This window comes from Cyprinodon tularosa, unplaced genomic scaffold (genome assembly GCF_016077235.1).
Source record: "Cyprinodon tularosa strain WSP-4 unplaced genomic scaffold, ASM1607723v1 ctg702, whole genome shotgun sequence".
Taxonomy (NCBI): domain Eukaryota; kingdom Metazoa; phylum Chordata; class Actinopteri; order Cyprinodontiformes; family Cyprinodontidae; genus Cyprinodon; species Cyprinodon tularosa.
In genome coordinates, this window is record NW_024039455.1 from 30,066 (window position 1) to 102,154 (window position 72,089).

General features: G+C 40.3%; 1 protein-coding gene across 1 annotated transcript; it reads right to left on the reverse strand.

The window, feature by feature from the left end:
• Positions 1-33,874: 33,874 nt before the first annotated feature.
• Positions 33,875-54,259, reverse strand: hacd2 (3-hydroxyacyl-CoA dehydratase 2). Its single transcript, XM_038268559.1, has 7 exons — positions 54,052-54,259; positions 47,587-47,704; positions 46,866-46,884; positions 46,464-46,552; positions 45,792-45,913; positions 36,727-36,905; positions 33,875-33,999 (listed from the first exon to the last, which is right to left on the reverse strand). Exons 1-7 carry the CDS (start codon positions 54,174-54,176, stop codon positions 33,917-33,919), a joined length of 735 nt encoding a protein of 244 aa, XP_038124487.1. The 5' UTR covers positions 54,177-54,259; the 3' UTR covers positions 33,875-33,916.
• Between the last annotated feature and the right edge of the window lie 17,830 nt (positions 54,260-72,089).

Below are 72,089 nucleotides of genomic sequence, written 5' to 3' on the forward strand. Positions count from 1 at the left end.
ACGATTGCCTGCATTTTCGCTTGGTAATGAGAGGTTGGTAAAAAATAAAAATAAAAATTTGGAAAGGCATTTCCAGGGAAGGCAAGCTAAATATGCAGCCAATAACCAAGCTTGGAGGGAGAGAAAAATGGTGATTGCAGAACTTCTGGATAAATTAGAGGAGAGCAGATAAAGATTTAAGAAGTGGATTGCATCTCCAAACTCCACTACTGCTGCTAGTTTTGTTGCAAGGATGGAAAACCGTCCACAGATTGAACAGGTAGAGCTCTGATGCAGGGATTGGAACTTTCTTCCATTTTTTCCCCAAATCCTAAAAATATAAATCACACCAAGGAACGCTGGGATGGGGGATTTCAGGGTTAGAGAGCTCTGCTCTGATGGGTGTCAGTTCCTGCTTGGTTCCTCATGACTCAATCAGCTCCTCCCAACAGAAACACGTCCACCATAGAGAGATTCCTTGATCCTGTTTCTATAATTTCATCAATGCAACAAAACTTAACCGAGCAGTGAAGGGCTGTTAAGTGGCGCGGTGAAGCAGCGCGTTCACTGCTCGTCCCTCACCTAATGCTGCTATGTGACATTTGCTCGAGGATAAAGATGTAATTATGAATGCTTATTTTATATTTAAGCCCACAAAGTCATTTTCTATAGTGGGATAATACACTTAGGGCCGGATTTATCAAGATCCAATTTTGCGTGCAGTAATTTGCGCTCGCAAGCTGGAATTTTGCGCGAGGGGCTGGACCATGGTTTGCGGGTGATTTAACAAGAGCGATTGCGTAAATGGTGGCAGGTGTAAAACTGTTGGAGACGCCCTATTTAAATGATGGTTTTGCGCGTTTTGTGGTTTGCGGCAAAGTAGTTTGTAGTTTCTACAAACTAGTGCATTAAGAAATTTAAATCTTACAGTGATATAAAGAAAAAACTTTGGCAACCTTTATTCCCTAAGGTGGTATGTGGCTGAATTTCTACTTCACTGCAGTAAAAAAAAAAAAAAAAAAAAAAAAAAAAAAAACAGGTGTTTTGTATTGGCCTGTAGAAAAATGCACATACCAAATGGCTCACAAGAAGTGACTGTGGATGAGATTACGCATCCCCGCAGCATTGGCATGTTGCTCCACAGGCGCAGGTGGAGAACTCCGACCCCGTCGGACAGCACTTCGGACAGCACTTCTGAAAAACGAGATTGGGAGATCCCAGCTCTCGCTGCAACCGTACACTGGAATGACCCAGATGCAAAAAAGTGCAATGTTGCAAGGAGTTTTGTGATATCTGGTATTGCGTGGGTCCTCCTTGTGGCTGGCTCCAAATCCATTCGGAGTTCCCCCAACAGCTCCAAAATGGCAATGCTGGATAAACGACATGTTTTGATGATCGTTTCCTCGTTCATTCCAAAAATATTCACACGGAGTGAAAAAATGCATTCTCTGCGTCTCTTTGCTTCATTTCGATGTCTCCTTCTTGCGACAATAACCGCTGCCGTGTGTGCGCAATTACGCATACAGACCATTTGCACCTTCTTTTGAAACGTGTTAAATATAGAGTCAGATACCGTTAGCAAAATTGCTTTCAGGTTTGATAAATCACTTTGTGAGTGCTAAATTAATATATTTACATGTTCACCTCCCACAAGACGCACTTTTGCGTGTAAACGCCCCATATTGCATATTCATTGCAGAAAAAGTACTAAATGGATAAGAGGCGCTATTTAGCACGTTTTAAAGACCAAATCCTTTTAGCACGCTGTTGATAGATCAGTTTGTACATTTTTTAGCGTGCGCAGTGAAATAGCTCACGTTTTTATACACGCAAACCTTTGATAGATCCGGCCCTTAGAGCCCGTGTTTCCATAAAAGGCATGTATAAGACTTTTACATTTTTGCGGCACTAGACAGATTTATCTTTGGTTTTTTTGGTCCAATATGGCTCTTTGAGCGGTTTGGGTTGCCGACCCCTGATCTAGGAGAAGATGCATGTTCCTTGATGAAGAACTTTGAGTTTAGTAAAATACTTTTTAGGATTTTTATAAGTGCTGCTTTGTAAGTTTTAAGTAATTTATTAATTGATGTGAGATAAGGTCAGGCGCTCTATTGATAGTAAACATGGCAATGGTTTCACCTGTAGCCCATTTAACTTAAGTTAAAATTATATGCAAGATAACTTTACCTGATGGGCCTTCATCTAATTTTATGTAACTCCAAAGTGACAACACTGGCACGGCTTCCTTTAGACGGGCTCTTTATTAAATGCTGTGAAAACTACAGAAATAGAAGACAAAGTTTTAGATATCGATACATCTACAGACAATCAGGTGACACTGGCTTTAACTGAAGTTACCTCGTTACCGCCTGCCACTTCGGAGGTCTTTAACAGTTAAATTCTTCCTCGTCCACTCTAAATTAAAATATTAAGTAACCATAACAAATAACATTGCAAAATGATACAGACATAACTACAAATACCTTGACAGCTACAGTAAACACAAGGCTGCTCCACATAGCTCTGATCCAAGCTTCTGCTCCTTCTGTGTTTATTCAAGTCGCGTTGCTTTTCACATATACACAAATCTCGCGATAACTTTCAACCAAAAAACAGCTCAACACAAAAAAATAATGCGATCATTTTACGCATTCCCAAAACGTGAACCAAACAAAATAAAATACATTGTCTTAACTATTAGAAATAAACATACATTTTTCCAAGAAATAAATTATTTCACTGACACTTACACTCCCACCAAAATCACTTATTTGTTTTCAATGTGATTTTCCAATGAGTATCAATATTAGAGTCTGTTCTACTCTGTAGTAGTCTCAAGTAATGTCACTACCTTGTGAATAGGTCTTTCCAGATAGTCAACCTTGTCAGTGGTTTTCCTTTGTCAAACGTTGTTTCATTTGTCCTAAGCTTCACCTTTCGAACATTGCCGTCTGGACTTTCTAGAGTCTCTACTACTAGAGCTAGTTTCCAAATACATCTTGGAGCATTATCATCTTGTAGGATCACAATGTCATTAATGTGCATGTTCCGTGAAACTTTCTGCCATTTCTGTTGCTGTTGGAGATTTAGTAAATACTCTCGTTTCCATCTTTGCCAAAACTCGTTTGGTAGAAATTGTACTCTTCTCCATCTTTTGTCCAAGTACAAATCCTCTCTGCAAAACTGTTCTGGAGGGGGAAGAATAACTGAAGATTTCATTGTTAATATGTGATTGGGAGTTAATGGCTCCGGACCCAAGGGATCATTAAGACACAACACACTTAAGGGTCTGCTGTTAATGGTGGCCATTGTTTTGTAAAAGAGCGTTCTTAGACTAGTTGTATCAAGTCTGTTTGAGAATTTATCTAACATTGCTGTTAGTATGATTCGTACTGTTCGAATTTGACATTCCCAGATGCCTCCCAATGTGGTTAGCTGATGATACGTTCATCACAAACTCACAACCAATAGCTCTTTGCGATTCTTGGTCCATATCCTTCATTAGCTCCAAAAACTCTCTTCTGGCTCCCATAAAATTTGTCCCTTGGTCACATCTTAGTTGTCGAACAGGACCTCTTATGGCAATCAGAATCCGAAGAGCATTCATAAAAGCATCAGTTGATAAGTCGTCAAGGGTTTCAATGTGCACAGCTCGTGAACATAAGCAGGTGAACAATAATCCATATCCTTTGACTTCCTTTCTTCCTTCCTTTACCATGAAAGGACCAAAACAGTCAACACCGCAATATGTAAAAGGAGGTCCCGTTCTTGTTCTTACTTCCGGTAACTCTGCCATCTGTTGGACATTTGTAGTCTTTCTATATCGCCTACATTTAACACAGTGGTAAATGTGTTGTAAAATGTGCTTATGTGTTTTACTGTTTACACACACAAATCAGCTGATGTATTGTCTTATTGTTTACTTGAGTATTGTAATTGTGACTGCTTCTGTTGTGTAAGAGTTGTGGATATCTTTACACATTTAAACATTTGACAAATTTAGTCTAATTAAAATGTCATATTTGTGCAGTTGCTTCATTTAAGGTATTGATGTGAAGTGTATTGTAGTCTTGAACATAAAGGATAAATATAGTTAAAATATTAAGTACATGTAACATATTTATTTTGATAATTGATAGTTAAATATGAATTAAATTCAGGTAAAACATTAAGTAAATGTAACACCTTTCTTTTGGTCATATCGACACAATTTTATTATTGGTTTTTACCAAGGGTTACTGTTATATTGACTTAAGATTTTAATTAGACCTACTCAATTTTATCTGTCAGGATACTACATTTAGTTATTCAGATGTACTTATTTTTTTAACTCACATTTACTAAATTCATAAGTAATATCTACTTGATTTTACAGCTTTTAGATTTACTCAATGTTTTTTTGTCATGATGGGTACTCTAAAAGTGACCCAATTATGCAGAACACCACTGACGGACACAGGAATAAAAGTTCAACAAGTTTATTTTGACACAAGCACACAGAATGTACTGGTTCTGGCTCGGGCCTGGACACTGGTTCACCAGAGTCTGCGTGAGAGACAGTTCAGTTAGCGTTGCACGTTGGAGCGTGTTTTCTTGATGATAACTGATTGTACCTTGAGGGTTCTTGAGGTTTGCTTTGGGAGAGTCACTGTTGGATCTGGAGAGGAGTTGATCAGCAGAGTCCGCTTGCTGCTTCAGCGTCTCACGTCTACTAATGAACAGACCTTGGCATTGGGTTTTCCAGCTCTTAGTCCTGAGCTGCATGGAAGTTCTCTACGGTTCTTCGGGTTTGGCTCTGAGGGTCGGCTCGGCAGGTTAGCTCTTCCAGAGCTTCACAGAGGAGACACTGGTTTCCTGGAAAACAGAGACAACGGTTAGAATCCTGGCTGGATTAAAGGTCACAAGATACACAGAGAGTCTAGGCTTAGGCGCTGACCAACTGGATCAACACTGCGGCGTTGAGGCAAGGTCTGAAGACAGCTTATATAGTGGATCCTCTGATGATCTTGATGGGCTGCAGCTGTGCAGGAGGCTCCCTCAGAAGGATCCACGGCGGACTCTGCTGGAGAAAGGTGGAACTTCTCCAGCTCCCAACAGTACCCCCCCCTCAACGACCGCCCCTTGGCGGTCCGGAAGAGGTCGAAGGGCAGGAACGCTCGTACTCCTCGATTAGGGCAGGGTCGAGGATGTACGAGCCCGGAACCCACTGGCGATCCTCCGGTCCGTAGCCCTCCCAGTCGACGAGGTACTGCCAGCCGCGACCTCGTCGACGGGAGTCCACGATGCGTCGAACGGTGAAGGCAGGATGACCATCGACCTCCAGGGCGGGTGGTGGGGAGTCGGAAGGCGGGCACAGAGAACTCGAGATGACAGGTTTAACTTGGGACATGTGGAAGGTTGGGTGAATCCGAAGAGAGTGAGGCAGTTGGAGACGGACGGCTGATGGACTGATGACTCGGGAGATCTTGTAGGGACCTATGAATCTGGGCGAGAGTTTTCGAGACATCCCCTTAAGGGGAATGTCTCGAGTGGACAGCCATACCTCTTGGCCTTCAGTGTACTCGGGGGCGGGACGTCTCCTGGAGTCGGCGAAGCGTTTGTTGGATTCAGAAGATCGGTTGAGGGTGGCGATGGTTTCTCTCCAGATCTTCTGACAACGTCGGATGTGTTGATTCACTGACTGGACCGAAATCTCTCTCTCGTCTGCGGGGAAAAATGGAGGTTGATAACCGAGACTAACCTGAAAGGGAGATTGTCCAGTGGAAGCAGATTTGAGGGAGTTGTGTGCGTATTCGATCCATGTGAGATATTGGTTCCAGTCAACGGGATTGTTGGAGGTGAGGCAACGAAGGGTAGATTCAAGCTGTTGGTTCATCCTCTCTGTTTGTCCGTTAGATTGTGGATGGTATCCAGAGGTCAGAGAGGGTTTACAGCCGAGTGCAGAACAGAATGCCTTCCAAACCTGGGATATGAACTGGGGACCCCGGTCCGAGAGGATCTCCTGGGGGATGCCGTGTAAGTGGAAGACGTGTTTAACAAGGAGCTGGGCTGTCTGGAAGGCTGTGGGGAGTTTCCTAAGGGGAACGAGATGGCAGGCCTTCGAAAAACGATCAACAATAGTGAAAATGGTGGACATACCTCGTGAAACTGGGAGGCCAGTGACAAAGTCAATTGCAATATGAGACCAAGGGCGCGAGGGAACCGGAAGTGGCTGAAGCAGGCCTGATGGAGGTTGATGTGAGGCTTTATTACGGGCACAAGTGGAGCAAGCCAACACATACTCCTTTACATCTCTATGGAGGGTTGGCCACCAGAAGCGTCTAGAGATCAAAGCGATGGTTCTACTGACTCCCGGATGAGCAGAAAACTTGGCAGCATGCATCCATTGGATGAGACGGGACCTGACAGAAGATGGCACATAGGTTCGGTTAGTGGGACCGTTACCTGGGTCAGGCTCTGTGGCCAGGGCGGAGTTGATAAGGTCAGTGATTTCCCAGTTTACCACTCCAACAGTGCAGGAAGCCGGAAGGACTGGTTCAGGTGTCTCGGGATGATCGACGGAGTAAAGACGAGAGAGAGAATCGGGTTTGACATTCTTGGATCCGGGTCTGTAGAAAATGATGAGACCGTGAGAAAAAGATGGACCACCTGGATTGACGAGGATTGGCTTGCTTGGTTGACTGGATGTAAGCCAGGTTCTTGTGGTCAGTCCATACAAGAACCGGATGCTCAGCTCCCTCCAGCCAATGTCTCCATTCCTCCAGTGCCAGTTTGATGGCCAACAGCTCACGGTCTCCCACATCGTAGTTCTGCTCTGCGGAAGAAAGTCTACGGGAGAAGAATGCACAAGGATGGATCTTTTGATCCGTGTCAAGTCTCTGGGATAGGACCGCTCCAACTCCAGAATCAGAAGCGTCCACCTCGAGGATAAACTGTTTAGCAGGGTCAGGCTGAATTAACACTGGTGCTCTGGAAAATAAAGATTTCAATTTATCAAACGCAGCTTGCGCCTCGGGAGTCCACTGAAAAATGCGTTTGACAGAGGTTAGAGAAGTTGGTGGCAAGGCGGTCTGGCTATAGTTCCTGATGAAACGACGATAAAAGTTTGCAAAGCCCAGGAACCTCTGTAGCTGTTTGCGGTTCTCTGGAACTGGCCAATCTAACACTGCCTTTATTTTGTCCTCAGATGGTTTTACCTGGCCGCCCTCGAGCACAAACCCCAAAAAGGTGACTGAAGACTGATGAAATTCGCACTTCTCGGCTTTAACGAACAGCTTGTTCTCCAGCAGTCTCTGTAAAACAAGGCGGACATGTTTTTTATGTTCAGCGAGGTTCCTAGAGTAAATGAGTATGTCATCAATGTAGACGAAGACAAACACATTTAAAAAGTCTCTGAGAACATCGTTCACGAGGGCTTGGAAGCAGGCTGGAGCGTTAGTTAGACCAAAAGGCATCACCAAGTATTCAAATTGGCCCAAGGGAGTCTTGAAGGCTGTTTTCCATTCATCACCTTCTCGGATCCTAAGAAGATGATATGCATTCCTTAAATCCAGTTTTGGAGAAAACTGTAGCTCCTTGTACAGGTTCGAATGCTGAGGCGAGTAGAGGAAGTGGATATTTGTTCTTTATAGTGATTTGGTTCAAACCTCGGTAATCAATACATGGTCTCAGGGAGCTGTCTTTCTTTCCAACGAAAAAGAACCCGGCGCCCAAAGGAGAGGAAGATGGGCGGATTATTCCTGCAGCTAATGATTCATTAATGTACTTTTCCATGGTCTCTCTTTCAGGCTTGGAAATGTTATACAACCTGCTGCTAGGTAGTGGTGCTCCAGGTAAAAGTTCAATGGCGCAGTCATATGGTCTGTGTGGAGGTAGGGACGTCGCACTGACCTTACTGAAGACGGGAGCTAGGTCATGGTACTCGGAAGGAACAGAAGAGAGGTCAGGAGCGTCCATCTCCCCCCCACCTCTAGGAGACCCCACCAAGGGGGCAGCCGAACGGAGGCATGTTTCATGGCATGAAATGGACCATGATTCCAGGTGACGTTCTGTCCAATTAATGTGAGGATTATGCTTCTCCAACCACTCGAAGCCAAGCACCAGAGGGGAGCATGCAGAAGGAAACACAAAAAATGTTATTGTCTCTCGGTGGTTACCTGACAGAAGTAGCTCGAGGGGCTGAGTTTGATGGGTAACTTGGTGAAGTCTTTTTCCGTCAATAGCAGAGACACTAAGAGGTTGAGTCAGGGGAATGGTTTCAATCTGGAGGGAGTACAGTATGCGGTAGTCATAGGCAGTAGTATGAGAAGTGGTAAAGGAGGCCATCAAGATGGCGGCGACACAAAGTGCTTACATCATGACGACCAAGCCCTATACAGGTGCTGGTCATAAAATTAGAATATCATGAAAAAGTAGATTGATTTCAGTAATTCCATTTAAAAAGTGAAACTTTTATATTATATTCATACATTACATACAAACTCATATATTTCAGATGTTTATTTTGTTTAATTTTGATGATTACAAATGACAACAAATGAAAATCTCAAATTCATCATATCAGAAAATTAGAATATTACTGAAGACCAATAAAAACAAAGGATTTATAGAAATGTTGGCCTACTGAAAAGTATGAACATGAAAAGTATGAGCATGTACAGCACTCAGTATTTAGTTGGGCCTCCTTTGGCCTGTATTACTGCAGCAATGCGGCGTGGCATGGAGTCGATCAGTCTGTGGCACTGCTCAGGTGTTATGATAGCCCAGGTTGCTCTAATAGTGGCTTTTAGCTCTTCTGAATTGTTGGGTCTGGTGTATTGCATCTTCTTCTTCACAATACCCCATAGATTTTCTATGGGGTTAAGGTCAGGAGAGTTTGCTGGCCAATTAAGAACAGGGATACCATGGTCCTTCAACCAGGTACTGGTAGCTTTGGCACTGTGTGCAGGTGCCAAGTCCTGTTGGAAAATGAAATCTGCATCTCCAAAAAGTTGGTCAGCTGCAGGAAGCATGAAGTGCTCTAAAACTTCCTGGTATGTGGCTGCGTTGACCCTGGACCTCAGAAAACACAATGGACCAACACCAGCAGATGACATGGCACCCCAAACCATCACTGACTGTGGAAACTTTACACTGGACTTCAAGCAACGTGGATGAAGTGCCTCTCTTCTTTTCCTCCAGACTCTGGGACCTTGATTTCCAAAGGAAATGCAAAATTTACTTTCATCAGAGAACATGACTTTGGACCACTCACCAGCAGTCCAGTCCTGTTTCTCTTTAGACGCTTCTGACGCTGTCTGTGGTTCAAGAGTGGCTTGACACAAGGAATGCGACAGCAGAAACCCATGTCTTTCATACGTCTGTGTGTGGTGGTTCTTGAAGCACTCACTCCAGCTGCAGTCCACTCTTTGTGAATCTCCCCCACATTTTTGAAGGGGTTTTGTTTCACATTCCTCTCCAGGGTGCGGTTATCTCTCTTGCTTGTACACTTTTTTCGACCACATCTTTTCCTTCCCTTCGCCTCTCTATTAATGTGCTTGGACACTGAGCTCTGTGAACAGCCAGCCTCTTTAGCGATGACCTTTTGTGTCTTGCCCTCCTTGTGCAAGGTGTCGATGGTCGTCTTTTGGACAACTGTCAAGTCAGCAGTCTTCCCCATGATTGTGTAGCCTATAGAACTAGACTGAAAGACCATTTAAAGGCTTTTGCAGGTGGTTTGAGTTAATTAGCTGATTAGAGTGTGGCACCAGGGGCCATCAATTTTGAACCTTTTCACAATATTCTAATTTTCTGATATGATGAATTTGAGATTTTCATTTGTTGTCATTTGTAATCATCAAAATTAAACAAAATAAACATCTGAAATATATGAGTTTGTATGTAATGTATGAATATAATATACAAGTTTCACTTTTTAAATGGAATTACTGAAATCAATCTACTTTTTCATGATATTCTAATTTTATGACCAGCACCTGTATTTTTAAATACGCAGTAGAGGTATTTAAACGTAGTAGAGGACATGTACCTGTATATAAAACCTGCGCCCTATAATCCGGTGCGTCTTATGTGTGTGTTAAATACAGTAATGGCACACATAACTGAGACTGCGCCTTTTAGTACGGTGCGCCTTATGGTCGTGAAGATACTGTATCAAATTAATTTCATGCGTATCTCATATCATGTCTTTCATACCACATTTATTGGATTCGAAAATAATACTTTTTGAGGAATTTCCCAAAGCCTAAAGGACAAATTGCACCTCTATTTTATTATTAGAATAAGGATAAAATGAGGAATGACTACACTATAGATCATTATAGTGCCACCAAACTTGTAGGATACATAGATAACCTCATATGGATCATACTACAACTCTTACTCTGGGAAGATAGGCCAAACTATTTTATATTTTTTCATTGTTATTATAAGCATATGATAGCTAATACTTACACTATGGATCATTGTAGTGCCTCCAAGCTTGTAGGATACATAGATAACCTCCTTTGGATCATACTACAACTCTTTTTTTTTATTGTTATTGTAAGCACATAATAGCCAATAATAACACAATAGATCATTTTAGTTTCACCAAACTTGTAGCACACATAGATAACCTCCTCTAATTCATACTACAACGCTTACTTTGGAAAAATGTGCTAAACTCTATTTTTATATATTTTTTCATTGTTATTATAAGCATATTGTCAGGATCCAAGTTTTTGTGTTCGTCTGTTTGTCTTGTCTTTTGTGTTTCTCCCTTCCACCCCCAGGAGGCGCCTGGCTCCGGAAGGCCTCCTCCTCACACACCTGCAAGCTGTTGCCTCATCACCGGACTGCTCTTAAGCTGCTGGTTGCCACTACTTCGAGTCCAGAGTGTTTGTCAGTTTGGGGTACACTAGCCAAGCCAGTCTAATCTGAGTTTTGCATTTTGAGTTTTTGTCCTCTAGCCAAGCTGAGATCACATTGAGTTTTACTGAGCGCCTTTTTCTCCCTGAGTCTCAACTTTGTTTGTTCTTTGCCTTTCGGCAGGAAGCCTTCCTGCAAACTGGACCTTTTCGGACCGCCTTCTCCCAAGTGGGATCAACTGAGTCTTGCACTGAGCGACGGATTCCAAACAGGAGGTTTGGATCCAGCCACTTTTGAGCACGCTGAGATCCCTGTCTGAGTAAGGAAGTCATCTTCACCACGACCCTTTCAAGTACCACAGGAAAACTGAGTTGCAACCAGCGGCTGCATCATTCCACTCCGTCCGATTTCTGGGTAAACCCTGTTTCCGCCCTCCACCGAATCAAACAAACTCTTGAAGACCAACACACAGACTGGAGTCTACGTGTCTCTTCTTCTCTGGAAACGTGAGTGGCATCAAATCCTCTCCTTCAAGATTAGCAACTCCATTTTCTCACTGAGCCTGAATCAAACAATCTGTTTTCCCCTCGTCTTCCAGTTTCCGGCTGAGCAGAGTTCGGAGGAACTCTGCACCAAACTCATATACACTTCAATTAAGCCCGTTGAACTTTTATATTGTGTCTCTCTGTTTGGCTTTGCTGCATGTGGGTCCAAGGCTTTAGAAAAATCATGACACATATATTAGCCAATAATTACATTATAGATTATTGTAGTGTCACCAAACTTGTAACACACATAGATGACCTCATCTAGTTCATACTACAACTCTTAACTTCAGAATATGTGCTACACTCTAATTTTATTTTTTGATTTTTTCATTGTTATTATAAGCAGGCTAGGTGCACAATCTCTGCAACAGGAACCACAGCACTGAGTGTTGTGTGCACTGCACAAAGTATACCTGTCGCAAATGCAGGAAAGACTCACTTTGGGTTTGTGAAAACTGCTAAATGGGACAATTGTAGCTTCATATGTAGTGTTTTCCTTGGGTGAAATAAATGTTACTCCAATAATGAAGTAATACTGTTTGTCATTTTCTAAGCTGAAACATTGATTGACAAGAAAAGGCACGACAAGACAAAATACAATTATTCTCTAAATTGTTCTTTCTTTCACATAGTGAGCTTTGTGTTGGATTAATTACACATGAGTTATTCTACTTTAATCATATTATTATGCTTACACACTGTGATCATATTATTATGCTCACACATTTTGTTATCCTTATTTTACTTATATCATAAAGAGTGTTGAAATATTTCACTTGCTTTCTCTGTACTAATGTTTTAAGTCTGTGCAGACGGAGTGCTGATTGTGAGAGCTGGCTGCTGAAGGTCAGCCGGTTCAAGGAGAGAACACGGGGAACTGCACGCACTAACACCGGAGAAAGGAGTGAAAGCTCTCCTTATCTTATGATATTGTATGATGTTATGCAGAACTTCTGGTTCCGACTGGCTTCACCCCCTCCTCCCTCTAGTAGTCGGAACCAACATTGTAGCTAGGGCGTTCCTTAATAAAGCCTTGTAAGGGCAGAGCTGTCTCAGAGTGGTTTGGAGAATTGTAACTGAACAGTCTCTGATCACTCTCCTTGCAAGTAAATCATACTAAATTCTCTGTGTCTTTCTTTGTACAGGTTACTGAATAAAATGTTTGGTGTTTAAACCTAACACTTTGCAATATAAATGAGTCTGTTGGTGAATGGACAATATAAATAGGTTCTGGCTTGCCTTGTTGGAAAAGCATGGTTATGACCTGTTCTCAGGTCAGGAACTAGGCTTTCTTGGTGAGGGGGTTGATGTCAGGCTCCCACTTTAGGTCCTGTGAGATGATTGTTCCCCGGAAGCGGAAAGACTCCTCAGTCTCAATTGTGGACTCACAGAAGATGATGGGGATAGCTGGGTCTGAGTTCTTCCTGACGTCCACAACCATCTCTACTGTTGTTCTCCCTGCACCAGCTCCCCAGATGGTCAACCTCCCTCCTGTGGGCAGACTCGTCACTGTCAAAGGCTTGACAGAGTGATGACTGGAGGTGCAGCTGTTGGTGTACAGGGAGACCAGAGTGAACACAACCCTGGGGGGAACCAGTACTGATGAGCAAGGAGTCTGAGACATGTTTTCCCAGCTTCACGTGATGCTATCTGTCAGACAGGAAGTCTGTAATCCACCTGCAGGTTGGAGTTGTAGACTAAAAGAAGAGTTTACAAAAAAAGTAAAGCAGGAAAAGCAGAAGAGTGTTGGAAAAAAAAACACTACTATTACTTTCTTTGTTATATTCTTAGGAAATGCTATTACTAGTGCAGAGTGACACATTGCTGCAGCTACACCTGATTCCTTTTTCTGAAATATGTAAAAGTAGATTTCACAGTAACTGTATGCTTGTTGATTTTTTTATAAACAGCATTTTTTTTTACTCCAGGCTGGAAATGTCCCCAGATTTACTTTCAGAAAACTGCTTACCTTACCTCTGACTGAAGACGCTATGTTTTTGTTAAAACAAAAAATTTATCATAATTTCCTTCATTTTATGAAGAATTCTTTTCTGTAAAATCCTCAAAATCGATGTTGTAGAGGAAATTCCATAATGAGCCATCCTTCTTTGTCTGCTTTTTGAGTTCTTTAAGTTGCTCTGACCCTGCTACCCCAGCAGATGGCAGAAGAGATCACACTCTATAACAACTATAGAGGATTTGCAGAATCTTAGATTAAACCCTGAAAGACCTAAGCTTCTTAGAGTCTGCTCTGTCCCTTTGTATAGATGGCTTTACCGTTGCTTCTCCTGTTACTGTAAGTCTGATGTCCAGGTGAATGCCAGATGTATTTATACTCCTTCACCGCCTCCACTTCTTCATCCATTATGTAAATAGCATAGTACTTTTCCCTGTTTTTTTCTGAAGTCTACAGTCATCTCCCTTGTTTTGTTCAGATTCTTTTTTTACATCAAGCACCAAACCCAGCTCCCTGTACTCAGCTGCTTGTCCATCTCTGGTGCACCAAAATGACTCCAGAGTCATCTAAGAATGAGTTGCAGGTGTCCAACATAAAAAACAATGGTGAAAGTACTGTGCCCTGTGATGCCCATTGCTGCTGACTACTTGATTAGACAGTTGACCCTTCAGTCTCACAAAATGGGGTTAGTCTTTGATCCAGGGGATTGTTCTGAACTGAATTTACCCAGAGAAAATAAGAATATCAAATAAGAACTTCAAGTTTCCAGGTTATGCTTGATATTCACCTTTCTGGTAAGTGAGATAAACTCCTAAGGCCCATTTTACAATGCAGGTGTAATGAAAAATCCAAATTCCTTAACATGTCCCTGTTGACTCCATCCTGATTAGACCACAAGGAATCATTCAGCAGTCGTTACGGATCAGTTAACCTACTTTTTACTTGTCACTGTGTGTACACTAGACAACAAAGGGCATTTGTTACAGTACTAATTCCCTGCTGGCACCTTTCTTTCTGTATCTATTGCTTCCTCATCTTAATAAAGAGCTTATTGTGCATTACTGGCCCTGCCTGTAACCACATCTATTTGTTTTGGATGAGTACCAAAGAACAATCTTGAGGTTGTTAGATGCGTCATGCAGAAACATTTTTGATGTATAAAAACTTAACAGCTTACAGTAACTTTAGTGTATTGTATTTATATTTTAAATAAATGTTTCTCAAATAAAGACTGTTATTACAAGTACTCATGGATCCGTTAAGGTTTCATAATTCATACACTCGGCCTCTGGGTAATAACCACTTGACGGAAGAATTTTCCTGCGTTGCCTGTTAAAGCAGCTCCCAGAAGCGTTAAGAGTCTCTTATTTTTTATCAAGACATGTTTAGAAAGACAGATGATCATCTCTTCAGAAAGTAACAGTTATATTTATGATAAACCAAGTGTGCTATTTTTGTGAAAAAAAAAAAAATATAGAATTCCAGAATAAAAACATGTGGGGTGACGGCTAGTCTGCCTTAGTTAGCAAAGGGAGAGGGACACATTTTATAAAAAGTTGTCTGTGCTTGTAAGATAAGGGTTATCGGTGCATAATTGCAGAAATAACTAATACCAGAACCAGAACAAAGGTGAATACACACGTTAAGGAGGGAATGAAGAGATTCCAGCACTGCGTAACTTTAAAGGAGGAGTATATATGCCAAACAGAACAAAGAATGGAATAATCAACAGGTCTGGACAGAAGGATCTAGAGGGGGAAAGGAAACTGGCAGGCACAAGGGGCCAACAGAGACTAAACAAGTAATACCTAAGTTTTCAAATACAACCAGAAAAAAACTAGAATAGCACCAAATAGAAATGAAACCAATGACTTAGAGATCACAGGATGACACAGATCAATGTGTCATCCTGTGATCTGAAAGCCCCAAAACAAAACTTAAACAGAACAAAAAAGTGCAGAAAGGTTAGAACCATGAGATAACTAGTAAAAACTTGCTTGGCCCATCCCTGATCCCAGTGTATGTGTGGGGAGGAATTCCAAATCTGCTGCAGCACTCCTCCTCATTGCTATTAAGAAAAAACTAAAAATAAAGATTTTTATCGCAGCTAAAATGTATTTGGTTTCTGAGATATTGAGAGTTTTGGGAATTTTAGGAGTGTTCTAAAAAGCCTTGTAAAAACAGTTATGTCTAATGTGCTTGAACATGCCTATGAGCACACTGGATGACACAGTGTGGGGGTGTACTATTTCTCTGAAAATTGTACAATTTATTTTTTCTCTTAAATTATTCCCTGGAAATGAGAACATCTGTTCTCGCCAAACAATCCCTCCTCCAACAATACAGATCGGAGGAGGGAAAACTGTGCTGCCTTGTAACCCTGCCTTGGAAATAAAAAGAAAATACTTTTTTATATGCCTTTGTCCTTGTGCCTCACTGGACGGACCACCACAGCACCATTTACAGAACATTTACCATCATACATGACACGCATCTATGACTGCATGACTTACAGTGTAATATCATATTATTTATTTGAAGTAATTACTGCATCTGTGCAGTGGGTCATGTAGAGGATCCGCCTGCAGAGCCAATATGCTGAGAAGAAAGCTCAGGTTGTTAAAAGGGGCCTTTTGCTCATCTTCATCCTTGTGTGTTATGTACCTCTTCAAACCTCTGTGCAGTTTGGGTCAAGATGGCTCTCTGGAATTCAGGGTTGTGACATCATGGTTGTTGAATCAGGTGGTGTTGCATTGGCTGTCTAGGTGTGTTACAGATTTTCCTTGGGGAAAAAAAAAAAAAAAAAAAAAATATATATATATATATATATATATATATATACACACAAAAATGTGTTATGTAACTCATCTACAGTTTGGTCATTTCTCTCTTTCAGGCAAGACTCTCCTAATGATGCTTGTTTCCTTCCTCGACACCAGGAATCTCAAAGCTGAAGCCTGGATACCTGATTCTAAAATTCTGAATTTCCTCAAAACTCTTTAATGGGTGTTGGATTACATTCCTTCCAGTGTGTTATTATTTAAGCTTCATGTATCTGGCTTCAGAATTGAAGCCTCTAGAAGTTGAGACATGTTGAGACAGACTTTACAAATAAAGGTTGGAATTTATTTTTTTGGTAGGCCCAGATCAAAAGTTACAGGTCCTGTGCACAAGAAATGAACATTTCAGACAGTTCCCAGGTAATCTTCTGTGACTGTGAAGTTTTTTTATAGAGTTACATAATACAATATTTAGCTGCTTGGCCTCTAAGCACAGTTCAAACTACAGGTACATATTTGTAATACATACACTCGCCCATGTTTGGCATTTTTTAACCTGTAGATGGTTTCTATGCTCTTAAATCCATACCTTACCCTTTTCGATTATTGTCAGCCTAAGCTTCTAGAATACTAGCATAAGACCTGAATATTATGCTACATGTTCATGAAGTATTTTTTAAAAATAAAATACTCTGTTTTGTTGAATCTATTCTATTAGCTTCTCTTTTACAACTGAAATACTTTATTTAACATGAAATATATTACATGTAGGGATAAAAGGTTTAGGCGAAACACACCAGGTTGTCATTCCATCAATTGAAGGGCCATTATTTGCAGATGTATTTTTACACAGTCACTATAAAGATTAAAAATGTAGGCTCCTATGTGCCACTTTAAAAAAAAAATCTAAGTTCCAAAACAAAATAGACTTTCAGCTTTCTTTTCAAGCTGCAAGACTTCCTGTAAGTAAATAGAATACATTAATGCACTACCATTCAAGCTATAAAGTATTTTCCCCAGTGTAACGTTATCGTGGTAACAGCGATTATGGCAAGCCATTTTGATATGTATTCTTCTGGCTAAATATATATTTTTTCTCAGAAGTTTCCAATCTTGATTTCCATCCATAGATTTAAAACATTTATTGATTAAAAATATAGATAAACAACGATTTAAACAAGACAATACTAGTTTGTATAAGTTCTTAAAAACGTTTTAGCATCGTTGCTGGTTCAAGACGGGTGCCAACAGAGGCCAGTGTCCCTGTGTAATTTGCTTTGATGTCTCTTTATGGCCCCTGTACTGAGGACATAATACTAAACCAGTCACTAATATATTGTATGTGTTGGCACAACTGAAAATAACTGATCTTTTAGAACAAGTGGCGAGTCACACACCACATAAAAGGTTTGAAAGATGGTTTTCACTTTCATTGTGATTTGATGCCTGATTTATATAGAGGGATTTTGTTTTAAAATAAAATGGTAACTTTGTTTTAGTTTAAGTGAAGTAATTGTTATATTTTTAGGGGGTTTCCCAGTCTGTTTCATTGTTGTTTGGCGTCACATGCTGAAATGTTTGGGAATCCCTGCCCTTAGAACTATATCATTTTATCAGACTAACAAAAACAGTAAAAGTGATGCACTTTAAACTGCAGCAGTTATTGAAATTGGATCAGGGCTCTGCGACCTGCCGCTCCAGAGCCACATGTGGTCTTTTGGTTCTATTGCCAAAAGACCACCATGTGGCCACATTGAGTTTTATTTTATTTATTTTTATTTGTCTGCTTATCAATATGTCAAGATTTATGCCCAATTCATATCATGGCCTTCCTTTTGTAAGAAAATGATCCAGTTACTTATTTTTTCACGATTTAATGATTTTTAACCCTCCACCAGAGGACACTAGAGCTTTTTTTCTTTTGTTTCTTATTTGTCACAACTTCGCCTTCTTCCTGATGTCTTTTAAAAAAATTTCTGATATGGTCTGCCATAAACGAACAAGCAAGATTCTTTTTATTCATTCAGCTGTGTCTGTAAAGGTTCATTTAAAGGATGGCCTTTTTTTCCAACTTCCTCACCAGTCATGGGCAAAATGTTGTTTAAAGAGTATATTAAATGTTTTATATCTAAAAAAATACATAATAAATTGCTGTTATATTATTTAAAAATAATACTTCCAAATATTAGGTCTGTACCCAAAAAACATGACTTTAAATACACTGAATGCTTTAAATTCCCCTTACATATGAATCTTTGCATGCCGGACTGTCCCGTATTGCTCTGTGTTGGCGACCTGTCCAGGGTGTACCCTATCTCTCAATCACTGAATTCTGGACATAGGCTCTACTAAAATAATGACTTTACAGATATTCTTACACCTACCGACTGCTCATGTTGAGCAAGCCCTGTTTTTTTTTTCTTCTTAGAGGAACTATTGTTTGTTCTTGCTGAGCATTTTTTATTAAACTTTTTTTTTTTTTTACTTTTCTTTTTGAATTTCAATAGCATGGTAAGAAAGTGTGATCTTCATCCTGTGATGCAGCTATTATCATTAACTTAGGTAATCTTTTTTCAAGGTAGAAAAAAATACTGTGATAATTTTGATTGCAGTAAAGTAAGCATGTTTTTAATCCGGTAATGCTATATCTAATAATTCAAGCATTCATTGGGTCCTTTTAACGATAACATAAAATGGTGTGATGTTTTACAAAAGCTGAAGCTGCAAAATTCTGAAAATTGAAATTTTGAGCATTTTTTTTATTTAGTCAGTTTTTGCATTTGCAACTTGCTTCTGAAATTAGCCAGCAGATCCATTTAACCTTTGATGAAGATCAGTCTGCAGAGTCCAGACAACTCCCAACAGCATACTAAAGCGGCATCCTCCTGCACCAATGATTATGGTTGAAGTCAGCATGGACATTGCACCCCAATGTCCAAAATTAATATTGTGGTTGATGGCCCAACAATACTTTTGGCAATATAATGTTAATCATTATACATTGATACATTAAACCATAGGTCCAAAAAAATGGGATGCTTTCCTTTCCCAGAGACAATTCAGAAACGACTTCCTCTTGAGTAGATGAATCACATCAAATGATAGATGTAGTTTTTCCCAGACAGCTCACGATAATCCAGACCACTGATCGATCACTGTGGCTTCTAATTTCCGTACAAGATGGATGGAGCACAGTTTGGTCAGTTAATGGGTGTAAGGTCTCTCGAGTGCTCGTGTGACATGGAGTTAAAGTGAGTCAGATGTACATTAAGTCAAACACAAAACATTCTCCCTCGCTATGCAGCTGAGATGTATTACAACAATTATCACATTTAATTATAGTAACAATGTGATGGATTGAAATGTGTTCATTATAAGTCAGATGTGTTTACTGTTTATGGTTATATTTGCACACTTTATGTTTTATAGATCTGAAAGTTATTTTTTTTTTAATATATCACATATATGATGTTCTTACCAGCAGTTTGGTTTAAGTACAGTCATGTTCTATACATGTAGTGCCATATATGACCAGCAGGGGGAGTCTAGCGTGAGTTGGCCATACTAAAGAGCACTGGAACTTCCTCCTCAGCTAATACATGCTACAGCAGAGGAAACAACGTGTCTGTGGCTTATTTACTCACTTATCCCCCTTTTCAGGTATGAATCTGCATATAAACACATCTGTGCCTTTGGTAGTGGGTTTACTAAGTGCTAGACAGCTCTTGAATATGTTTCATTACCAACTATTTGCACATCTTTTGTTGTTAAGAATGTTTTGTACAGTTAGCTGATAGCTCATAGCAGCCAATGTAGATCCATGTGTGTGTATAGCATTATATTGATTATACTATTTGTTATTGTTATGTTTGTGTAACACAATGGTCCACAAAGAAACCATACAGTTTGTTTCAAGTCTGGAATGTTTCTGTATGTGTGTAAGTTATGATAATTCAGCTAATACATGCTACAGCAGAGGAAACAACGTGTCTGTGGCTTATTTACTCACTTATCCCCCTTTTCAGGGCTTTTACATTTGGAGGCACCGCTGGGATGGTGATTGTGAGGCTGGAACTCTACACCAGAAGAGAACACCCCACATCAACCAAACCATTTTCATAACCTACAACCCAGGAAGTGGAGTTGGCAGTTGCAACAAGGTGATACCCAACCAGGAGGACTGTGTATGCTGAGGTAAAAAAAAAAAAAAAAAAAAAAAAAGCTACAAGGGAACATCAGTTCTGTGGCAACTGGAAAATCAATATTCTTTAGCCAACTTCAACATCTCTGAAAAAAAAGAGAGAAAAAAAAGAGAGAAAAAAAGAGAGAAAAAAATAGGAAAGAGAAAATGGATTCAGAAGTGGACAATCTACTGTTTGAGATTAAAGGAGCCCTCTTCCAATCTACCACTGACCATCTGATCAGAATATGTGATTACCTTGGAATTTCAGGAACAGACAGAGAAAATACTACAGGCAAGACCCGTAATGCTCTTGTTTCACTGATCAGCAAGTATATTGACGGTGATGAACTAAGACAACTAGAAGACAATGGGATGTCAGCATTGCTGAGTTTAATGGACATGATACAATCAGTGCAGGGAGTTGTCAAAAACAGCGCTCAAGAAAAGGAAGATGAGGAAAATGAGAAACTGGGCAGAGAACTGGAACAATTAAAACTCATGGTTCAACAGAAAGAAATTGAAATCCAAGCTCTGGCTTACAAAGATGCAAAAAATATTGAAACTGTAGTAGTCCAGGCTGCTCCTGTCCATGTAAACAACCCCTCATGGAGAAAGGACTTTAAAATTGCAGGTCAAATTGGTGACCCGGGGCAAAAAGACAGACTAACATTTTCCAGCTTGGCCCGCCAAATTGAAAATGGTCTCAGTAAAGGCTACCCTGAGTCAGAGATTGTGGATGCTGTTATTAGGGCAATAGTACCTGGCCTACAGCTGCGTAGCTATCTAGAAGGAAAATGTGACCTGTCCCTTCCCACTCTTAGGAGAATTCTTCGTTCACACTATCAAGAGAGAAGTGCAACAGAGTTATACAAGCAGCTTACCACAGAAGTGCAGAGTAGTAGGGAGACACCACAGAATTTTGTGATCAGAGCAATGGATTTGCGCCAGAAAATATTGTTTGCTTCACAAGAGGCTGAGTCTGGCCTTAAGTACGATCCTGCATTAGTGCAAAGCATGTTCATGCACACAGTCCTCACAGGCCTTCAAAGTGACAATGTAAAGACTGATCTCCAACCCCATTTATCGAAACCAAGTACCTCAGATGAGCTACTCCTAGAAGTTTTGAATATTGCCTGTGCTAATGATAAAGAAAGACAGGACAAGAAGAGGAACACGACACAGAGGACCGCTGGTATGCATGCAATTCAGTCCAACGACTCAAGTAATGAACAGAAACAAGGAGGCCACCAAAATGTTGCAGCACTTCCCTCAGATGTGCTGTCAGACCTAAAAGAAATTAAAGCAGATATGGTTTTGCTCAAAGACCTAAAAACAGAGGTTGCACAAATTAGAGAATCCATTCATAATAAAGAGGATAAGACTAAACAGCAACCTGCAATGTGTCAAGAGACAGAATATGGTTTCCCCCATCACGTGACCTATGCTCCTCCACATCTTTCTTCCTGGAACAAGGAGGGGACAGCCATGTATAATTATCAGGGAGGGCCTCTGCAGGTATATCAAGCTACCAGTGGTCCAAGGTTAATGAGAGGAACTACTCAGTTTCAACAGAGATTTGCGCCACAAAGATACCCAGCGCCCCGCCCCCGACCGAGGTGCCTCGCATGCCAGCAACAAGGAGAAAACTTCTGTCAGCACTGCTACAGGTGCGGAAGCAGCGAACATTTTCAGGCTGGCTGTAGAGGATACCGAGGCCTGGCCACCACTACCAGAGAGCATCCTTTAAACGAGGGAAGGTTGCCCCCACGGGACAGGGAGTAACCACACCTGCCAAGATGTCCCAAGAATGTGCCAGCTGTGGAGGGATGGAAGAACACCAACGGTTTGGACAGTGTTCATTGTGCAAAAGAGTGCTTTATTGTTCCAAAGAGTGCCAGGAGAGTCATTGGACAGAACACAAAGAGACCGGCAAGCACTCTAAAAATACCAAAAAAGCCTCTGACAATGTACATCTATGCAAGACTGTGATAGGTAAAAAGAAAAACGCCCTAGCAAAGAAAGACTCTACATTAATTGACCTGGTTGGAAAAAAAATGCCTCATTAGCTGTCATTTACAGTGGAAGAAAACACAGGCACTGTGGGACACTGGCTCACAAGTTTCTGCAATTGATGAAGCTTGGAAAGCGGAAAACATCCCAGATGTGAAACTCAGAGACATAATAGAAATTGTTAGCCCAGGTGACCCCCTACAAATTGAGGCAGCCAATGGTACAGAAATGCTGTATATAGGATGGGTGGAAGTAATGTTTAAACTGGGAGCTGATCCTGAGGAGTTTTATGTTCCAATGCTTGTCATGAGAGGCAGTCAACTTCCCCGCCCCATTATTGGCTTTAATGTTATTGAACGTGTTATTATTAACAGTAAAAAAAAAAAATGAAGAAGTATGACGAGAGAGAGGGACTTATAAAAATAGTGAAAGCTGCTTTTCCAAGTTTAAAAAAAGGGAATGAAAAGGCTTTCATTAAAGCAGTCAGTGTGGAGCGAAGCGAGTATCTTGTGAGAACAGCATGTCAGAGGATGCATGTACCAAGCCATAGTGCTGTCCAAGTGAAATGCACTATAAATGCCAGACCATTCAAAGAGGACACTACTTTAGTGTTTGAACCAGATGAAAACCCACTGTGGCCAGAGGGACTCCAGTTTTGTGACACACTGTTTCAGGTACAGAAAGGCATGCAACCTAATGTTATCCTAAGTGTACAAAACTATACTGATCACGACATCACATTAACAAAAAAGGTAGTTGTAGGCACAGCACAGCCAGCTACATCCGTGTATCCATTCTACATAGACGACGATGCACAGTTGTCTGCTTCTGTGAATCATACAGGTGCTGGTCATAAAATTAGAATATCATGAAAAAGTAGATTGATTTCAGTAATTCCATTTAAAAAGTGAAACTTGTATATTATATTCATACATTACATACAAACTCATATATTTCAGATGTTTATTTTGTTTAATTTTGATGATTACAAATGACAACAAATGAAAATCTCAAATTCATCATATCAGAAAATTAGAATATTGTGAAAAGGTTCAAAATTGATGGCCCCTGGTGCCACACTCTAATCAGCTAATTAACTCAAACCACCTGCAAAAGCCTTTAAATGGTCTTTCAGTCTAGTTCTATAGGCTACACAATCATGGGGAAGACTGCTGACTTGACAGTTGTCCAAAAGACGACCATCGACACCTTGCACAAGGAGGGCAAGACACAAAAGGTCATCGCTAAAGAGGCTGGCTGTTCACAGAGCTCAGTGTCCAAGCACATTAATAGAGAGGCGAAGGGAAGGAAAAGATGTGGTCGAAAAAAGTGTACAAGCAAGAGAGATAACCGCACCCTGGAGAGGATTGTGAAACAAAACCCATTCAAAAATGTGGGGGAGATTCACAAAGAGTGGACTGCAGCTGGAGTGAGTGCTTCAAGAACCACCACACACAGACGTATGAAAGACATGGGTTTCTGCTGTCGCATTCCTTGTGTCAAGCCACTCTTGAACCACAGACAGCGTCAGAAGCGTCTTGCCTGGGCTAAAGAGAAACAGGACTGGACTGCTGGTGAGTGGTCCAAAGTCATGTTCTCTGATGAAAGTAAATTTTGCATTTCCTTTGGAAATCAAGGTCCCAGAGTCTGGAGGAAAAGAAGAGAGGCACTTCATCCACGTTGCTTGAAGTCCAGTGTAAAGTTTCCACAGTCAGTGATGGTTTGGGGTGCCATGTCATCTGCTGGTGTTGGTCCATTGTGTTTTCTGAGGTCCAGGGTCAACGCAGCCACATACCAGGAAGTTTTAGAGCACTTCATGCTTCCTGCAGCTGACCAACTTTTTGGAGATGCAGATTTCATTTTCCAACAGGACTTGGCACCTGCACACAGTGCCAAAGCTACCAGTACCTGGTTGAAGGACCATGGTATCCCTGTTCTTAATTGGCCAGCAAACTCTCCTGACCTTAACCCCATAGAAAATCTATGGGGTATTGTGAAGAAGAAGATGCAATACACCAGACCCAACAATTCAGAAGAGCTAAAAGCCACTATTAGAGCAACCTGGGCTATCATAACACCTGAGCAGTGCCACAGACTGATCGACTCCATGCCACGCCGCATTGCTGCAGTAATACAGGCCAAAGGAGGCCCAACTAAATACTGAGTGCTGTACATGCTCATACTTTTCATGTTCATACTTTTCAGTTGGCCAACATTTCTATAAATCCTTTGTTTTTATTGGTCTTCAGTAATATTCTAATTTTCTGATATGATGAATTTGAGATTTTCATTTGTTGTCATTTGTAATCATCAAAATTAAACAAAATAAACATCTGAAATATATGAGTTTGTATGTAATGTATGAATATAATATACAAGTTTCACTTTTTAAATGGAATTACTGAAATCAATCTACTTTTTCATGATATTCTAATTTTATGACCAGCACCTGTATTCAGACTCACAACACCAAAGATAGTGATGTTTCCTCAGAACGCTGGGATCCCCCAATTGATCTCAGTCACTTGAATGAGGCTCAAAGACAGGTTGTAACTAAGATGTTAAGGGAGGAGTCAGATTCCTTCTCGCGATCAGACAGTGACATTGGGTGTATAGAGAAGCTTCAGTTAAAGATTAACTTAAAAGATCCAGAACCCGTTTCTCGGACCTACATGTCTGTTTCTAAACCACTATATGATGAAATGAAGGACTACTTAACCGATTTGATTGTCAATGGATGGATTGAGAAATCTCACTCATCCTACGCTTCACCTGTTGTTTGTGTTAGGAAAAAATGTGGTTCACTGCGTCTGTGCATTGACTACAGAGACCTGAATCGAAAAACTCATCCTGATCGACAGCCAATCCCTAGAGTCCAGGACATTATGAATGGACTTGGCGGAAACACCATGTTCTCACTGCTTGACCAGGGAAAGGCGTATCATCAGGGGTTTATGGCAAAAGACAGTAAGCCACTGACAGCCTTTGTTACACCCTGGGGATTATATGAATGGGTCAGGATCCCATTTGGACTTATGAATGCTCCAGCAGCCTTCCAACGCTGCATGGAAGAGTGCCTAGAAGGACTTCGTGACAAAATATGTGTACCATATTTGGATGATACACTAGTGTTCAGCAAAACATTTGAAAACCATGTTAATGATGTTCGGAAAGTTTTGCAAAGACTCAGACAACATGGAATAAAGCTAAAACCTAGCAAATGTGAGCTTTTTAAGACCGAAATTCGCTATCTTGGAAGGATTGTATCAGCAGAGGGTAATAAAATAGATCCTTCTGACACTGCGGCTGTCTGGGTTTTAAAGGACAAGGAACCAAAAACAGTTGGTGAGTTAAGGCAAATTTTGGGACTGTTGAGCTATTACCGCCAATATATCAAAGACTTTTCCCGCATCGCTGGCCCGCTGTATGACCTAACCAAGGGACCAGTTAAAGATCAAAGTCAGTCACCCGTTAAAGGAAGAAATTCACAAAGAAATATGAATCCAAAAGTAGTGTCATCTAACACTCCAATTGAATGGACAGAAAGTCACCAACGAGTCCTTGAGGAGCTGATAAATTGTCTGATTCAGCCACCTATATTAGCATTTCCAGATTTTTCTCTCCCATTTGTTCTTCATACAGACGCATCCAGTAAGGGCCTGGGAGCCGTCCTGTATCAAAAACAAAATGAAAAGTTGCGTGTTATTGCATATGGTTCCCGAACGCTGTCGGTGTCAGAAAGAAACTACAATCTCCATTCTGGAAAACTGGAATTTCTTGCTCTTAAATGGGCCATTAAAGAAAAGTTCCGCGACTATTTGTACTATGCTCCCTTCTTTACGGTTTACAGTGACAACAATCCATTAACCTATGTATTGGCAACTGCAAAGTTAAATGCTACAGGCAGCAGATGGGTTGCAGAACTTGCCGATTTTAACTTCACCGTTAAATATCGTCCAGGCAAAGAAAACATTGATGCTGATAGTTTGTCTCGAATGCCACTGGATGTGGAGAACTTCATGGCTGGGTGCACAGAAGAAATGTCCTATGATGCTGTAGGAGCAACTGTTCTGGCAGTAGAGACACAGTCCGAGTCAAATGCCTCTTGGTCAATGCCCATCTCTGTCTGCAGTCTGCTGGATACTCATTGGAACCCTGCTTTAGTAGCACCAATACATATAGAACAAGACCAAAAAGATGACCCACAGATTAAAGTTTTGTTGCAGTCCAAATTTTCTGGCGTAAGGCCTTCTCGACATGAACTAAACAGACTTTGTCCACAGTCGGAGTTTATTCAGGGAATGGGATAAGCTGGAGCTGGATGAAAAGGGGGTGCTCTGGAGAAAGACTGCCCATCGGAAACAATTGGTTCTCCCAGAGCAACACAAAGCAAGGGTGTTACATGACCTACATGACCAGATGGGTCATCAGGGCACTGACAGGACAGTATCTTTGATCAGGGATCGTTTTTTTTGGCCCTATATGCAGCGGGAAATAGAACAGTATGTGATGAAATGTACCTGTCTGAAACAAAAAAAGCCTAGCCGAGGGATAAGAGCTCCCCTCTTAAACATAGTGACCACACAGCCATTTGAACTTGTGTCTGTGGATTTTTTCCATCTAGAGAGGTGTTCAGGTGGCTATGAATACATACTGGTGCTTGTTGATCATTTCACACGATTTGCACAGGCCTACCCCACGACATCAAAATCTGGAAAAATAGTAGCTGACAAAATCTTCAATGATTATGCGATGAGATTTGGATTTCCAGCACGTCTACACCATGACCAGGGAGGCGAGTTCGAAAACCAACTTTTCTCTCAGCTGTCCAAATATTGCAACATTGCAGGTTCAAAAACTTCCCCATACCACCCTCAGGGAAATGGTCAAGTCGAACGCTTTAATCGGACATTGATTCAGATGCTCAAAACTCTCACTGATAAGGACAAGGCAAACTGGAAAGACTCCCTAAATAAGCTTGTCTTTGCCTACGACTGCACACGGACAGAGGTGACAGGATTTTCTCCATTTTATTTGTTATACGGTCGCTCCCCAAGACTGCCCATAGACACGTTGTTCAGCCTACCAACAGAAACAGGAAGCCATGATCATCATGCTTATGTCGAGCAGTGGAAGGAAGGAATGCAGCAGGCTTATACAATTGCACAAGAAAATGCACAGAAATGTGCTCAGAGAAACAAAAGAATCTACGATGCGAAAGTAAGGAGCACATTGTTGTTCCCAGGTGACCGGTTGCTAATAAGGAATTTAACACCTCGTGGTGGTCCTGGAAAGCTCAGAAATTACTGGGAGGACACCATACATACTGTGGTGCAGCAGGTGTGAAAGATGTACCTGTGTATGAATTGAGACCTGAAAATGGGAAAGGGAGGTCCAGGACACTCCACAGGAATCACATCCTGCCTTGTGATCACTTACCACTGGAAAGTAAGACAAACACACCGGGTAAACCTAAACAAAAAGCCAAAAGAAGAGAGGAAGCCAGGGAAGAATCAGAAGATGAGGATGATGAAGATGAATATTATATCATGGACTCATCATTGCACTCATCAACTCAGCCAATAACATCAGCACATGAGTCACCTGTAACTTCACCTGATGCAGTTGAATCTGGAACAATAAACTATACACTGGGAGTTGACCAGCCTGAACTTCATAATGAGGAACAGTCAGGGAACGAGGATATCCAGATTCAAAATTTACCTGACACTGGGACAGAGACATTAGTGGTTCCCACTGATCAAACCTTAGAACATGAAACTGAGATAAGAATACAGCGACCACAGAGACTTCGACGACCCCCAAAGACATTAAGATACGATAAAATTGGTTCTCCATCGTGTTACAGTCTCGCTACACTTCCCTATTATGCATCGCCCCAAACCTGGATAGATCCTGTGGAGCTATGCAACAACCAGCTCTTCTTATTTGTATAGACTGTAAAATGGAAAGTGGTGTGGACATTTCCCAATCACCAGGTGTGAGAAAAACTGTATTAGAATACTGTAAGCACCAGATTAAGGGCATTATAAATGTGAGTGTGTGGTCCATTCAAAACACTGTGAACAGCTCACTATGTGAAAAAGTGAATGTTCTGTAGTAGTTTAAAAAAAAAAAAAAAGTTTTGTTAAGTACTTTAAGTGACAGAATTCGACTGAGAAGATTGTATGGTTCACAGGCTTAGGCCCCTCAGAACTGTTTTGCCATGTTTTGCTTTTGTCCTGGTAGAAATAATTTGTGATGTTGAGGACAACATCTAAGTCTGTAGGGGAGTGTGTGATGGATTGAAATGTGTTCATTATAAGTCAGATGTGTTTACTGTTTATGGTTATATTTGCACACTTTATGTTTTATAGATCTGAAAGTTATTTTTTTTTATATATATCACATATATGATGTTCTTACCAGCAGTTTGGTTTAAGTACAGTCATGTTCTATACATGTAGTGCCATATATGACCAGCAGGGGGAGTCTAGCGTGAGTTGGCCATACTAAAGAGCACTGGAACTTCCTCCTCAGCTAATACATGCTACAGCAGAGGAAACAACGTGTCTGTGGCTTATTTACTCACTTATCCCCCTTTTCAGGTATGAATCTGCATATAAACACATCTGTGCCTTTGGTAGTGGGTTTACTAAGTGCTAGACAGCTCGTGAATATGTTTCATTACCAACTATGTGCACATCTTTTGTTGTTAAGAATGTTTTGTACAGTTAGCTGATAGCTCATAGCAGCCAATGTAGATCCATGTGTGTGTATTACATTATATTGATTATACTATTTGTTATTGTTATGTTTGTGTAACATAATGGTCCACAAAGAAACCATACAGTTTGTTTCAAGTCTGGAATGTTTCTGTATGTGTGTAAGTTATGATAATTCAGCTAATACATGCTACAGCAGAGGAAACAACGTGTCTGTGGCTTATTTACTCACTTATCCCCCTTTTCAGGGCTTTTACAACAACACAAAAACCAAAGTGCTTTTCCATACTTTAGGTTTATTGTAAATATATACTCAGTGATCATACTCATCAGTCTGCTGATGTCTTGCAGAGGCTTGGTATCAAAACTTTTATTCAACAGAACCAGATATAAAGAAAAGTACCATGCTTGTTTGTTTTTTTTCTCCGCATGTGTTATGAGACATGTCATCATTTGAAGAGTCTGCATCACCTCTTTCATGCAGTTTTCAGATGTATTGTGCAAGGTATATCCAACAAACAAGCCAGAATCATGCTCATCCATTGATGAAGGGAAGGGAAGTTAAAACGGACTCATCAGACGCCAAAGCCAATCAAAAGCTGCTTTCTTTAACATCAATATTACAAGAAAAATAAATTTTTTACAATTATTTTTCTGATTACATTAACTGGTTTCTTCATGAAGAGGATGCAGTGCCTTAAAAAAAAATTCACTCCCTTACAGCGTATTCTATCACATAACTTCAAACACAGAATGTTAAACTCAGCAGGTTTTTATGTAATTGACCGACAAAGTAATGCATGATTGTAAAGTAGAAAAAGTTCAATTAATCATTCTTAAAGTGTTACAGTTAGAACACTGCACCCTAGTCAAGGCCTGTGAAGCCAATTGGACAATACTTAATAAATGTAAAAACGAAGCTTTCATGAACAAAGAGCATCCATTGGACAGATGGGTTAAGAGGAAAACCTTGGAAGTTTAAATTAGGGGCTACAGAAAAAAATTCAAAGCTTTGGAAAATTTATAAGCAATTTTCTAATACATTATAATAAAGAAAGAAAAGATTGAAAAAAGAATAGATGATGTAGTTAAAATCCTTAATCTCACACAACTCTTAAAGGCCTTCCCTAATATGAAACATTGTTAAGGACAGTTAATCTGAATTTTGTTCCATTACTGTTGAAACCAAAGAATACAATTTTTTATGTGTTAAAAAATATTCTGGTAGGTATTCTTTTTTTTCATATTTTATTTATTCATTTATTTTTTTATTTTAATAGTTTTAATGTTTTTGAATTTAATTTTTTCAAACTCTTTTCCTCCCGGATATTTATCAATATGACTTGCATTTCACAAATCACATTCTCTTCACTTCCAACCTAATACAAACGCTCACTCTTGACAAGCATATTGACTAATACAATAGTGTTGATGCTGTTAAAGAAAACCAATAGAAATGCATCTTCACTCCTCCCTCCAGAGAAAAGCCCGCCCCCAGAAGTGCAGAGAATTTGATCTGGAAAAAACGACATTTGAAAACAATCCAATTCATTGAAACGAAATCCACAAAAAACTACATTTGAAGAAAAAAGTAAACTAAAAACATATTTATTTATTTTAAAGAAAACTTAAAACAGTCAAAATTTAATCTCTGGATAGTATTTTTTTAGTTTCGGAAATTAGTTTTTTCAAATTTCCATTCACAGAATTTTTCTTGCTTTCAAAAATAATGGAACATAAATTGTTAGAGGCTAAAAAAAGAAGACTTGAGACATGGAAGGGGGGGTTAACTTTTCAACAGGACAATCCCCCCTAAACACACCACTCTGAGCTACAATTGTTTTATTTCAAATTTTAGTTTTAAAAAGTGAAATAAAATTTTAGTTGAAATAACATTTCTCTTTCCATATCAACCCATCTAATATCAATCGAAGCTTGTGGTTGTAAGTTGACAAAATGTAATTCATGTCAAGAATAGATTTTTTTAAGGCAGTTCATCCTCTCATCGTACCTCATGGAGAAAAACGCAGCAGCAGGCAAAGCAGTTCTGGGATACCAGCGGTAACAAGCCGCTCTAGATTAAGTTTTATTTCTTAGACCTAATTAGGAGACTTCTTAAAGAGTGGTCAGTAGACTCTTCAAAGACACCATTGATGCATCTTGTTTCCATCATAGAAAACAGTCGTATCATTTACCACAGCAGAACATGATGGATGAGATCTTTGGGGACCCTAAAACTGTAACCCATATAATCCATATCAAACTGTTAGATGATTTACCTGAGGTGAACCCAAACTTAATTCAAATAAAACCAAATCTATATCAATAAGGTAAAAGGTTTGGCAAATTAAGTTATTTTAGCTTGTTTATATGAATCAGAAGTTTCAGCTCAGCCCACCATAAAGAGCAAAAACCCGCAAGATTAGATCCCTGAAAATATCCCAAATATACAAGACAGAAAAAACCTTCACTTGAGATTATTACTTCATCTCACATACCTCAATATTAATTACAGGTTTTAAGCACGACAATTCTGTCTAAGAAATCAATAGAAACAAAGAAATTGCAACTTCCAGCACTTATTTCAGCTACAATGCAGTTTTCTTACATATCAACCGGCCTCATTTCAAAACACTCTTGCTACAGCATGTTGTGCTAGTTTTTGTCAATCTGTACAACTTGCTCTTTAATAAAAAAAAAATACAATATGATGAAAACCTATAAAAAAAGATGATAAAGAATGATTTTAAAAAGATGAACATGAAAAAAATGGAATTGTAGCAACATGTTTGCCCAAAGATAGTTGAAATCAGAATGCTTTTTTTTTTTTTTTTATCACATATTAAAGAAAATATATCATGCAAAGCACCACTCATGACAACCTGGGAGAGAAAAGACAAATGTTAAAGTACTGCATCACTATATAGTGCCCTGCAAAAGTATCCACACTGTTAGTCTTTTATTATATTTTGAGATTTTGACCAATTATAATTGCATAGTTGTGAATTAGAATGGAAATCTAGCATGGCGTTCTAAAGCTTTTTAAGATTAAAATAGAGTTCGCCTAAACTGCTAACCTACTAAACACGAATGTTCACCTGATTTGACAAAGGGGGCAAGGAGATGATGAATCACAGATGTAGGGAAGAAGGCCATGATAACTCTAAAGAAAGCTGCAGAGACCCGCACCTCAAGTGGTAGACTCTGGTAACATTTCTGTTATTAATGGAACAAAGAAAATTGTAAAAAGTCCACTAAATTTAAAACCATACAGGAGTCAAACATGTAAAAGATGTTTGGCCAACATGCATGATTCTTTGGGAACAAATGAACAGTAGTGAAGCATGGTAGTGGCAGCAACATGCTGGTTGGATTCTTCCCTTTAAGAGGAAGGCAGCATCTGGCCAGAGATGACAAGAAGTCTAAACTTGAGCAAATTTTTGAAGAACTGGCAAACATTTCTGCACAAACAAAAAACCAAAGTAAAAAACATGCAAAGCTGGAGGAGGTGTTTCAATTAGAACCTACGACTATGACAGTAGCAGAATGTTTTTCCTTTCCCCCCATCTTTTACAATTATGGCCAGCATGGTCTTGATCTGTCTCATAATATCTAAAAATACGTAGACTAGGGCTGGGTATTTTCGCTAAAGCCCTGAATCGATTCGATTTTGATTCCTACAGTTCTAAATCGATTAATTTCGATTGGGTCTGTTTATGCATAATGAAAGTGGTTCAACTGTGTTTCAAAATACTCATGTGTTTTATTTTTTCCTGTCATATTAAACACAAAGCGCAAACTTGTAAATCGGACAGTTTAAACTTGAGATGTGAACAAAACTCTCAAAAGTGCAAACTTGTTTGTGAAAAGTGAAAAAGGGAAGCCTCACTCGAGCAAGCCGACGTGAAACAGCGGGGAATAAGCAGACATGCATGAGCTGCATTATCTTCACTGCACAAACCATATACTCTAACAACTACAGGGTGTTTGCTGGTCAGCCCATTTTTTTATGTCTTCAATCAACCTATTGGCTATATTTGCAGCTGTCTGGCTTGAAGTTGTCTTTCCTGCTCATTTGAATGTGAACGTAATGCCCGTCACTATAAAAGTAATTGATCTCATTCCCTAGACATCGATTAAATAGATTTTTTTTACCCAGCCCTAATGTAGACATTTCCACGTTAAAATATGAAGGAGGATGGACTACTATTGCAAGGCGTTGAATAACTGAATTAACTCAAGTCAAAAAAACAGAAAAGACAAACATCCAAAAAAGTAAAAAAAACTAAAACAGGCATGGGATGGAGAAGGGTTTATTGAACTAAATATGGAATGTACCAAACCTTTCAATAAATTACACAAAATGGAAGAAATACAAATGCTTGTACAAACCAACATAAAGGACACAAATCCTACAATGTCTGATTTCAGTGCTACACTCCACGGTATTTTTTCAGAGTTAAAGAGGCCTAAAGCAGACCTGGTTCATACAACAGGGTCATAAAACAAGTCAGGAGGAGAAACCTATATTCTCTTTAGTAGTGTCATTTGTTAGGAGGTCAGAGGTTTATCAGAGAATCATCAGGTCAGATTAACTGTGTACAAACTCTGATCAATGCTCACAAAGCAGCTCATTTTTATTCAAGTCAATCACTTCTTTAGACTTCAATATTATCACAATTTGATCAGAAATATGCAAAAACTAACAAGTTCATCCAGAATGTCTGTTTGCTTTCCATAGCTTTAGGAATGAAATGAATAAAATAATGTGGGATGATCAAGAGGGTCAGTTCTGGCAGTTTGAAAATAGGAAACATTGATTTGTTTGTTTATGGGATGTTTTGGTAGCTTTTCTCTCATTGGACCCTTTGTGAGCTCTGCACACCTCATTCCACTTTGCTGTAGTCCTCTGTGTGGCCTAGTACCTTCTTCCTCTGTCGTATCATATGGAAGTAAAGCTGGGGAAACACTGATGGGAGATACAGGGATGCAGGGAAATTAGTTAAAACAACAGGCAGGAAATAAGACCAAAGATTTCACAAATTCTTCTAAAAGCAGAGTTATGTACACATAAATAAATAATAGCAGCACTTTGTCCTAAAATAATTGTAAATGTATATTCTATGCACCAAAAAAATAAAAATTAAGTTTTATTGGATCATTATAATATCACTCTTAAAGTAAAAAAAGGGGAAACAAAATAACATTTAGTAAAAGATCCTTCAGCTTCAAAGATTCCAAAATATGCCAGTATAAATGATGAGCAAGATAAACACTAAAGACCTGGTACCAAGGTAATTATTCAAACCAATATGTTTCAGTCCCACTTATATAAAAATGTATTTTTTTTTAACTGTATGCATCTGATCAAAAACATAGCATAATCTTGCGATCTCTTTGCTTTAGTATTTTGTTAAAATTTTTTCATTCTTGATATTCTTGGTAATACACCAAGGGCCGGATCTATCAAAGGTTTGCGTGTATAAAAACGTGAGCTATTTCATTGCGCACGCTAAAAATGTACAAACTGATCTATCAACAGCGTGCTAAAAGGATTTGGTCTTTAAAACGTGCTAAAAAGCGCCTCTTATCCATTTAGTACTTTTTCTGCAATGAATATGCAATATTGGGCGTTTACACGCAAAAGTGCGTCTTGTGGGAGGAGAACATGTAAATATATTAATTTAGCACTCGCAAAGTGATTAATCAAACCTGAAAGCAATTTTGCTAACGGTATCTGACTTTATATTTAACACGTTTCAAAAGAAGGTGCACATGGTCTGTATGCGTAATTGCGCACACATGGCAGCGGTTATTGTCGCAAGAAGGAGACATCGAAATGAAGCAAGGAGATGCAGAGAACGCATTTTTTCACTCCTATTTTTGGAATGAACTAGGAAACGATCATCAAAACATGTCGTTTATCCAACATTGCCATTTTGGAGCTGTTGGGGGAACTCCGAATGGATTTGGAGCCAGCCACAAGGAGGACCCACGCAATACCAGCTATCACAGAACTCCTTGCAACATTGCACTTTTTTGCATCTGGGTCATTCCAGCGTACGGTTGCAGCGAGAGCTGGGATCTCCCAATCTAGTTTTTCAGAAGTGCTGTCCGACGTTCTAAATGCCATGTCGCCCTGACGCCCTACAGGAGAACCCCGACCTCCCCCCTGCGCCTGTGGAGCAACATGCCAATGCTGCGGGGATGCGTACGCGCAGTAATCTCATCCACAGTCACTTCTTGTAAGCCATTTGGTATGTGCATTTTTCTACAGGCCAATACAAAACACCTGTTTTTTTTTGTTTTGTTTTTTACTGCAGCGAAGTAGAAATTCAGCCACATACCACCTTAGGGAATAAAGGTTGCCAAAGTTTATATATATATATATATATATATATATATATATTTTTTTTTTTTTTTTTGGAGGGGGTGGGGGTGTCACTGTAAGATTTAAATTTCTTAATGCACTAGTTTGTACAAACTACTTTGCCGCAAACCACAAAACGCGCAAAACCATCATTTAAATAGGGCGTCTCCAACAGTTTTGCACCTGCCACCAGTTACGCAATCACTGTTAAATCACCCGCAAACCATGGTTCAGCCCCTCGTGCAAAATTCCAGTTTGCGAGCGCAAATTACTGCACGCAAAATTGGATCTTGATAAATCCGGCCCTAAGACGTCATGGTTTGAAATCATGCATGGAACGGCAGGTTCCTCTGCTTAAACCAGCACGTGTCAAGGCCTGTCTTTAGTTTGCCAATGACCATTTGGATGATCCAGAGGAGTCATGGGACAAAGTCATGTGGTCAGATGAGACCAAAATAGAACTTTTTGGTCATAATTCCACTAACAGTGTTTGGAGGAAGAAGAATGATGAGTACCATCCCAAGAACACCATCCCTACTGTGAAGTAATGGGGTGGTAGCATAATGCTTTGAGGGCGTTTTTCTGCAAATGGGACAGAGCAACTGCACTGTATAAAGGAGAGGATGACCGGGGGTATGTATTGGGAGATTTTGGGGAACAACCTCCTTTGAGGCTGGGTCTTTAAACATGACAATGACCCGAAGCACACAGCCAGGATAACCAAGGAGTGCCTCTGAATAATTATTTGCAGCTTTATCACACAACTAGTTAAAAAAATCATGTTTTGATTTCTTGATTTTTTTTATTTAGATTATGTCTCCATGGTTTCTGTGGGAGAAATCGCAGTGTATTCAAATACTTATTTGCCTCACTGTAGATAGATATCCATCTAGATCAGGGGTAACTAATTAAAAATCAGCGGGGTCTGAATAAAGAAAAATGACAACCAGTAAAGGCCCGGAGACATTTAATAATAATCCGTTACTTTTAACAGAATTTAACACTAAATTAAAATTAGGTTTTTATGCATCCATTTTATACATTCACTTTAAAAAAAAATATATATATATATATTTTTTTTTATATATATATATATAAAAAATATATAACTTTTTTCCATTTTAAACTCTAAAGTGTTTTTTGAATTAGAGAACAAAAGTCGTTCAGTTTGGTATATAAACAATTTCCTGATTCACATATTTTATAAAACGCCTGAACTGACATCCACATTTGGACAACATTTTTATATACCCCGATTGTCACTACAGCAGACAAAACAGCCCCGTGAACATGAAATACTAAGACAAGTTTTGCTTGTTTACTTACGGGGGATGTAGGAGATCATGACAAGGATGAGGAAGGTGTAGTAGTCGAAAGAGAAGTTATACTTGTTGGGGAGAGTGACGGAGTACAGGCCTGACTTCTGCACGTATGGCAGAGCTGCATAGATGGTCAGCAGTTCTCCGCTCACTCCCATCGGATACAGCACGATGAAAAACGTGTATCTGCAGTTGGAGATTTCAGACAAAACAGGCAGAAAGGGAAATAAATAATCCATCCTAATACTTTATTGATCACTTCTACAACGAGGGAGTGAGAGGTGGGAACCATCACTATTATAGGCAGCACTCTACTGTAGAAGAGATCCGTGTTGTAGGTTTGGAAAAATATTTTCTTAATAGAAAAAAAACAAGCATATACTGAGCAAACAAATACAATTGCAGCCAAGGCCAGAAAAAACACTCTGTTTAATCTCATTAGATATAGAAAATATAAGACATAGACAAATTGTACTCCAAGTTAACAACAGATTCTGAAAAGATTGTTTTAAGAAACTAAAGTGACAAAAGATAGAAATTTAAAATGAAGAAAAAACTGGATTTAAAAATCCATGAACGGATAATTTTATGTTGAGACCATCAAAATTAATATACAGGTAAAAGCCAGTAAATTAGAATATTTTGAAAAACTTTATTTATTTCAGTAATTGCATTCAAAAGGTGTAACTTGTACATTATATTTATTCATTGCACACAGACTGATGCATTCAAATGTTTATTTCATTTAATTTTGATGATTTGAAGTGGCAACAAATGAAAATCCAAAATTCTGTGTGTCACAAAATTAGAATATTGTGTAAGGGTTAAATTTTGAAGACACCTGGTGCCACAAACTAATCAGCTGATTAACTCAAAACACCTGCAAAGGGCTTTAAATGGTCTCTCAGTCCAGTTCTGAAGCCTACACAAACATGGGGAAGACTTCAGATTTGACAGCTGTCCAAAAGGCGACCATCGACACATTGCACAAGGAGGGAAAGACACAAAAGGTTATTGCTGAAGAGGCTGGCTGTTCTCAGAGCTCTGTGTCCAAACACATTAATAGAGAGGCAAAGGGAGGGAAAAACTGTGGTCAGAAAAATTGTACAAGCGATAGGGATCACCGCGCCCTAGTCAAGATTGTGAAAAAAAACCCATTCAAAAATGTGGGGGAGATTCACAAGGAGTGGACAGTTGCTGGAGTCAGTGCTTCAAGATCCACCACCAAGAGACGCTTGAAAGGATGGGTTTCAACTGCCGCATACCTCGTGTCAAGCCACTGTTGACCAAGAAACAGCGCGAAAAGCGTCTCACCTGGGCTAAGGAAAAAAAGAGCTGGACTGCTGCTGAGTGGTCCAAAGTCATGTTTTCTGACAAAAGCAAATTTTGCATTTCCTTTGGAAATCGAGAGTCTGGAGAAAGACAGGAGAGGCACAGGATCCACGTTGCCTGAAGTCTAGTGTAAAGTTTTCACCATCAGTGATGGTTTGGGGTGCCATGTCATCTGCTGGTGTCGGTCCACTCTGTTTCCTGAGATCCAGGGTCAACGCAGCCGTCTACCAGCAAGTTTTAGAGCACTTCATGCTTCCTGCTGCTGACCTGCTCTATGGAGATGGAGATTTCAGGTTCCAACAGGACTTGGCGCCTGCACACAGCGCAAACTCTACCCGGGCCTGGTTTACGGACCATGGTATTTCTGTTCTAAATTGGACAGCCAACTCCCCTGACCTTAGCCCCATAGAAAATCTGTAGGGTATTGTGAAAAGGAAGATGCAGAATGCCAGACCCAAAAACGCAGAAGAGTTGAAGGCCGCTATCAGAGCAACCTGGGCTCTCATAACACCTGAGCAGTGCCAGAAACTCATCGACTCCATGCCACGCCGCATTAATGCAGTAATTGAGGCAAAAGGAGCTCCAACCAAGTATTGAGTATTGTACATGCACATATTTTTCATTTTCATACTTTTCAGTTGGCCAACATTTCTAAAAAAATCCCTTTTTTGTATTAGCCTTAAGTAATATTCTAAGTTTGTGAAACTCGGAATTTTGGATTTTCATTTGTTGCCACTTCAAATCATCAAAATTAAATGAAATAAACATTTGAATGCATCAGTCTGTGTGCAATGAATAAATGCAATTACTGAAATAAATCAAGTTTTTCAAAATATTCTAATTTACTGGCTTTTACCTGTATGTGCAGACACGGAACATGTCTGCTGTAAAAAAAAAAATGTAAATAAAAACTTCAGAATCTCATTTTCCTTCAGCCCTGGAACTGTACACTCATTTTCCACAGATAAGAAACCAATTTCTAGGGTGCAATTCAAAAGGAACTTAAATAGCAGTGCAGCGGCCTCTCTTGCTACTTAGCAACAAAGACTGCAGGGAGAGAAACACTTAACTGTTGCCTTGGTTGAAGACGCTGATAAACTCAGTCAAATAAAGACGTGGAAACAGAGGATTTGCGTTTGACAATTTGCCTTCAAGCTTATGCTTTTGCGCTTGACAAGGATGTTTGGGTCCTTTACAACAAGGAGGACGGCCATCATATTTCCCTACAGTATTCACAGCGACGTGTAAACAGTGTGAACAGTCAAATGAAGCAACAAGTGGTTCAAGTTACTTATGCAAAGAGTTATGTAAAAAGGGGATTCTTTACTAAAGCAACTACATTTTAGTCTTTAGAAAGCCAACAGCTTGAGTCAAATCAAAGTATTGTGTGGGTTTTTCCGTTTCTCTCAAAATGCCTTGTAATTATTTTGTTACTGAGGTTTTATTTTAAAGACATGGCACTGCATTAGTCACAAGTGAAAAGAACATGGTATGTGGTCCTAACCCACCTCTGGAAGTATCCCTCTACCATTTTTGTTTTTACACATCTAAAAACTTAAAGTTATAAAAGGCGTCATTGTGAAATGTAGTTGTGGAATAACTAAACAGACGCAAATAAAAATAAAAAAAATTGTAGAAAACTTAGAGAACATATACTGCTGCATTTCTTTAACATCATATTCACACACAAAAAAATAAGGTAATAAAGCATAAGAGATAAAATGTATGCTACGTTTACCCAGAAAAAACATCCCCATCTAAATGATGACAGCCTTTTCTCCTCCAACATTGATGGAAAAAAAACAGTTTTCTGCAATTTAGGCAGATACAGACCAGTAAAGTAGCCATAGATGTCCCAAGGTTTTCAGATCTGCATCTCTAGTATTAATCCCTATTATAACATTTAAATGTACTTTATGCAAAATCTTTTTTGGTTTATACAGTATACAGCACAATTTTACACTTTTGTTTATGTGAAGAACCCACAACATGAAGGGTGCTGGAGAGGGCTAACTATAATGAAGTCTTCTAGTTTGGTTTCTCCATAAGCTACGGTGAAGGATTGAGAAGCTGGAACAAACCAAAGATTCATGTAGTATTTTAAAGCTGTTCATGTTTTTAAATTTCAAGCTTACACAGATTAACTTGTCCTTTAGAAAAGTTTCTTTTTAAACACTTTTGATTTTTTTAGGGATTCTTTGACAAGATTCTCACAATATTTTGCTGTAATTTTGGCCCATTCCTTCAGACAGAACTGATCTAACTGAGCCTGGCTAGGAGGTCAACTTCGTCACAAATTTTTTGGTTTTCCAATTTGTCAGGGATTTAGCTCGTTGCAATAGCAAATAAAGAGATTTTCTTGTCCTCAAGCCATATATAAAATGCACCAGCTATACCTTATTGGGGAGATGTTAGTTGGATATTTCCAGATGGCATATCTTTCCTTTAGGATGCTTCCATTTTGTGAAATGGAGGAAACATTGCTGGAGCAAAACCGCCAACTGAACATAATGCAATTCCCCAGGATCTTCACAGTTTAGGGTAAGTTCCTAAAAATGTAATGCTGGCCGTTACTGAAAGGTTTAAGTATAATTTCATAACAGACACATGCCTTTATTGCGTCTATAATGTTTCATTTGGAGTCATTGGTCTGGTCCGTCTTGCCTGTCCATCCATGTCTGTAAAGGACTCCTTTCATGATCGAAAATTACAGGTTTTCTGTTAAGATTCTGGAGTTGCATCACTAACTTCTATCACTTGTTCAATAAAGTCATGAGGAGCTGGAGCTTATCCAGCAGTCTATAGACAAAAGGTGGGGTACGCTATGGACACCTTGCCTGTCCAATTCAGGGTAACATGCACACAATCACACTTGACAATTTAAGGTCTGAACACGCCAGATATAATTTAGTGTCCCATCCTCATTTTGGTTTGACCTAGTATGCATTACTTTCACAGCTATGTCATGGGAGACACTGTGGAGAGTGATGCCCCTCTGATTTGAAGAAAAATCTCTAAACTGGACAGTAAACCAGCTGTCCTTTCAGGTTTGGAAACAAAACGAGTTGAACTTGCATATAGCAAACGGGGCAGAATCAGATATAGACGGTAAATAATAAATAAACGTTTCAGTAAACTGTGTAAATTTACCCATAGTAGGAGGTCAGAATTACACAAACAGATAAAGTAAAACTCTTTGACCTTTAGCTGAATGGGTGTAATCTGGGTATAAACTGTGGTAGTTTTTTCCCCCCTCAAGCTTATTAAACTAAAAATACTTACCATAACCCAACCTACTTTTAAGGTTTGATTAAATGTATAAACTTATAAATGCTGCAAGCTTCTCTAGTTCTACTGTGTTTCACTGTGCATCTAAGGCGCCTATAGGTACCAATGTTGACTGAGCAGGACAATGGATCGCCCCATTGCTCTTTATGTGCTCAATGTCCTGTAAGACTAAAACGCTGCTTAGATAAACTGAGCAAATATATAACAGGAAGCATTATACGAGTAGGTCTACAGAAAGGTGAACAAAAAACACACTGTCTGGTGTTTTCCTTGGTCTTCATGGTGCTGTTAGCTTATCTGAGAAACCTGTGAAGTCTTCCTGGAACAACTGGTACTAAGAATAACCTAAACACCAGGGTTGCCATGGTACTAACATGTCAAAGAAAAATATTGAATGACTTTTTGAATAGCTGCAACGATCTTTTAAAGGCACGTGTTTTTTTCTCCACAGGAACAATAATTATTACTTACTACAATATGTTAATATTCATATTTATTTATTGGGGGAAACCAAAAGGAAGCAGAAAACCCAGCCCTCAGTAAGGGAAAAACATTGTATAAATGCATCACTTCCCTGGTATTAAAGGTATGAAAGGTATCCGTCCTCTCCACTTTAAAAAAGATGTGCATGAGGCCTCTTCTCATACACTTTGTAAACACTATTTCTCTTCAACCCTCGGCCATTTTCAAAGAGCCACAGAAAAAGGTGGGCTTCAATGAATGTCTGAAATTGTAGCTCACCACACATAAATGCCTGAAAGTATGCATGCCCAGAAAAAGATAGCTAATGGGAGGAGCATGTAGGACAGCCTTTCGTAAACATATCACAAGAATGATTGATAATTAGGACGACCTCTTATTTAGATGATCCACCTGGAAATAAAAGATCTATACCTTTAAAATAAGACAAAAATGGTTCCAACACAAACATTTTTTTGCAGAGTAAACGAGGATCTGGGTTCAATGAGACCTAAGCTGATTCTCACTTTCCTGCGTTGATTCGCTTGATTCTGAACGATTGGTTCTGAAATGGACTGCGTCATCAGGTTGTCTCTGTTTGTCAAACCAACATTTATGAAAATGGCGTTAAATTATACCAGCCAATAAGCTTGATATGCCACTGTTTAAAGAGTCTGAAGAGTCTGACCCTCTGAAGTTGCTCTCAAACATACTTGTCGTGTCGTTAAATTGTAACATACACATAGTGAGCATGTGGCAACGTTTGGCATTTGCTTTTTGGTTGCCTGTCCTAGGGCTGCAACAATGAATCGATAAAAATCGACTTTTAAGAGTGTTGGCAACGAATTTCAATCGATTAGTTGTGTCGCGCGATTAATGCGTCATCCGCCGCAGTCGTCATCACTGCCACTTGACTGAAACAGGGGGGGGAAAAATACAGCACAGCGAGCCAGAGCCGCAGGTGAGCAAAGGCTGTTTTCAAAAGGGAATAACGTCAACTGTTCTAATGACTGATACCGCAAACACAGGTCGAGCAAAGTCCTCTAAAATGTGGGAGAACTTTAGGCTTTGTAAAGCGAAAAAACTTGTAACAAGCAACTTTTGCAAAAACGAATTAACATGGCACCGAAGCACCACTGTTATGATGCAGCAACTGAAAAGAAAACACGATGGAGCCTTCGATGGCAGTGAAGAGAGCTGATCAGCAGGGTGAGTATCCATGTTTGTTTCATTTTAAAGTGGGGAAACGTAACGTTAGTTTCTCAGGTAGCTCGTCTGATGCTTTCCTTACCTTGTTAATAGGTTACAGACAGTGATAAGGTTGGCTACTTGTTTTACTTTCAATTTCATTTGAATTAGCTTAAGCAGCGTTTAGATTTACATTATAAATAAATTAACTTGCAAATTATGAGGGCAAGGCTTTTAAAGTTTAAATCTTCTGGCAAAGATAAAGTGAAGAAGATCCTGCAATTGATGGAAGTAAAGCAGAATAAAATCCAGCAAGATAAGTAATATGTCAATTCATTATATGCTACATTCCCATATGAATATTTGTCTTTGGAGGATGTGTTTTTAGCACCCCTAGTTCTCTCATTTTCATTCCAAATACAATTTATAATTTGAATCACAGGGCTATTTTTATCTCTATGGTTAAGTATTTTCTCAAGTAGCAACTTTAACTGCTATACTTTCCTGTCTTAACCCATTTAGGCCGGGAAAGCATTACCGCATTTCTACCATTCAAGCCGGGGGTGCTGTTGCGTCATTCTACCATTGACGCCGGGAGAGCATATAAGTCAAGCAAGAAGAAAGAAGTTTTTTTCAAGCAAACATGGAGGAGTTTGACAGAGAAGAGTTGTCGGAAGGCAGTGATTTTGAGGAGTGTGTCGGCTTTGATGACGGTATAGATGAAATGATGACTTTGAACGCGCTGAACCAATCGAACTACCACCGCAATGCACGGAGTGTTTTCAACCGCACACCTGGAGTGAAAGTTGATTTGCCTGCAGACGCCACACCGCTGCAGGCATTTGAGCATATTTTTAATGAAGAACTTTGGATGCATCTAGTTACCGAGACGAATAGGTACAGTGACCAAACAAACCAAACTCCAACAAGAGCAAAGATGGCAAAGTGGTCACCCGTGACTGTGACGGAGATGAAGACATTTATTGGGCTGTGTATGTAAACCTCTCTTCAGGACGCAGTTCCCCCAAAATATGTCCCGGGACAGATTTGTGGCCATCTGGAGGTAGGTTGTATGCAATTTATAACACAGACATATGCATTATTATGCATAATAATACTGTTAATAAGTAATCATCAGATAGTTATTTATGTAATGTTTGTTCTTTATTTTGAAAACGTTTTATATTGCACATTCTCAATGAAGACATGATCACATATGGAAAAAATAAAAGGTTGAATTTTTTTTTTTTTTTGATTACTGCTTTTCACATTTTTTTTTTGGAAGAATTTTAAAGATAAAATATATTTTGAGTTCTATCTGCTACAGAAGCTGAGATATCAATAATTAAGGCGTTGACACAGTTGCTGAATTTACAGAAAAACTTCAGGTTTTAGGGGTATTTTTTAAAATCGGCCATAGGTTTTTAAGGTGTTTTTTCCAGGCGTTTTAGGCCTAAATGGGTTAAAAGGCAGAACTCTTCTAGTCTAAAAAAACTCATTTGTTGAAATGGGGGACGTATTTGAAAAGTTAATTTGTATTTTACAGTAATGGAAAATAAATTAGAAATGAATTGAATATTTAAAATTTAAAGGGCACATCAAAAATAATATTAGAAGTTTTTAAATGAAGACTACAACTTTTCATTTATGTCTGTAGATGGATAAATGAGGAAGTTTCAAAAATGCAATACTATTGCAGAACTCATTCTTTGAGAAAAAATATTTATAAATCAAAACATTTCTAATTATTTACACTAAATATTATATAACGTTATAAATGCAAATTCTAGTTTTATGCTTTCTGCTGACATGCTGCAGGGGTATAATTCAACAGTCCTTCTTATTACAGAAGAAAACAACAAACAATGACAATGACATGGTGGGAAAGACATGCACACCACAGCAAGCAGCTGTCTTGACTGAGAGAGACTGGATATATTTATCCTATTGTTTGAACCCCTTAGGGGCTTTACAAAGTACTCCATATTTTGTGGATGTACAGCTACATTTCTCATGTAAGTTTGCGTAGTTTTAACACAAACATTTATTTTTTATATTGCAACAGTACAGTTAATGAGCAACCTGTACTTGCGTGCCTGTTTGTTCTGTCTAAAATGTTTATTTTGGAATAAAGAGGTCAATATTAAAAAATATTTTTTGTCCGATCGATTAATCGAAAAAATAATCGGCTGATTCATCGATTTTTAAAATAATCGTTAGTTGCAGCCCTAGCCTGTCCATCTGCCTCATTGAAAAATAACTTTAAACAATGCTTTTGTGTTTGCCTTATTGTGTAAGATGGTTGCATAAGTTGTTTTATTTTTTCCCAATGGTTGATCTCGCAATGTTAAGAGTTTAATGGTGCGTTACATTTGTCCTCATAAATTGAAATTTCCAACTTCAAAGATGCAAAATATAATATTCCTTTAAAAAAATATTTTTAACAATCACAAAAGTTTTGGCCACAATTCCTTTTCATTTGATTGAGATTTGTTTTTGTTTGAGTGAATAATACTGATTCAAAATTATCCCCATATATATGTAACACTAAGTCATTCATTAAGGCAGTACTTGTAAGTCTTTATAAGACAAAATGACTAAGTGCTGTATATATGGGCAGAAAACCATGTAGAAGAGTGTTTTCGTCATTGTTATGGAGAGCAGCTGCAATGCCCGTTAAAAATACAAAGTGGAACGCCTTTACCTCAGAGATCATGTTGCTTGTATTTGAACAAAATTTGAAAAATGGTTGGTTTTGAATGACATTGCATCGTCCTGATAATACTGAGAGGCAAAGTCTTTTACCTTGCCCACTTGATGAGGTACGGCAGGTGATTAAGCAGGCTGAAGGTGTAGAAAGAGTAGCGGATGATCTCTGTGACGGTCCAGGCCGCGACAAACAGCAGCACACTGTCCTCGTTTTGTACCTACAGAAACACATGCACAGATGGATGGATGGATGGATGGATGGATGGATAGAGAGCGGACAAGGAAAAAGATGGGCTTGCATCATGCTTTAGACTGCGGAAAAAGCCCAACAACTTCATCAACTAATGACCATGCTTTTCTTTCCGATACTTAAATGATAAAATCACACTGCAGGCTCATGGACACGTTCTTTAAATAGTAGGTTAAAACCAAAGAAAATATATTGTTAGAAAGATAAGCACACAGATATGTTCAGCTGACAGGCATTTACATTAAATAGAAAGACCACAGCTTCAGAAAAATGTCAGTACAGTTACTCTTAGAAACTAAAACATCAGAGGTATCAATTAAAGTTTTTTCATATTCATTCCTGAAACCCTGCAGCAAGACCTTCTGTATTTACTCACACATATAATCTCCTCCGATCTATGAAACGGGGCAAAGAGCGAATCATCTGGTCACTTAGGTACATAAATGTTTGAAGCCATGTTAAACATATGATGAAATAAAAAAAAAATGACAGTGAAAAACTGTAAATAAACTCTGTACCTCTCTGACACTGTGAGTGACGGCCCAAGTGAGAAAGACCCGAGACATGACCTGGAATCCCGTCAGGACCACAGAGGATGGTACGATCCCTGAAATTAAGAAAAAGTTAGGATGAATTTGTTCCACAGCAAAAAGGGCAAATCTGATAGGATACTTAAGCCAAAAAGCTAGTAAGTAGATATTTTAATGATAGGTTATCGGCAGCTGAGCCACAAGAGGAAACATATTATTAAAAGAAAGAACTCAAACATCTGTTAAACTATTCTGAGCTCATAGTTTGATCATATTATTGTATTCTAATACCAAAGCTTAGCTGCTTTGATGACCCTAATAAATTCTACTAAGCACAATATGTTCACAGAAAGACGTGGCAGTGAGGAGGGGAACTGTACAGACACTCACCTACAGCACAGTGCAAGATCTGTGAAATAAGAGAAAACATTACTAAACATGAATCTAGAGCTAAAACACAACATCAGTTGATTCTGAATTCAACCTTAGCAGCACAAAGTTACAAAACATCTGTAAAAAGTAATTCATAGATTTTCCATTTCTTTTATATTAAAGCAAACTAACACTGCTGAGTCTTTATTACCATCAGTGCTCTGAAGATGTACCAGTAAATTTAATATATACACAACGTAATAATAATATATACACAACATAATAATTAAGATCTGCAGAATACCTCATTTTATTTTCTAAGTAGTGTATATTGTAGATTTTGAAAATTAAATGATTTGTTAAACGTTAATTCTCCAGTGAAATCCCTTATTTACAGCAGATCTGGACATGATCACAGTAGTTTAATATAAATATATAAAGCATCAAACTGTTATTTCTGTGTCTTTAAGTCAGAATTGTCAGGCAATGCTAGGTTATGAGGTTTATACCCAACAACTCTTCAAAGATAAGAGAAAGCAAGGCTTTGGCTGGACACGCCTTTGTTGGCCTGGTGCCGTTTTTGACCAAATGAAACTATTTGACTAAAGAAACAAACAAGTGTTGCATCCTAAACATAGCTATTTATATCCCAGAAACGGCGTACAGATACAGGTGAACGGCAGCATCATCATTAATGCTCTGAAAGCCAGCACTGGTTATTTCTTAGTGTGTATCTAACCTCTAGAAGAGCCCCCGTCTGAAAGAACTTCAGCGGCTTTTCTATAGAGTAATAGAGCCCATGGTAGCTTCCTCTGGCCAGGTAAGCTCGAACCAGACCCACTGCGATCACCAGCCACCTGGAAGCAGGAAGAAAGGCAGAGTTACATTTAGAAACCCCAGACTTGCTCAATACCTGATCTTATCGGGATAGCTAATGGCTGGTGTGCAACAAAGAGAAGTACAGCAAAGGGTTCAAAGTTCAACATAAGCATGTCTGAGGTGACATAACCTGTTCATTCATCAGACAGAGGTTCTTCATATTTACAGCTTCAGAACGGCTAACTGTTTCATGCAAAATGAAGAGAAAAAGTTGTGGGAAATAAGATTTCTCTACATATACTCTTCTAGCCAATCACAGAGCAGCTCGCCTCACCGGTTTGTACACCTCCAGACTGGAAAAACCTGTGAGGCGAGCTGCTCTGTGATTGGCAAGAAGCTGGACCCGCTGGGGACGGTGGTAGAGACAAGGACATCTAACAAACTGCTGGACATTATGAACAATGCCAGCCACCCTCTGCACACTGTCTTCACCACTCAGAGGAGCCTGATAAGTGAGAAATGGCTCCTCCCCAAATGTAGGACCAACAGACTGCTGAACTCCTTTGTTCCTCAATCCATTGAGCTGTACAACTCCTCACTTGGGGGAAGGAAGAGGTGATCGGAAGAGGGACAAGGGTCAGCACCCCCCTCTTTGGGCATCTTATGCAAAACATTACCTGTTATCATTCATGTGCAATATTCTCTCTCACAGTGCAATAACATATTCTAACTACTGTGTAGCCTGTGTAATTTTTTTACTTATTAGGAGGTCAGCACATATCTCTAGTACCATTGCAACAATCCAAGCTCTCAGATATTTTTATATCTAAGGGAAACATATTCCAGGACATTTCAACTTTTTTCTTTTATGCTTTTTTGGTACTTATATACACTCTTTTGATATGGTCTGTCATATTTTTATCTTTAATGGCATCTTTCAACTCTTTGTACTTAGCAACTGGAACCAGAATTTCCCTGAAGGAGTAATCCCAAGGGATAAATAAAGCTGAGTCTAAGTCTAAGTTAAGTCTACATACATGACTCCCCCTGTTGCTGTGCACTGCCAATCAGCTCCATGAAAGCAAGTTTCGAAACATATTACCTTTATTTATAAAAAGGAAAAAAAAATAAACACGTATTGCTTGTTTTTTTGTTACAGCACAATAAAAGTTGAGATGCTCTGATCATTATTACTCCACTAAAACATTTTCGTTGAAAACTATGCCAAAATATTTTACAATTAACACCTGCATAATCTTAAAATGTCAAAAACCTGTTGAAAATACTTTCTTTTGTGCTAGTTTTAGTTTTTAACCACATCTCTAAAAAAAAATAAACAACTTAATCTATAGCTGGGTTATCACTTTTATTGATTAAACCTTTTTTTAAATGAAGATTTAATTTTTGAAAACTTGGACCTCCATTGCTCAGAATGACTCAGTTCACGACTTTTCGTTCTTAGAGGTCTCCTCATACCTGCTAAATTAGCTCATTCTGTGAAACCACTAGATGAAAACTGTTAGTATGTTATATTTTAATAGTTTGCGGGTTTTTTTGTTTTGTTTTTACAAGAAGATTTCACAGCTTAAATTTCACTGCCTTTTAAATTAGGCTCACCTCCCAAAGAGGATGATAGAAATCAAAACTATTTTTTAACAATATATGCCATTTGTCATCATCATTATGAAACTTAAGTGAGAAAAAAAATTAATTAAAAGCGAAACAATAATAATTTGGTGGTAAAAAGAAGAAAAAAACTCACTTTTTTCACCAAAATTCATCAGAGCAAATAAAGTCATTGTTAATTAGAAAGCAGCAAAAGAACAGAGCGGCTCCTCCTAAAGCTGCAGAGGCATCTGTAGACACTTTTCTTTATGCATGTGTGGTCTCACTTCAGTTTGTACCTTAAAAGTCCTGCCATAGAAATTTCTCAAGTATTACATTTGGATGACTTAAATATTTGGCATAAAAATGTTTGGTATTTACCATGGTAACAACAGAGGCTCTAAGAGCAAAAATTAGGCCAAAACAGTACAATAAATTTGTAAATAAGCTCATTTTAGAATATTTTCAGCTTCACCTTGAAAATGCTTTGTAATAAATAATGAATAAGCCTTTGCTGATCAATTATTAATAAAAAAAAAAGAATAATCAATAGACATTAATAATAAATTGCAACCCAAAGACAGGATTAAACGTGCAAAGTGAAACACTAGAAATTTTAGGTTATGATAACATAATCAGCACATAGCTACAACGGACATAGAAACAGAAACTCTGGTCATTCTATTAGCTCACTCTGATTCCCTACAAAGTCTTTCCGTTTAAGCTAAGGTGAGACCTTTGGTTATTACCGTATACATAATTTTTGTTCTTTAAACACAATTTTTGTGAGTTTTTTTCTTTTTTTTTTCCCATTAAATTAACAAGTAGGATTTGGAATAAAATATAAACAGTGTTCACTGAAGAGGGAGCTAAAACTACTGAAGCTGCCAAACTGATGGATGAGGGAGTAAGGTCTCCCAGCAGCTAGCGTTGGCCTACAACGTTTGTGTGCTGATTGTGCTTGGTGCAAAAATTCTTTTCATGCTCAAACAGGACTAAGCAAACACTATCAGGATGATTGTATGACATATTTTGTATATACATATTAGAGGTGAGTATTGGCATGAGTGTTGCGATTCGATACATATCGCGATACTTGGGTCACGATACGATATTATCACGATATTGCAGTATCACTATATATTGCCATATTTTCCCCAGCTATCAAAATCAAATGATGAGATAAAACAGCAAGTGCTGTATATTTTTATCAGAAAATATTGATTAGGTATTATTATCCATGTTGTTTGGGGTTTTCTTCCACTGTGACTGCCTCATATACAGATTTGGTGCTGCACGCACAGTTAAAGGGCTCCACAGCGCTTTCTGCCAGAGTGGTGGTGCAGAGGTAGCCCATTTTCCCATCAATGTTTTATGTAACTATTTTTTTTTTTTTTGAAAATCGATACTAAGAAGTGAAAGATCGATATTATATTGGGCAGCCGAATATCACAATATATCGCCAAAACGATTTTTTCCCACACCCCTAATATATATGAGTATTTTTTGCTGTACAAATAGCATTCGATTGGTCAGTTTAAAAGAAGAGCTAACTCCAAGTTAATTCACAATGAACCCTGCAATATTAAAATGGACAGATCTGATATAATATCTTATGTTCTGTTGTCTTTAAATATCAGGTATTGTCACATTGGATGCCAGTTTTATATTTTTCCAGCTAAGAGGGCCCTGTGGCACTGATGTAAAGCAGCTTGTCTTTGTAGATAAAAGAAACAGCACTTCTCATCGAACAACAGTGGCAATCTGGGAAGATCGTATTGTTCTGAATGGTCTCATAACACTCCACATCTGTCAACATTCTGTACAGCAAGAACCTTCCTTATCCTATTCTGAGACCAACTGTGTTTCCTCTTTTCCCCCTTGATAGACAAATTTCTGGAGTTAAGTCATTTCAACCTTGATTGTATAACTTTTGTTGGTTTTAGACAAACTGCCCTTTGTCCAGGGATTACAGATGAAAACTGATTTTGGCTAATTATGGTTCATTTACATATTGTCAATTACTGTCTATTGTCCCTACCAAATCAATGAATCCCTAAAGCATCATATTTACTTAAACACAGGTAAAAAATTGCTTTGGAAAACTGTTAATTTCCTTTCATTTTTTTTTGTATTGAAATATATGTATATATATATTCCTAAAGTTACAGACTAGTAGGAATAGTATCTTACACTGGAAAGCAGTCTATTGGTGGAAAAAAAAGAAAAAAAGGGAGCATCAATTACTCTTTTAAACTGAAAGTTTGGCCACAGCAACATTTAAGAAAGCCCCCCCTCACTACAAAACAGGCCCTGCAAACCAGTGCCTCAGTAGAAAGTGGAATAAATGTGACTGAACTGGTTGGTACAGAGAGACACCCAGCACATCATTATGCAACAGTTTAAAAATCAGAGCAATAAAAAGACACGTGGAGGCATTTATCAGCTTCCATTTATCGTCTGACGTTATGAAATAACTGTCATCAGATTATTTAAGAAGGAATCAACACTACTAACAACCCAGTATCAAAACTTTAGGCTGCTGCTTCATACTACTGACTGCTGATTACAATCAGCTTAAACTCTCAAAAAAAGCAGCTAGAGGTTTGCCTTTTAAACAGGCAGGTTTCTGATTGGTCGGCTGTTGTGGCCTCATCAAGGACTGCAAACCATTCTACACCAAATATACTTTCCATTCCTGTAGGACTCAAAGCATATATAAATCATTTTTATTTAAGGGATAACGTTTGCATGAACTTTGATAAATGAAAGAAAGAAACGGGTCAGGTGGAGCGACAGCGAGATATGTAGCACTTGCCACAAAAATCAAAGTAGTTTTAGTAATCCTAACCTTTCTAAAAGGGGAAAATTAAAGACAAATTCGAATTTTGAGAAATAAAAAAAACAAAAACAAAACATAACTAGCTTTTATATAAACAATTAAAGGCACACTATGCAACATTTTTCAGTTAATTAATGTGTTCCATAACGTTATGGATGATTAAATGAGTCATTTCAGGTTGAACAAAGGTATTCTCGGCCGCCCTGGTGGTCTGTGGGGGAAATACTGCACTTGCAACTGCAGGAGCACCGACCCGCACCCACAGGCTCAAAAGTCTCGTGAGAGTCAGTCTTGCTTTACGGCGAGAACTGCTACACCCCCCAGTTAAAAGCATGCTCGTTGCTAGCACAGTGGCAATCTTTGTGCAGTAATGCTACGTTCACGCAGCAAAAGCATGTCTGCTGCTTCATTTTTGCTGCTTGTACCAGTTGCTGCTCTGGCTGCGCGGTGCAAAAGTGTGTCAGAGGCGCATTGGGCGGAGCTTCACTAACCTTTCTCTGCCTTGCAGCTATATTTGCTGTGATCAGTGGGAATAAAGTAGTTTTAATATGTTTTTAAGTGAGAAAATACACCTGAAAACGTAATCAGTGCAGTCAGTTCATTCAGATTATTATCCTGCCTTCAATATTTTTTCTGTCGGAGCCGCTCAGACCCCAGCGGGGCGCCGACAGTATGGATCCCTTCATCAGCAGCGGTTCACCGCGGCAGCTGGTAGGTGTTTTTCATCTAAATAATCCAAACTGCATATTCTGCCGGCAGATTTCTGCATTTTAAGTTAATTTAGGCGTCAAACTGTTTAAGAGGAGTGATCATCAGCGCTGTGTCTCTCTCCCTGCGTTAAACGCGCCCGATGCGCTGCTTCAGCTGCTCAGACGTGCTGCGCCTGGTGCTCAAAACGCGCCGCTGGACCTTTTGCTGCGCCTTGACGCGCGTCAACCATTGACTTTGCATGTAAACTCGCTGCTTCTGTCGCGCCAGCTACATCCAGTGTGAACGCAGCATTAGTCATTCGCTGCTAAGCTCAAAACAACCGCGCCTGGCTTGACGGAGAAACCAGGAGAACAGCTGAGCATATTTACGACAGTGCACTTTTACTTTCGCCCTCTGGGGGGAGCCTCGCTGGAAAATCAACACCGGTTGCATAGTGTACCTTTAAAGAACAATATGGATATGTAATAAATCTTACTATCCTAATCACAGGTTCCCAAACTTTTAAATTAAATGAATAAATATTAAATGTATTTTCTTTTTTAATGGAGCTTTTAATTGTTATTGTATTTTGTGCAATATTTGAATCAATGCAAATAAAACTCTTAAATGTTAAAGATAAATACTTAATGGTACATTCACACATATGTATTTCATATATTATTTTGCCCCTCCATATACCTCAGGGGTCACATCACAGTTATTGTGAACAATCGTCTAAATTTGTGCCTTGTTTGTATATTTCAATTTTATTTTAAGAGATGCCAGCCTTTATTAATGAATTAAAATAATTGAAATAAATATATTAAAACTAAAAATTATTTAAATTAGCATTACCACTGTTATTATTATATTTGCTGTGTAATTTATTTGCTGTGTATAATTGTAATTGTCCCCTATATAAATAAATGTGCATCTGAACCAACAGGCCCAGTGTGGGGCATAAATGCACACTGTGTGCAAACAATGATCCATCTGTTTTATTATTATAATCTGGAAAACAGCAGGGGGTCACTGCTTGCTTGTCTGTCTGATTAACATAAAAACAGCATAACAGGCAGAATTTTCAAAGTAAATGTATAAAATGTCTCACGGCTTGTGCATTAAAATATTTACCGACAAGAGAATCATGTAAACCTTTACATTTTCCCTTACGTGCAGTTCTGATTTGCTGAGCAGCACAAACACACGCTCTACCACAGCATTAGCACGAGGAAGCACGCTACCTACCCGGCTGTCATAACAACATTGTAAATAACCAAGTAGGCCGTTGCCAGGGCGCCCGGCCCTTTCTTCTTTTTCGGGGCCACATCGCTGTGGGCCGCTTTGCTTGTCCCCTGAGCAGCTGCCGACATGACTCCAACTCCCGAACGGTCTGTAGTCCTTCACCACGGCGGCTGTCAGCTTCACCGAGACAGGAAGACAGCGGGAGCTTCCACCGGAAGAAGCCGGATGAAGCGAGATGCTCAGCTGCGCATCACTTCCGGTTTTGTTTTTGCCGCTTCCGCTTTAATTTTAATTTGTAAAATGGCATGATATTTAGACAGAAAGACTGTTTTGATTTCAAAATTTGTTTGTGTAGTCTATATACATATTCGCTGAAGCTGAGCTGATTCATCACAGACGAGCTAACTTTACGAGAACTCAAGAGAAGCGCTGGAAGGTTTTTATCTTGAAAAACAAAAATGTCCTTTCTCTTCTTCCTCTTCTTCTTCTTCTTCTTCTGGCTATTTATTTGACTCAAAGGGACAAACTGCAGGCAGAACCTCAGCTTGATGCGGTGGCTCTGTGGAAGTGTAACAGCCACTGAGGAATTGAAGGGTTGTTTACAACTGCGGGGTTTTAATAGTGTTTTGTGCACATTTTCTACTGAGGGAGAGCTAAAATATAACAAGCTGCTAATATATTAATGTATTGTTGACCAGAGTTTTTAACTGTTTTTTTGTTTGTTCAATCATTGTTCAATAAATTTTTTGTTAAAAAAGTAAAACATAAAAAAAATGTTGCTGGAGACAGAGGGGAGAGTGCGGGTGTGGATAAAACCATCCAAAGAATGATGGTTGTTTGGTGAGTTATGGTAGCACGCCGGTGTCTGGTGAGGAGAGTGGTAAAGAGAGGAGGAATCAGGGTGAGATGGAGCAAGATGGTGATGGAGAGCAGGAGGCTCAGAAGGAGGTGGGCTGTTTGTTTGGGGATCAGGGAGGGAAAGGTGAGGTGCAGGTGGATGAGGGGATGTAAAGGTGCAGAAGCCTGCTTCTGTGGAGGAGAAAGGCAAGGGGGAGCAGTTGATGGAGCTGGAGGCTCCAAAATGATAAGAAAAAACAAACAAACTGTATGACACAGTCCAGCTGCAAAAAGCCATGCTATTCAGTTGAGTCTTTTATAAAGTTTCTTGATGAGACAAAGGGTTTGAGTGGAGTTAAAATGGAAAAGGTTTTTACAAATGAAAAGATTTTTTTTTGTACTTTTCTGAAATATATATCAGGAAAAAGGAAGAGTCTGGATTTTCAGATCAAGATGTGTATAGACTGAGATAAATCATGGAAAAAGTTAGGAAAACCTTTGATTAAGATGATGTGCACCATTTATTAATTTTTATTGTGTGGTTTATTGTGGTGTTGTTTTTAGCTTTTTATCCAATATGGATCCTTTTGAATTAGCTTCTTTAAATCTTAATGGAGTTAGGGTGGCTAAGACACACAACCCTGATTCATAAAATAGCACAACAGAAAAGAAAATACGTGTTATTTTTAAAAGAAACTCACCGTGATTTTATATATCTATAAAAGCTGAAGCCAAGATATCTAATGTCAGTGCAGAGATAAATAGTTTTTTAGAGAAAATTGGGTAAAGGTTGGGAATTTGGGGGTCTGGGGATTATGTTTTTTTTAGAAGCCGATTTTGCTGGTCTCGTCCCACGGCCTGGTGGACATGTGGTGAAGGATGCACATGGGTGCCAGACGATACACACGTGGTCTTATCTTAAAGAAAACCGCATCCCTTTAGCTTGATTGGTTGTTTTTGTTTTAAACACCATTTTAATGTGTTTAAACATGCCAGATGTTACCAGTAGCTTTTACAAACCACTTGTTACTTTTACATAGTGTTTTTATGAGAAAAAAATTACCAAAGAAACCACCTAATGGCATTTTAATCTGGCTTTAACCCACAATTACAGTTTTAGAGGAGCTTTTAGCTGATTTTGGGCTGTTTTTAGACAAAGAAAGATGGATTTTGCTTGTTTAAGGGAGTGGTGGAACCATGGCAAAGTTAAAATAAAAGCTAGTCAGTCAGCAGCACACTCTCAATGTCACATGTGATTTCACCAGATCTATCGGAGATCAGGAGATAAATATAGTAAAACTAGAACATCTACGTGAGTCCACAGGAAATCGAGAGCTATTAAAGCTCTCGAGTCTAAACGGCTAGTTTAGGCAACCTGATAGAGCCTAATGTCCAAAGCGTGTTTGTCAGGTCTCGGGTTCAGAAGATCACAGAGATGGACGCTCCCTCTAGCTTCTTTTTCGGCTTGAATAGGAAACACAGGCAGAGGAAGGTGATTCACTCTCTACTATCTGACACAGGGCAGCAGCTGGGTGAACCAAGCCAGGTCAGGAGGAGAGCTGTGGAATTTTACTCCTCTCTGTTTGAGAGTGAGGTCACAGACATCAAGAGCTGCAGGGAGTTCTGCAGTGGGCTGCCCCAGTTGTTGGGTGAAGCCAACCTAAAGCTGGCGCACCCCCTAGTGCAGGCATCCCCAAACCCGGTCCTCGAGGGCCGCTGTCCTGCAGGTTTCCCTGCTTAAGCACAGCTGATTATAATGATTGCAGTAGAGCAAAAGCCTGTTAATCAGCTTTCAATTAAAATCAGCTGTGCTGGAGCAAGGAAACCTCTAAAACCTGCAGGACAGCGGCCCTCGAGGACCGAGTTTGGGGATGCCTGCCCTAGGGCCACAAAAGCTCCACACAGCCCTCCTGAGCATGCAGGGCCAGAAGGCCCCTGGGATCGACGGGCTCACCGTCGAATTCTACAACTCTTATTGGGACATCCTATTGCATTGATGCTGGATGTCCATTACGAGAGTCTGGCCACTGGTTCACTCCCACTTTTGTGCCGCAGGGCAGTCGTCACCCTTCTCCCAAAAAAAGGGAAACCTGCAGGACATCAAGAACTGGCACCCTGTGTCTCTCCTCTGCACCGACTACAAGATTCTCTCCAAAGCCTTGGCAACTCAGCTGAGAGAAACTATGGAGCAGGTCGTCCACCGGGACAAGACTTACTGCGTCCCCAGCAGGTCCATGGTAGATAACATCTACCTAATTCAGGATGTTTTGGAGGTCTCTGGTTCATTGGGTTTTGGAACTGGCTTGATCGCACTAGATTAAGAAAAGTTGTTTAACCGCGTCAAACAGCTTCCTCTGGAGAACAATGGAGAACTTTGGGTTCGACCCGGGTCTGATCGCCAAGATCAAGGTGATGAACAGCGACATAGAGAGTGTGCTGAAGATTAACGGTGACCTGTGTGCTCCTCTCAGGGTGCATAAAGGTGTTCGGCAAGGCTGCGCTGTGTCCGGGATGCTCTACAAGCTCTCCCTGGAACCCCCGCTTCTAAGGATACGTTCCAGAGTTTACGGTTTGGTTTTATCCAGTTTTAATTTAAAAAATAGTTTTATCCGCCTTTGCTGACAATGTCATTGTTTTTATCAGAAACCAGCATGATGTCTACAGACTGACTGAGATAACCCACAAATACTCTGTTTTATCTGCCACAAGGGTGAACTGGGCCAAAAGTGAAGCCTTAGCTGTGGGCAAATGACACGCAGGGCTCCCAGTTCTCCCTCGAGGGCTTTTATGGAAAAAAGATGTTTTTAAATATCTTGGTTTGTTTTTAGGGGATGAGAACACTGAAAAAAGAATTGGGAAGACATTGAAAAGAAAATACAAAGAAAATTGGCAAAGTGGAGATGGCTACACTCCCACGTGTCTTACAGAGCAAGGGTGTTGGTTTTAAATAACCTTATCACATCGCAGCTGTGGCACAAACTTTCCTGCTTAGACCCACCGTCCGGTTTGTTGGCCAGCCTACAGGCCAAGATGGACACATTTTTTTGGAACAGGCTTCATTGGGTGCCACAGTCTGTGTTGTTTTCACCCAGAGAAGAGGGGGGCCAGGGTTTTGTCCACCTAGCCGGAAGAACGGCAGCTTTTAGGTTAAAGGCACACTATGCAACATTTTTCAGTTAATTAATGTGTTCCATAACGTTTTGGATGATTAAATGAGTCATTTCAGGTTGAACAAAGGGATTCTCAGCTGCCCTGGTGGTCTGTGGGGGAAATACCGCACTTGCAATTGCAGGAGCCCTCGGCCCGCACCCACAGGCTCAGAAGTCTCGCGAGAGTTGGTCTTGCTTTACGGCGAGAACTGCTACACGCCCCCAGTTAAAAGCATGCTCGTTGCTAGCGCTGTTGGGATCCTCAGGCTTGCCCACCAGAGGGCGCCGAGGATCCTCTTCTGCTCTTTGTATTTTTTCCCTTAGGACTGAAGTTACTGTTGGGACCTGGAGATTACCCTCTGTCTCCAGCAGAGTGCGCCATGGGTCTCCTAGGGCTGGAGTCTTCCTGCACACCTGTTGCTAATCCACCCATCAGGAGATCTCCCCTTTATAAGCTCCTACCAGGCCTTGCTTCCACGCCGCAGTGTTGATCTTAGTTGGTTAGCTTCCTAAGCCTCTGTTACAGATTGAATCTTGGTTGTCCCTAGTGTGAGATCAGATTCTAATCTCTCCTTTGTCTGTGCCTCACAGGAAACCTGTCTCTGGTCTGAAGCTCAGGAAGAGCTGCCTCACTGGAAACCTGTCTCTGGTCTGAAGCTCAGGAGGAGCTGCCTCACTGGAACCCTGTCTCTGGTCTGAAGCTCTGGAAGAGCTGCATCACAGGAAACCAGTCTCAAGCCTGAAGCTCTAGGAGAGCTTAACCTGCTAATCTGCCCTGGTGAGCCAACCTGAAGGTTCCTATGTGGAATCACCCTGAAGAATCCTTTGTGGATATTCCCTGTTGTTCTCTACAGTGAGCTGGGAGCTCACCCTGAAGAATCCTATGTGGATGATCCCTGTTGTTCTCTGCAATGAGCTGGAAGCTCAGCCTGAGCAATCCTATGTGGATATTCCCTGTTGTTCTCTGCAGTGAGCTGGAAGCTCAGATCAAGGTCTGCCATGCTAAGCCTGAAGCTAGACGCTTAGCTTCCCATGAATTCTGCTAACCAACAGTCTCCAGTCCCAGTTAAGACTTTAGTGAACCAGCCCTGAACCTATTCCAGAACTTGTTCTTTATCGTGTGCTTGTGAACCTTAATAAACTCTGTTGAACTTTTACTCCGTTTTCCGTGTGTGTTCTGCATTTTGGGCTAGCTTAGATTACCCATCATGACAAGCACAGTGGCGATCTTTGTGCAGTTATCATGGCGGAACCAGCGTGAAAACAGCAAAAGCCCATGTCGGAGCAGGCAAGAAAGAGGAAAAAGGCTCCGGACAGAGAGAGGAGTCATACACGGGTGAACATCGGGCAAGCTTTTTCCGAATGGCGAGAGCTAAAATAAAAAGAAGGCTGCAAGGCTGACGCGGACCTCGCGTTTCTGCTGATGCGATTGTAAGTAACATTGGAATGGTTTCTCTCTCTCTGTGTGCATGTTCATACTTTCACTGTGTTAGTCATTTGTTGCGTTCGCCTGTCTGCTAAGCTCAAAACAACCGAGCCTGGCTTGACGGAGAAACCAGGAAAACAGCTGTGCATATTTACGACAGTGCGCTTTTACTTTCGCCCTCTGGGGGGAGCCTCGCTGGAAAATCAACACCGGTTGCATAGTATACCTTTAAGCTTTGTTCAGAAATACCTGAGTATTTCTTAGTTTGGAGGGATGTGGCAAGCTGTATTTTTAGACGCAAGAGCAATCTGGAGCTGGATACTGCTTTGTTTTTAACTGATTTAAATCTTTGAAAATAAAGTGGATTGCCTAAGTTTTATCAGGGTGTTTTTAAATTGCTCACCCTGTTTAAACTAAGACCATCTGTTACGGCCCGTACGCAACGTTGCGTCCGTACGCAACCCCAGCAGACCCTGCCAGTGCCAACCGCCATCCGTCATTTACCGGTATGCCAAACTTCAAAGGAAAATCTTTCACCCAATCAGGAAAAGTGATCTCTCCCTCTCACGCCTGGAGCGCATGATTACAGAAACCAAAATATTGAACGGGCACCCCCCGAACCCACCCAGGGCTCGTGGACAGCCGAAACCAAAAACAAATTACATCCTTCTCAGAGCATGGCACCAAGAGCTTGTGAGTACAAAAACAAATTATATCATGCTCTCAAGGAAACAGAAACTTAGATAATGAGAGTGCCTATAAGAGTGCTCGATTTGTGATACAAAACTTGTATGATTGTCAAAGAACATAAAATATAAAACCCATATATATCACCGTCCCAACTAACTCTCTGCACTGGCTGTTACAGGAGCCCTTAATCTGTGGGTCGAGGCTCGACGTACGCAGCGTCGCGGGACCAGGGGTGTCGGAGGCGCTGCACCGTTCTGAGATGACTGGTTTCGCAACAAGGGTATGGTCTGCCAGGCTTGTGCGGTGCTTCCTGGACCTTCAAAGGGAAAAAATATTGGCCAAGGAGAGGAGCCTCCTTCACATACGGACCTTCCTGGCCTGATCCTGGATCCTCTGCTCTCCAGCCTGGACCTACAGAGAATGGTTTTATCAAATATGGACCAGAAAGCCCTTTACCACAGCTGCACAAAAGTCATTAACCACCAACACCTTTAGAACAAGCCGGTCTGCATCTGGACTGAAAAACATCATGGAAAAGCACCCCAGTGGAGGACTTTATACAAGCCGCCACACTTGTGATCACCAATGGAGGATTTTACATGGCGCCATCACCACAAACTCGTTTTTATCCGTTATTAATCGCGTTGTTTTAAACGAGTGTCCGTTCTTCGTTCTGTCTGAAAATGTGTTCCACACTTTTATAGAATGCACAAGGCTAATGACAATTTTTAACTTTTTAATTCGTGTTTTTAGTCTTTTTGGGACGTTTTTTACAAATGCTCTTTTATAGGAGGAGTTTCCGAAAACAGAAGAAATAAACCAAAGGTCCGACTTCTACATGTTTTTAAGCAGTGAAGCAAAGGTGGCCATTCACTTGTCCCGCAGACACAGACTGCAGGAGGGACCTCACGTTGATGCTGTGGCTCTGTGAAAGTACAATGTTAAAGCCAGAATAAGGCTGGAGTTTCATTTCTAAAGATCAACACAGAACATAGAGGATTTTATTCAGTTGTGGGGTTTTATTTTATGTGTCAGATGAAGGACAATTACAATTTAACAAGCTCCTCATTAAATGATTTTAGCTGACACTTGTTTTACATCAATAATTGATTATATTGTTTGAATTTTGTACATAAAGTGTTGTTAAAAGTCATGCGGTGTTGTCGGTAAGGTGGACGGGTGCAGACCAGGTGCAGCAGGAGCAGGAGTGGGAGGTTCTGGGAGTTAGAGGCAGGAAGCAGAAAAAAATTATTGTTCAGACCTGTGAGAGGCAGGAGTTGCAGCCTCCGAACATAGCAGCTTATTTATATATATATATTTATTTGTCTTCTCCACGTTTAGGAACAGGCTGTTATCTATGCACCAGTCCACCAGCTGCTCCATCTCCTCTCTAGTGTCCTGGTCGTCATCATCTCTGATGAGGCCCACCACCGTAGTGCCGTCTGCAAACTTCACGATGTGATTAGTGGTGAAGTGGAGGGAGCAGTCGTGTGTTAGCAGAGTGAACAGCAGGGGGCTCAGGAAGCAGCCTTGAACCTGCGCTCAGAGGTATTCTGTCTGACCCGCACTGACTGCAGACTGTTGTTGAGAAAGTCTAGCAGCCAATTGCAAAGGGGTGTGCTGAAGCCCAGATGTTCAAATTTGCCTATCAGATGCTGCGGGACGATGTGTTGAAAGCTGAACTGAAGTCCAGATGACGTCTTCAGTGGAGCGGTTCCGTCGGTAGGCAAAATGGAAGGGGTGGAATGTTGGGAGGAGACTGGAGATGATGTGTTCATTTACCATTTACCTTTAAAAGCACCTAATCATGATGGGAGTCATTGCGACAGGCCAGTAGTCATTGAATGAGGTGACTTGAGGCTTCTTTGTGACTAGAATGATACAGGCAGTCTTAAAACATACTGGAACTATGCCTTGGTCCAGCGAGGCAAATATATCCGATGGGAACAGGCAGGCCTAGTGGTTAGAGGTAGAACAGGTAATCAGAAATACTAAGGTAACGCTGACACACTATCCCCACTGGCTTGAGAATAATCTCGCCCTGATGACCGGTAGCAGGCAGGTTAAATAGAGACTGGGGCAGGGGACTCAGATGAACGGAAATTAGAAACTGGGCGGAGTTAGACAGGCGAATGAAATGAGTAATTAAGCCAGTCATCACACCAAGATCAAAACAATCCACTAAGAAACAATATCAATCGGTGAAAACAAAAGTTTTACAGATTTTGTTCATTTTAATGATATATGAAGAGAGAGACTTAGATGACAGTCCTAGAGGGCATAGCTGTGAGATATATAGATGAGAACCTGAGATCAGGGCCACTGTTCATCAGAGCAGTGATGAGGCTTAATTGAAAGGTAGATGATCCTCTGCAATTTATGCTTATATGAATGATTGACTGGAATAAATTCTGTTCTTTTTGTACACCTTCTTGATGTTATTATTAGTAAGATGTTATCCTTACCCTTTATATGCTTTACCTCTAAACAGAAGGACTGAAGATAAAGGGCCCACCGCATCAACCGTTGATTGGAGTTACGCATTTGCTGAATAAAGACGAGCGGGTTATGATCGGTGTAAACCACAATTGGGGCACTAAAGGAGCCCACATAGACCTCGAAGTGTTTCAAAGCCATAATCAGCGCCAGTACCTCCTTCTCTATTGTAGAGTACACCTTTTGGTGCCTATTAAATTTCTTTGAGAAATAGGACACAGGGTGTTCTATCCCGTCTGAGCCATCTTGCAAAAGAACCGCCCCAGCTCCTGTATCACTGGCATCCACCGCCAGTTTAAAGGGGATCGTGTACACTGGTGCGGCAAGCACCGGTGCATTACTCAGGAGCGCTTTGACGCATTCAAACGCATGTTGGCACTTAGGTGACCACTTAAATGGAACCTTTGGACTCATCAAGTCAGTGAGAGGTGAAGCGACGGCGGAAAAGTTCTTACAGAAGCTCCTGTAATACCCAGCCATACCAAGAAAGCGCTGTAGCTCACGTCATGAGGAAGGAATAGGAAATGCTGAAATAGCCTCTATTTTTGAGCCCACCGGTCTCACTTGTCCATTACCCACCACTTTACCCAAATAAACCACAGTGGCACGACCAAACTCACATTTTGCGAGATTAACAGTTAGATGGGCTTCATTTAATTTTTGAAACACAGCTTTCACCTGTTCTAGATGTTCCTCCCAAGAATCTGAAGAAATGACAATGTCATCTAAATAGGCCTCACACCCCTTCACATCAGACAAAACTTTGTTTACCAGACGCTGAAAAGTTGCCGGCGCGTTACGCACGCCAAATGGCATCACGGTGTACTGCACGAATGCATCTGGAGTCACAAATGCAGTGATTTCCTTGGCTCGCTCAGTCAGCGGGACCTGCCAATAGCCTTTCAGAAGATCTAACTTTGTCACAAACACTGCGGAGCCTACGCGATCAACACAATCCTCCATCCGAGGAAGTGGGGGCAATCTGGTTTTGTGACTCCGTTAACCTTTCTAAAATCAGTGCAAAAGCGGTCAGACCCATCCGACTTAACTGCTAGCAAACACGGTGAACTCCACGCACTACAACTGGGCTCAGCAATGCCATTTAGCAACATGTATTCAGTTTGATTTTGTAGGCGTTTTCTTTTATCTGGATTCACCCTATAGGGATGCTGCTTAATAGGGAGAGAATCACCGACATTTATATCATGTTCCAACACATTCGTTTGGGAGGGCACATCTGAAAACAAACCATGGTATGAATGAATAAGGTCCACCATGTCCTGTTGTTGATCAACAGACAAATGTGACAAACAAGCGCCCAAGTTAACCAGCATCTCAGAATTTTTTAATCGACCCCGCAGCACAGCCTCCTCCGGGTGGTCAGCATCGGATTCAGGACTGGACAGCTCCTCCGAGGAACTCGCCTCAGCTGACTGTGCTGCGGGTGGATCTGCAGGTAAAGGTTCACCACCAGAAGATAAACTCAAGGCAACAGAGTGGTTTTCACCTCGTTCATGATATTCTTTCAGCATATTGACGTGACACAAGCGGCTGCGGCGCACGCGGTCAGGAGTAGAAATTATGTAATCTGTGTCACTCACTTTACATATAACCACGTATGGTCCGCTGTAGCGTGCTTGCAGACTAGCACCTTCAACAGGCAAAAACACCAAAACTTTATCTCCCGGTTGAAATTGCCTATTACTAGCCTTAATATCAAACCAGCCCTTCATTTTGCTCTGAGCGGCTTGAAGATTTTCTCTAGCCAACTCACATGCCCGATGAAGACGAAAGCGAAACGCACTAACGTAGTCAAAAAGGTTCTGTGAGTCAGTGTCCATCCACTTCTCTTTTAACAATTTCAACGGGCCACGGACAGAATGGGCAAAAACAAGATCAGCTGGGCTAAAACCGAGTGATTCCTGCACCACCTCACGTGCTGCAAAAAGCAGCAGATGAACTCCTTCATCCCAGTTCCTGTCAAACTCCAAGCAGTATGCACGGAGCATGCTTTTTAAGGTCTGCTTCAAAGGGAAAAAATATTGGCCAAGGAGAGGAGCCTCCTTCACATACGGACCTTCCTGGCCTGATCCTGGATCCTCTGCTCTCCAGCCTGGACCTACAGAGAATGGTTTTATCAAATATGGACCAGAAAGCCCTTTACCACAGCTGCACAAAAGTCATTAACCACCAACACCTTTAGAACAAGCCGGTCTGCATCTGGACTGAAAAACTTCATGGAAAAGCGCCCCAGTGGAGGACTTTATACAAGCCGCCACACTTGTGATCACCAATGGAGGATTTTACATGGCGCCATCGCCACAAACTCGTTTTTATCCGTTATTAATCGCGTTGTTTTAAACGAGTGTCCGTTCTTCGTTCTGTCTGAAAATGTGTTCCACACTTTTATAGAATGCACAAGGCTAATGACAATTTTTAACTTTTTAATTCGTGTTTTTAGTCTTTTTGGGACGTTTTTTACAAATGCTCTTTTATAGGAGGAGTTTCCGAAAACAGAAGAAATAAACCAAAGGTCCGACTTCTACATGTTTTTAAGCAGTGAAGCAAAGGTGGCCATTCACTTGTCCCGCAGACACAGACTGCAGGAGGGACCTCACGTTGATGCTGTGGCTCTGTGAAAGTACAATGTTAAAGCCAGAATAAGGCTGGAGTTTCATTTCTAAAGATCAACACAGAACATAGAGGATTTTATTCAGTTGTGGGGTTTTATTTTATGTGTCAGATGAAGGACAACTACAATTTAACAAGCTCCTCATTAAATGATTTTAGCTGACACTTGTTTTAAATCAATAATTGATTATATTGTTTGAATTTTGTACATAAAGTGTTGTTAAAAGTCATGTGGTGTTGTCGGTAAGGTGGACGGGTGCAGACCAGGTGCAGCAGGAGCAGGAGTGGGAGGTTCTGGGAGTTAGAGGCAGGAAGCAGAAAAAAATTATTGTTCAGACCTGTGAGAGGCAGGAGTTGCAGCCTCCGAACATAGCAGCTTATTTATTTATATATATTTATTTGTCTTCTCCACGTTTAGGAACAGGCTGTTATCTATGCACCAGTCCACCAGCTGCTCCATCTCCTCTCTAGTGTCCTGGTCGTCATCATCTCTGATGAGGCCCACCACCGTAGTGCCGTCTGCAAACTTCACGATGTGATTAGTGGTGAAGTGGAGGGAGCAGTCGTGTGTTAGCAGAGTGAACAGCAGGGGGCTCAGGAAGCAGCCTTGAACCTGCGCTCAGAGGTATTCTGTCTGACCCGCACTGACTGCAGACTGTTGTTGAGAAAGTCTAGCAGCCAATTGCAAAGGGGTGTGCTGAAGCCCAGATGTTCAAATTTGCCTATCAGATGCTGCGGGACGATGTGTTGAAAGCTGAACTGAAGTCCAGATGACGTCTTCAGTGGAGCGGTTCCGTCGGTAGGCAAAATGGAAGGGGTGGAATGTTGGGAGGAGACTGGAGATGATGTGTTCATTTACCAGCCTTTAAAAGCACCTAATCATGATGGGAGTCATTGCGACAGGCCAGTAGTCATTGAATGAGGTGACTTGAGGCTTCTTTGTGACTAGAATGATACAGGCAGTCTTAAAACATACTGGAACTATGCCTTGGTCCAGCGAGGCAAATATATCCGATGGGAACAGGCAGGCCTAGTGGTTAGAGGCAGAACAGGTAATCAGAAATACTAAGGTAACGCTGACACACTATCCCCACTGGCTTGAGAATAATCTCGCCCTGATGACCGGTAGCAGGCAGGTTAAATATAGACTGGGGCAGGGGACTCAGATGAACGGAAATTAGAAACTGGGCGGAGTTAGACAGGCGAATGAAATGAGTAATTAAGCCAGTCATCACACCAAGATCAAAACAATCCACTAAGAAACAATATCAATCGGTGAAAACAAAAGTTTTACAGATTTTGTTCATTTTAATGATATATGAAGAGAGAGACTTAGATGACAGTCCTAGAGGGCATAGCTGTGAGATATATAGATGAGAACCTGAGATCAGGGCCACTGTTCATCAGAGCAGTGATGAGGCTTAATTGAAAGGTAGATGATCCTCTGCAATTTATGCTTATATGAATGATTGACTGGAATAAATTCTGTTCTTTTTGTACACCTTCTGAGAAACGTTCTTCTTTGGAACAGAACCGAGTTATTAAACCTTTGATCAATCTTTAGTATAAAATTTATGTCAATGAAACAATTGCCAATTACATGAATAGATGGGAATATAAATCTAAGTTTAAGGTTATACAATATTAAATTACATTTAGCAAAATAAAAAAATAAAAAAGTAATGAGAGGAAATAAACATCTGCTGTAACAAGCAGGTCAAGAAAGATACAGATAAAAAAAAATAACATCCCTTCATGCCTAACTGGATGATATGTAACATCAGAGGAAATATATGTGTTTTATTTCAAAATCTACTCCTCAGGTCATCTGACAACCTTTCTTACATTTGAACAAAACTGATTCCATACTTAAAGGAAGTTTGTGAAATTGTGATTCTTGCTTCTGCGAGCTCCACGCCGGCTGTGGCTACAATGTAGCTTGCCAACATCAGTATTTGAGGGTTTGCATGACTGGATGAATGACGGAAAGTAATTATTTTTAGGAAGTATTGCACCTCTCACTTGAGTCATTTCTGGTAAGTCAACCAAATTACGTTAAAATTTGAATTCTGGTTTCTACATAAGCCTAGATGTTGCAATGTTATTTTTATTAGCCTCGATTTGAAGGTATCAGAGATACCTTATGTTCTAACATGATATACGTCAAACATGGTAAAGATCGGATTCATAAGACTTATGTAAAAAAGAATTAAACAAACAAAGTAATCTTGTTTAAAAGGTTGGAAAAGAATTTATTTTTGACCAGGTTTTGGCACGATCCGACACCTTATGATATCTGGCCTTTGCTCACCATCCTAATCTAGCTGCTAATGTCTAAGAACTACCCTGATTGCAGTTGCGTGTTTGGTAAGATCGGATGTATATAGGATTCAGGACCACATAGCCAAGCTCTGGGATGCACTGGAAAAAATGGAATCTGTGTTCTTTAGACTGTAATGGAAAGATCAGATACAGGTTGCAAGTGGAGCAGTAAATCGGATTTGGGTCACTTCATGCTGCTGTGTGAACTTAGCCTTTGTCTCATTGGGGTACTTCGGGTCCGCCTCTTGCTTTGGCAGTAATGTTTTTCAGTGTTTGATGCATCTGGTTTTAATATGCCCTCTATGTTTTTCCTCTACTGGACACTTTCCTTGTCCTTTGTTTGTTTTTGCAACAGGATAAATTGTTTATTTACGCATAATTAGGCCACATCCCTTCTATAATCCTCACTTATAACAACAAGAGTCGTCACATGAACATTCCTATGTTCTATCTCTCTGGATGGAGAGACTTATATTTTTATTTTATACACTCTAATAACCCCAGAGAGAAATTACTTCTCTGCATTTAAGCAGATGGCAGCTCTCTGCAGAGATTGTGCAGCGCCCGGGGAGCAGTGTGGGGTTAAGGGTCTTGTTCAGGGACCCAGAGTGGGGAGTGGATTCAAAGCCCTATGCCCTAACCTCTATCTATCTATCTATCTATCTGGATGGATGGATGGATGGATGGATGGATGGATGGATGGATGGATGGATGGATGGATGGATGGATGGATGGATGGATGGATGGATGGATAGATAGATTAATTTCTTATAAAAAGCTATTAGATTGCATTGGTTATATGACCACCCCAGACTTGCATAGTTTTTTTGTGCTGCTCTTAAGGTGACTTTACCTCTGTTGCCAGACTGGGCCTCCTAGTGTGTCTTTTAAATTTCCTGTTATGTAAACAATTTTCCTTACAAACAGTCTGAGGGGTAAATAGCTGGCCACACGCATTACAACCACATCCTTTTTCCAAAAGGGTCTTATTAGCTCTTTTGATCGAATCATGATGCTCAGCAGTTAGTAGCATGCATATAAGGGGAGTGGCGGCCGGAGAGAACCCACACATGCTCAGGGAGAACATGCAAACTCCATGAAGAAAGACCCTGGGCCAGGAATCAAACCCAGAACCTTCTTGCTGTATATATATATATATATATATATATATATATATATATATATATATATATATATATATATATATATATATATATATATATATATATATATATAAACGGTTAGGTTTTCCTGGGTTCTTTACTCAAAGGGTGGCGGGCTGATTTGTTCCAGCTGGTACTGCTTATCGGCAATCAGCGGCGTCCTGTGTAAGGAAGCAGTTTCAGGAGCAATCTGCAAGTTGGTTCTGCTCTCTAAGTGGTAAACAGGTCCAACTCAGTAGCAATCCAAGCTCCTAGTGTGTCCTTCTAATTCTTCCTTGCTCTTGTCTCCCAGAGAACTGAACTGAAGCTCACCTGGTTCAAGCCTGCTTCCTCCATCTCCTTGCAGCTCTGGAACTGTTTCCCCTGAGGGTGACTCCTTAATGGATCCACCAGCCTGCCTGTCCACCCTCCACCCATCACAAACTCCATCCACAGAAAAGGACCAGCTCTCCTTCTCTGCTTCAATCCCAAACTCCATTCCTCTCCCCTGGTCAAGGGTCTGCAAACCTCTTCAAAAACCTCATGATGCTACAACCAGAGTCTCTGGTTATTGATTGGACTTGTGACCATATGCCTTAATTTGTGGTGAAGAAAATAATTTATGCCCCCTTTATTTTTGTTGGGGGAAAAACATTTTTACTGGTGTCGTGTATCTGCTTCAGCCTTGGAAGAGACAATCTCTCAAGGCTGTGTTATGTACCCTGTTATCCCAGGGGACATAGAATAGAATAGAACTTTATTGATGTGACAATGGTGAAATTCACTTGTGACATTGACTTTTATAAACAACAGGAGATGCACAAAGGCATCCAGATATATTCAGTGGGTGGTAAAAAAATAAAGGAGAGATTTAAGGTGACTTATATATACAGTATCTTATATACAGTAAAGTGGTGGATGGTGAAGTGCAGTTTCTGGTTTGTTAAATAGATAAATAGTATAAGATATTACAATGTTATTACTCCAGGTTATATTGCAGTGGCATTATAAATTCTGATGGCAGCAGGGATGAATGACCTGTGGTAGCGCTGCTTTATACACACTAGTCTGTTTATAAAGGAGCTTCTCAGCTCCTCTACAGTCTGGTGAAGGGGATGAAAGGTGTGTCTGGCAGTCAAGTGCACAAAATGCACCGAAGTGTAACTTCCCATCCTTTAAATAGTATGCAGGCATTTCCTGTTTAACTGAGGCCCAGGGGGCAGAACCCAAGCTTGGATGTGGGGCCTAGAACAGAACAAGGCATTACTTAATTGAAGAACAAAGAAATAACTTAAATGCCAATTTAGGATATATTTTTTTTGAGTTTGATAAAAAGGGGAAGCACAACAATAAACTCAAGTTCAGTCCCCTTTGATACCACTGTATCTGAGGAAAATAGTAGTATAAACTTTTCATCTTTTTTTCCAGTGGAAAAATGGGAGGTGTCTTGGCACTGTCTAGTATCTTTCAGGGTATGCACCTGACCATCATCGCTTAGGTCCTTAAATGAAAGGTAAACATTACATCTCTTTTCAATAAGTCGGAGGATCTACTTCCCACCGAAGCTGAAGTTCAATCATTCAGACAGTGATAGTGCATCCTCACAATGTCCATCATCTCCTCCACCAGCTGACACTTACAAACCCGGACACATCCTGTTTTAGATACCTTCCTCTGGCAGGAGGTAGTAGACCATCAGGACCAAACCCTCCTTTTTTCTTTTTTTTTTACAGTGTCCTGTCTGGCAATGTGGCAATAAGAATAATTGTCTTGGTGCCAAAAAGAGCCCAACAGATTTTACTTTCACAAGTGTAGCACTTGTTTCCTGCATATAAATTGCATTATTATAGATATGCAGGGAGTTTTACAGTTTATATGGACACTGCAATGTAAATGGAGCAGAAAAAACAGAAGAAGAAAAAGGAAAAAAGAAAAAAAAGAGAAAAGATGACAGAAAGAAGAGATAGAAAGGAGATAATGACAAAACATCTTCAGTCTGCTTCATCACCTGTAACAAGATGTAAAAAGAACAGCACAACCGAAAGACGTGGTACGAGACATACAATAAAGCAACACCTTGAAACTATCGCCAAAGTAGTATTATTAAGTCTGACATGTACTCTGTGTTACCTGAAGATATGAATATGGGGTTTCTGTATGGAAGTGAATCTCTGAGTACCTGGAGCCAAGCACCTGTAATTGTTTGTGAGGGTGCACTTGTGCATGTAAAGTTTATCCATAGAAAAAATGCTCAATAGTGGTTGTGGAGAGCCGAAGAGGCGCACCCCGCAAAGCACTGAGTCCAGCGCCGGGAGACCCAAAGCCCCAGGCGCCCAAAGGGACCCCAAGAGCGAAGGCACCAAGGAGGGGCCAGCCCCGGAAATCAGACCCCCACCAAGGGAGGAGGAGAGACAGCCCAGAGGAAGCCCCCCATGGCACCGACCGAAATGCCTCGGCTCCACAGAGCACCGAAATACGCCCCGCCCTCCGGCACCAAGCTTGCGGCCACGCCCACAGTCAGGGCCTATGCGCATCCGCCACGAACCGGCCGCAAGCACCACGGAACCCCCCCAAAAGGCCCCCCAGGCCAAAGGCGCGGCCCCACCCCACCAAGACCGATGCCAACAGCACGCAATGCAACATACCGCGCACAGAAACAACCCAAGAGCAGAAAGCCGCTCGGCGCCTGACCGCAAGAAGAGCAGACCGCAGCCGGCGCAACCACCCCGCAGCCCGCGGGCAGCGCAAAGCCAGGACCAAACCATAGGAGAGTTTGATCCCTGAAATATGACCTTTGGAAAACTACAAAATATGTTTCTCAATGTTCTTCTACAATCCTGTATAACCATTTGGCCTTGTAGTCATTTTATATGAAGACAGCTCAACCTTACACACAGAAATAGAAGCACTCAAGTTCCTGTCTTTCCTGATAAAGAATGACTAAATATGTTGCTTTGAATGCTGCACTGTTGAAGCAAAAAAAAAAAAAAAATAGTTGATACATAATTTTCCCTACTAAGTGATCTCATAATAAACCCTCAGTTTTAAGCTATTTATATTGACTCCTTGATAAACTCTTGCAAAAAGCAGGGCCTATTAATACATTGCAGATCAGACTCTTTATCATACAGACTGTACAGAAATGAATTCTGTACTCTTCTTCCTCTACTTATTCTTTTCGCTATAATCAGCTCTCCTTTGTGTTGGGCTGGTTTACCACACCTTTTTATATGAAACATATGTGACCCTGAACGGCTAAATACTAACCTTGCACTGAAACGTGCATGACTGAACATCAGTCACCTTCCCTCATCTTCATCACTTCATAAAAACAAGCTTGCATGAATG

Excerpts from the sequence above, each read along its gene's own strand:
- hacd2 (XM_038268559.1), bottom strand. The coding sequence starts at position 54,176 with ATGTCGGCAGCTGCTCAGGGGACAAGCAAAGCGGCCCACAGCGATGTG. Across the intron at positions 47,705-54,051 it reads AATGTTGTTATGACAGCCGG|GTGGCTGGTGATCGCAGTGG; the intron begins GTAGGTAGCGTG and ends TCCTGCTTCCAG. Across the intron at positions 45,914-46,463 it reads TCACTCACAGTGTCAGAGAG|GTACAAAACGAGGACAGTGT; the intron begins GTACAGAGTTTA and ends GTGTTTCTGTAG.